The sequence below is a fragment of the Manduca sexta genome, chromosome 20 (assembly GCF_014839805.1).
Source record: "Manduca sexta isolate Smith_Timp_Sample1 chromosome 20, JHU_Msex_v1.0, whole genome shotgun sequence".
NCBI classification, from domain to species: Eukaryota; Metazoa; Arthropoda; class Insecta; order Lepidoptera; family Sphingidae; genus Manduca; species Manduca sexta.
Genome location: NC_051134.1, coordinates 13,095,527 through 13,167,615, shown reverse-complemented (window position 1 = coordinate 13,167,615; position 72,089 = coordinate 13,095,527). Strand labels below are relative to the sequence as shown.

The 72,089-nt window shown below is 33.1% G+C and overlaps 1 protein-coding gene across 1 annotated transcript; it reads right to left on the bottom strand.

Moving 5' to 3' along the window:
* Positions 1-28,712: 28,712 nt before the first annotated feature.
* LOC115449572 (RYamide receptor-like) lies at positions 28,713-70,926 on the bottom strand. Its single transcript, XM_030177428.2, has 7 exons — positions 70,761-70,926; positions 45,843-46,549; positions 41,261-41,459; positions 35,078-35,146; positions 32,899-33,057; positions 32,303-32,390; positions 28,713-29,480 (listed from the first exon to the last, which is right to left on the bottom strand). The coding sequence occupies exons 2-7, from the start codon at positions 46,493-46,495 to the stop codon at positions 29,287-29,289; spliced, it is 1,362 nt and encodes a 453-aa protein (XP_030033288.1). The 5' UTR covers positions 46,496-46,549; positions 70,761-70,926; the 3' UTR covers positions 28,713-29,286.
* Between the last annotated feature and the right edge of the window lie 1,163 nt (positions 70,927-72,089).

Genomic DNA, 72,089 nt, shown 5'->3' with positions numbered 1-72,089 from the left:
ATACTGAGATAACAATTGACATGTCTAATGTATCTAGTTATCAATAAAAAGTGGACCTATATTTAAGTATAACGTTAAAGCTACGCTTGTTTCTCAAAAATATTTACATGCGCGTGGCGTACATATAATATAATCACGAAGTAAGATATGAGAGATGTGTAACTATCTCCGAGTTGGTTCAGTACCATGAATACTAGTTAATTGCGAAGGAAAAATGTTACGAAGTCCAATTACTAGGTTACCGGGTCAGTTCAAACACAAACTTTAATGCTCAAGTGAGCTGTTTCTATTTCTAAAAATAAGTAAGCACTCCTGAACTATTTATTCTCCCCCGTAATTCTATCTTGTATGTTACATTAAAAACATCCCGTTCAAATTATAATAACCTTTCATATATTTCTAAAAAGAAAAACCGCAAAATCATCCAGAATTCATAATTTGATAAGTAGATGAATTAATCTAAGCCCTGATATCCCCGAAGACGAAGCTTCCTTACCACTTTAAAATTATCCATACCAAAATATGTCCACAAAGTGTTAGCAAGCGTACGATTTCAGCAAATTTTGATTATATTGTTCAAATTGGCCTAGTGCGGCGTATGTCACGCGATATTAGGAATATGCGCCATAAAGCCTGCATTCTGTGATGCAAACGTGAAGTTGTTGCTTCGTCGACAAAGTTAAATAGTTTTGTGACTGTACCTAGAAACCAAGCAAACAAAATGATGCACAAGCTACTCCTCCGTGGACAGCAGGCCTTATGAACCATAGAGGCTTACTCAGAAGACGCCCTTTCATTGTCATAAGTACTATTAATTATGTAGTCAATACGCGATTGTACGTACAATATTACATTGTAAACGGCGCGTCAAATTGTCGTCGACGTCGACTCGAGATAAACAGCAATTTACATGCGTATGACAATTTAGTCATTGACGGTCACAAGTTTTCACTTCATACAATTTTGATTGAGAGTTCATAGCATTCCAAAATTAATCCACATAAGTCGATTTAATTTTACCCACAAACGATTTAGTGTGTCTTTATACGATTGAGATAGGATTAAAATGGTATCTTCAATATGAGATTTTGTTAATTAATATACATCGTCGAAGTCAAAATTACATTTATTAAGAGATTCATGAACCAGGATATAATGTTAAAACTAAAATCTGAATCCAAGTTTGATTATTGAAATGGTTGATTGATTGCTCGCTTGGAATATTCCTTAGCTTCTTATGACTGATTCCTATACAGAGACTTGAGCAAAACAAAATTACAATATCGTCATAAATCAAACACCCAAGGAAAAATTTTGTGGTAGAAAAATTCTGATCGTCTATAACTTTACGGTTTTCTTTTTATAGATAAGTGGTCTTTAAGGTGGAACGTTAGCAGATTACATTTAATTATTTTCACTAAGGTTTTATTGGGTCGTTTGAAACGAACAAAGAACTTTTATAGGACAATAAACTGACTAGTGTCCGCCGTACATAATTGATATTTACGATGAAAGTGACGTGGTGTTAGTGCAGGTATTTTCCTGACCTGTGACGCCATCGGTCGAGGCTTTAAGTTCTATGGCTTCGAATGACGAGACGAGCTTACCGTTCGCCCGATGGTTAACGATACAACTGCCCATAAACAGTAGAAACACTATCGAACACCTTGAATTACAAAGTATTGTTTGGTTATCCACAGCGCTTGCCGTCCTCAGACATGAGATGTTAAGTCTTATTATGTCCAGTAGTTACACAGGCTACAGTGTCCTTCAAGCCGGATCACAAGAGTAACTACATACTGCTGCTAAGAGGCAGAAATAAACATTGCGGTGATACCTACCTAGGCGGACTCCCACATATGAAAGTCCTACCATCAGTAAGTATTGTTAGGATAGTAGTAGTAAGTATCTAAGGCATTGGCAAATCAACTGATCGTGTTCAGTCCGACCGTAATACGAAATTGAATGCAATGCTAGAGAGCTCGCCAGAAACGATCCTGAGGAGTTTGTGTACATACGTAGTAGTAAATTTATGGCGGCTATTTGTCATGAGTCGGTGCATAGCAATTTGGCCCCTGTTAACATTGAAATATTTGTATTTTGGAGATATTGTTCAAGTGTAATTGATTCAAAGGATACCTACCCCATTTAAACAGTCTTTTTTATATCTATAATAAGTTCAAAGATCTCTGTTTAACATGAATTTTCCACTTGATATATCTAAACTTAAGTGTTTTATATAATCAAATAGAGTTCAAACATTCAAACAAACTTGATAATAATTACAATATAAGGTAACTTCACGTCATCGATACTGTAATAATAACATAAAGTTTTGAACCTCTACCCAACTAATCGTATAGCAAGCATTTATCCTGTTCACAGAGGAGTGAACTTTATCGAGGTTTATACCGTCAGGATGACACCAATAGCATTACATTTTAGATCATTCATTGAGCATGACCCTTTTTCGGAGATTTATGTGTATTTTTGACTGCCTCGATGGCGAACTCGTGTTGCTTATGCATAAGAACCTACCTTTGAGGTCATAACATGACATGTAGATTGTTTGTGATTATAATTTCATATCGATATCCAAGATTTTGAAAACGAAAATGAAAGCAATCCACTAACAAACTTAAAAATCAATATTAGCTACTAAATTTTCTCGACGTAAAGTATCTGTTTAAGTTAGTGGGAAAGATACGAGATGTTTGTTACGATGTAATAAAACATAGAATATTTTTACTAGGATATTCGTTTAGATGTACTGCTTAGATCTTCCGCGGTCGTGCGGCTCAGAGCAAACGTGATGCATGCTGAGTCATTTTTATTCGCTCGTAACGTTCTAATGTTTCATAAAATTGTTTGTGTTTACGGCATGTTTGATGTGTTTACTGATCCATACGTGTTTATATGTTAACAGATTTTTAAAGCTGTGTAGTAGGAAATGGCAATGAAGTTTTCAATGATGATAAACACTGAATGTTATGTTTCAAGGTCATTTTGGATGTCAGTATTATAGGTATAAAAACATTTCACGCGGACACAATTACTTCGATTTTTTTTAAGTTAAATCAACTCTCTGCTGCTAAATAAATAGTTTGGATTCCAAAACTTAATAAAAAAACTTAATCGTTTCTTGGTTCAGTGCAATTAGTCAAACCATTTGCTAAAGCCGCATTTGACTTAAAGCTGCAACTACCACAGAAGTATAAAGCTGCTGCTTCTCGTAACAATTTAGATATTCATGGAAGAGTTTATCCTTAGCTCTGCTGATAGGTTTCATTCTAAAAGCGAAATGAAATTCATTATTGTCGTTATCATCCAGTTAAATGTTTAATTGATTTTTTGAAATACTGTTTATTAATCATTTAATATTTCAAATTTGCTGAACCAAACAGGCCGGTTATGATAATTGGATCCCGGATACTCAAAATATGACATACTTAACATACATATAATATATTTGATATCAGCTATAATATTTTGTTGACAAATTCAAACCTTAAGCCTTTCTCACGGTTAATAGGTGACAGTAAAATGGAAAGAATAAAATAAATAAAATATGAAGATGAAAATTGTTTAGCGGTTAATTTTGCTTACGGTAAAAAATTTGTAAAGCCATGATGTGGGCTTAAATTTTTAGTGAACTTGAACCACGTTTGAAGGTTTAAACCCAATGTAACATCAATTACCGAATATATGAACTTAGCAACGGTTTAGGAGCCACTCTCAAGGAAATCTACGAAAGCCTTTGTCACTCTTTAAAATTAGCCTAACTAAATTGCATAAAACTGGTAAATCTATGACCATTATCAAGCTTAACAGAAAAGCTAAACCAATGAAAATAAAATAATCACTATAAATTTGAATATTAGATTCCCAAAAAAAAAAAAACAATAATACAATAGAAGCTTCACAAGTTTCTCGTGGAGTTTAAATCATTCAGAATGTGCATGACAGTGCAATCTTAACGTGACGTTTCAGCATTACGCCTATGATTCTGGCACGGACATCATAAACAATCACACTCTAGGATAAACACCTGTCTTGAAACAAATGTTTGTGTTACCGAGAATCTAACCCGGAACGAGAAGTTTAGACTTAGTTGCTACCTATGAGCTATTTGCACCATCAAATTGAACATATTTTATTTTAACATACTTTAGAGTATGTAATGTATTTTACTTAAATTTAATTGTACCGCATCCTGCTCTAAGGTTAGGCCGGCGTAATAACTTTATCAAGGCGGGATTTTGTTTTTACGACTAGTCGCCTATCTAATGTCTAAACCTACGCTCTCAGAAATAAAGTCTCTCTCCCAGTCCCGAGTAAATGACTTGAATAAAATCACAAAGTATTGATCTGACCTCCGAAATTCACTCTGAAATTTAAAGATTCCTCTTCCAACTCAGGTCTATAGTAGAAATAGCTAATTGCACGTCATTAACGTTAGTTCATAAGCGACGATAGCCTAGTTGGGTATGGAACGGTCTGCCGAGACGAATGTCCGCAGGTTGAAATCCCAAGGGCACACACCTCTGACTTTTCTAAAAAAAAATCATGTGTGTATTCTTTGTGAATTTATCGTTCGCTTTAACGGTGAAGGAAAACATCGTGAGGAAACCTGCATATCTGAGACGTTCCTCTGTAGGAATTTCGATGGTGTGTGAAGTCTACCAATCCGCACTAGGCCAGCGTGGTGGACTAAGGCCTAATCCCTCTCAGTAGTAGAGGAGGCTCGTGCTCAGCAGTGGGCAAGTATATAATACAGGGCTGATATTATTTTTATTTTTTATTTAACGTTAGTTCGAACAGGCCAACATAATTGTGTCGACAGAAGAGATATAATAACCTCTCTTCATTGGACGCCCTATTTAGCCCGTTCACCATCAAATGCAGTGGGGTTACTTTACCGCGCCAATATAATGAATATAGATCGATTACATATTTAAATACTAAAAACATCCAACATAGCATAATTGTATAAGAAACACGTTTCCGTCACATTTTATGTGGCATTACTTTAATACCTGGCTACTTTGTCAAAAAATACTTATTCAACCTGTCAATTCCCTCGTAAAAATCAGTTTTCTCGGATGCGAGTTGCGTCCAAATTTCCAGATATAAGGAAGCTGGGCGTTCCCACGCGGCTGTCATCTCGATATTGGCAGAAAATACAAGACATAAAGGTGGAGTGGAGCTAATAAGTGCAAGTTACTAAATTTCTTACTCGTCGACTTGCAGGAGCAAATTAGTTCCATAGAAATGCGCCTTTGTTATAACTGACTTACCTATAGATAAATGACCGGGATGAGCCACACATTTCATTTGTTTCGTTCAACATGTATCTTTTTTATTTATTTGATATTCATAGGCGGCTTCGATTGTTTAGTATCAGCGTGGAGGAATTCATGCCTGTTTTGGCCGTAGGCTCGAGCCTAATTACATCATCAAAGGCGTGAGTGTGTTTGCAGTCTTAAATCTTTATATTTTTGAACAATTCATGTAGTATTGACAATGAGCCAAACGCAGCAAATATATTAAATCTTCTGTAGCTTCCGTTTATATTAGTTGATTCTGAAATAGAATTGACTGATGGCTAGCCGTAGAAATATTATTTACTAGATATTTCCACTAGCTGTCAATGTAGTACGTTTACTCATTTATCTATCTATGTATCCATAAATTAAAATAGTAGATTTATCGTGCCTGTACATTGAATAAGATTGGGAAAAAAATTACTGATTGACGCTTGAAATAAGTAACGTTAAACAACAACTTTTGATATTTTTGTGTCTGTACTAATGTACATTGGATTAATTTAATTCCCGAAAGTATGAAGCTTTTTCTGGGATACATATAGGGATAAGCCAGGACAAATAGCCGCACGGAGAAGACGTATTACGTTTTACACGTGTTCTGCGGTACGGGGCGGTGTATATAAAGGAGTTTGAGATAGCCTGAGATAGATCTAAATTCCCGCAGATATAATAAGCGCTATAGCATCAATAATGTTATAATAAATTGCTATGTCCGGACGGAGGGACAATGAAATTTGGACGGCAATATTACCAAAATAATAAACAGTTGTTATTTTACTACGTACCGAACCTTAAAAAAAGATTTTTAAAGATAAATAGAGACAACATAACTATTTTTTGTTATGCTAAAAAAATATGTCATAAATATACATATATAAAGCAAATATGCAAAAAAGCGGCGATTGCCTAGTTGGTTGTGGAACGGACTGCCGAGACGAATGTCCGCAGGTTCAAATCCCAAATACAAACTCCTCTGACTTTTCTAAAAAAAATATGTGTGTATTCTTTGTGAATTATCGCTTGCTTTAACGGTGAAGGAAAACATCGTAAGGAACCTGAGAAGTTCTCTGTAGGAATTTCGAGGGTATGTAAAGTCTACCAATCTGCACTAGGCCAGCGTGGTGGACTAAGGCCTAATCCCTCTCAATAGTAAAGGAGGACCGTGCCCAACAGTGGGGCAGTATATAATACAGGGCTGATATTGTTAAAGCAAATATGTACGGTTGTTAAAAAGTCAAATATTGTACGTACCCAATATTATTTGAAAAGAAATTTAATTGTTCGTCTAATCTACGTTTTAAGTGTAAAATCGTACTCTATTTTGCTCAATTTCTAAAGTAAATATCAAATGCTGAATAATAAGCGTGAAATGACATGAAGGAATGATTCTTGTTTTCTGGAATAGTGACCATCGGAGAGGAAGGGTCAATTTGTTAGTTAGTTGCAAATTCTGTGCCGGTTGATCCCATCGGAGTCCCAGCATCGTATTACTTATGCGCACATCATAAATGTTTAATGCGTAAAAGTTTGCTCTTCACTGAGTGCTGGTAATGAGATATTCCACATGGTACGTTGTCATTTTGTTGACACAAGTTTTGTGGTAGTTCAACGATTTACGTATTAATTTTGGTTTAAGAAGCAATACGTACACTAAATATCCATTAATATCCAGAAAAGTGATTGGGTTTTAAATAAATTACAAATACTAATACAAAATAATGTTACTGGTCTCACGTATGTGAGAGTCGGTTTGGGTAGGTTCCACCGCAATGTCTATTTCTGCCGCTAAGCAACAGTATGTAGTCACTGTTAGCTTAATTAGTCACTGTAGCCAGTGTAGCTACTGGAAATAATAATACTTAACATCTGATGTCTTAGGATAGGTAGCGAGCGGAGTGGAATACCAAACAATATTTTGTAATTCAAGTTCAATGAGACAATTTTAATGAATTATGCCTCATTTGGTTGTTGAGTTTTATAATACTTGATTAATAAAAAAAACATAATAAACTATATTAATCATCATTCGGAATGTGATCCAACATCATAGCGTCACTAATGATATTGTTTAAATTATTGCAGTTTGTAATAACTAATGAGTCCAAACCTTCCCGTTACTCTGCAATTCACATCAGTAAGATATGTGAGCTAAAGTTAGTCTTATTATTCTAAACCCTCTCTAAATTCATTAGCATGTTATGAGTATTGTTTGACGTAAACTTTCGTGGCAACAATAGCGTCATGATTTAATGTAGACACGAGCATCCCGGCTCCAACATATTGTTTCAATACGAGTGTGTCTGAACTAGTATAAAGGCAGCTTTGATATCGTATGCATTTTCATAGTTGCATATGTTGAATTGGTAATAGAAGTTTATTACATTAACAATACAGTACAAAGTTACCGTTTTAGTTTTACGCCGGACTGTTCGGCAAAACAGTGATGTTACTACGTTGTTCACATCGAATCGAGCTGAATGTATTCATTCATCGTTTCAAATGCATACCGATATAATTTCCCACAATAATAATAGAATTATTTTATATCATTTCCTATTGGAAACGGTGTTCTATAATTTTGCGAATGACTATAGCCGTCCAGGGGAGCGGGAGCCACGTAGGTACCAGTTAAACAATGTTTCCAAAATTATGAAAGATTAACAAGAGACAATAGTCATGAATTAATAATAGTAGCTCGATTTTGTTCGGAATGTGGCGCGAAATAATTTGATTTACGCAAAGGAAAGTGTGGGTAACAAGGTCGTCTGGCCTTTGAAGAGAGAAAAAATAATGCGCCAAGAAGTAGACGAACACAAATATTTATATAAATATCAGTCAAAATTCAACTCGGACATTTCCGATGTGCCATAACACTAGTTAAAAATAAATTAAAAAATGCTACACGTTTACTTCAAGAATACTTGTTGTCTTTGGTGGCATTGTACCTGACACAGTACAAACGCCTGTGCTGAAGTGAGGTGAATTATTTCTGACATCTCTAATATATCATGCTTCAGTCGGTTACACTCGACTAGCTGTGAACACAGAAGCTGTGAGGCAGTATTGATAAGAAAAAGCGAGTGGCGCCTAAAACAATTATTATAACACGGTTACTATCTAGTACTAGCACATGACTGATTGGGTTACCACGTCAACAAACAAAAAAATCTAAAACATAAAAACTCCAAGAGATTATAGTTATGAGGTAGATTGGTCGCAAATGTAACTAAATAACATTGCTTAAAACACACAGCAATATAAACCAGTTGAAACAAACAAAAATAATGGAAATGACTTCCTTGTTTGAGGCTTATTTTTTATATGTAATTTGTTTGAAAAAAACCGGCTTAACGCCGTGACAGGTGCTTAAGTCTGAATGAATGCCGAGTGAAATTACGAACTGGTTATATCGCTGTCTGATTTGCAAAATTTCAGTAAACAAAGTCGATAAACATCATTGAGTTGGGGAATTTAAACATTACTTCTCTTTGTTGTAGCGACAATGTGTGCTTTATTCAGTATATCCATTCTAAATTTAAATAAACGTGTAATTATATTGTTAAGCTTAAAATCTAACGAACATAGCACAACCACAGAGTATAATATAAAATATAAATACAGTGTAGGCATAATTATGTTCAGTTCCTGGAAATATTCAAAATGTTATAATGTGGCGCGAGAACGGTTTCAGAGTGTTTATTGATAATAAATCTCCCATGCAGACAGATATTTCTGTGAATGTTTCATAATCAAAACATGTGAGGATAATAAAACAACAAAGATTTTAATTGAGTAATGACGTTTTCATTTCAATGCTGTATTATGAATTATTACGCCGCTGTAATAACAAATGTTGTTTAAGTAAATCAATTTAATGTGGTAATGAGTTTTAAATTCAATAAATCAAGTAACAACCTTAGGTATTGCATTTTTACACTACTGAAGAAAGGTATTTTAAAAAACATATAGGAAGCATCTAGAAGACTTCTTTATAATATGGACCTATTTATAAGTACAAGTGCGATAAATAAAAAACCTGGATCTTATTTTAAAATGTTTTAAATGTGTATATAGAAATCCTAGTTATAATTTTATACTTGTAATGCGTTAATATTATAACAACTAATATAAATTCTACGTTTATAACATTGAATTTGCACTATTCCTCCTTTTCTGTTTTTGGAGCCCGCTTAGGCAGCTACTAGCGGGTACATTAATGTTTAATGATATTCTTATAAGACAGAGCGCAGCAGAGCACGAATATTGCTGTGCATTTTAATTACACTACGTTATGCAATATTGTAATAAACTATTACATAACCTGTGCACACGGTTCGCTGTTTTCTGCTATAATAATCTATTCAATGTAATACACAAATATTTTGTGCATCAAATTAATGTTTTGATTTTTAATACGTCGTAAACATTTGATTTTATTGATACGCTGCTGTGATGTGACTATGAATATTAAAAATCATATATGAATACTAAAAATAATACTTATATTGTGAATAAGGTTTTGTCTGTTGTTTCACCCACGTAGGATTCAATTATTGATAAAGTAAAAAGAGTAGCACTAAATATCATCGCAATCGCTTTAGTGCTTTAACATAACAGACAGACAGAGTTACTTTCATCTTCATAATATAAATGTTGAAGTATGGATTACGTTAGTCTTAATTATTTATATTCTAAATTAATATGAACGAAATGTTTTGTTAATTTCAAAATAAATAGTAAATCCCGTAATACTACTTTATAAATTTGTTGCGTACATAATAAACAAGCGGCAAATAAAAATAATTATGGTTTGTGATTTTTTATTTAATATCGTTACTTAAGGAACTTGATAGTAATTTCACGATCCTGTCACTCCATACGCCTTTTAAAGGTAACTCACTCACTTTTCATGATTTCAAAATATTTTTTTAATAAAACCATAGCCCCCACCAAAGCAGGACCCGATCGTGTGTGATTACTATCGAATTAATATGATATTATTTATTTTATAATCAAAATCAAGTTATTACCTTAACTGCTTTATACAGGAAAGCCTCAAGCCACACCCGACATGATCTATTAAATATTTAGCGGTAAAGTATTAGAATTAAAGTGCATAAGTGCTTCAGGGGTGCAGTATGCTCAAGATGTTTGCCGACTGAATAGCTGTATAATTACAGTGATAGTAATTTGGTACGAGCAATGAAGAGGAATCAGATGAAGCTGTCGACGAAGACGAGACGTTTCCGTTGTTAGTAACCAGAGCTACGTTGCTATATATCAACGATTACGAAGATCAGGCCGACCAACCAAGAAATGCTAATGTGAATTGACCCATTACGGCTAGGAACCACTGCGTCTTCCACGATCTGTCTCCATTCCGCCTGTACGGAATGTACGGAGTCACTGATTGGGGGTGGATTAAAACAAGTATATACTTTTATATGTTCTTATATTAATTTAATGGGATTACCAACATAATATTTCCTGAATTGAAAGTTGTGTATGCCCTTATTTGTGTAATTAGAAATTACTTTGTCGACGTAAGTAGGGGCGCTACAACTGAGGCACATAGGTTTCATCCAGCCTATTTCTGACTTAAGTGTGCTATGGGACCACTCTATCTCACACCCAGCATAAAACACAACACTTACTCGCAAAACCTTGCAAAAATAAACAGAGCGTTCGTATAATGCATGTAGAACATTCTGTGCATTGAAAAGATAGGAGACATTTCAAGCATCTTGTTACTGCATGGAATAGTAGATTTTGAAGTATCCACCTCGTATATCATTACTATTGCAGCTGGTGGACAAATAACTTTCATAGCTATATCTAAGTGCCTGTCTTCTGCTGTTTAGTCAGCGTACGAAGCATATTAAACTCAATTTGTATGGATTATAATTATTTGTCCAGGAATAAATCCCTCGAAAACAAAAAGTACGTAAGGTAAACAGCCAGTCATAAAACTAAGCCAATTCGTTTCCGCATCGTATTTCAAAATATCTATCAATTCTACATCTTTGCTAATTGGAATTATATTTAATGCTTAATCTTGGATTAATGGCATTGGAATAATGAAAAAAAAATCGTTTTATTAATAAATATTTGATGATCTTGCTGATGATAAACTGAACGAGTCTCTCAATCATAAAAAAGACATAAGCGAGATCCAAATTGCCAAACAATAAACACGACAAATTGTTTTTGCTTCCATTTCTTTGATGTCACCCAAAATCATTACCTACATGCAACGGTGTTTAAATGGGCAAACAATGAGAATTCAGAATATAATTTAGAGGAAATCACGCCTCGCTTAGCCTCAAATGAGGACGTTATTAAGAACATCATAGTAAAATGTGGAGCCAACGAAGTGGGAGATAAAAATTGGTGCCGCTTTCAATTATCATGCTCGTCAAACTTTTTTCAAACTCCTTGAACGACCTGTTAACAGTAATGCGATTTAATATTTTATAAATATTTCTTAATTATATTAGGTACCAAAACTTTATATAATTTTATGTTTATAATTCTAGGGCCACCTTATATAGCTATAAGAAGGGCTATAAGTAGGTATCTATTTGCCTCCGAAAAAGTGCGGCTCGATGAGAACTAATGTCATATACAATAGAAGGAAAATGACATTACTTTGTTACGTTTCGTTTATTTCTGGAGACCTACCACTGAAACCAGGACCGAATACACGATTCCTTAAAATTGTGAAGGTTGGTGACAAAAATAGTTTTTGGTTGGTGAGTAACGTTAAGTGACCCGCTTGCAAGTCCAGGGTTATGCTTTAAAACAAACTAAAAAATCACTAAGCCTATAAAACAGTTGTGGTATTATAAGGAACAACTTAAAAAGCTTATATTGCTTAAAAAGGTAACATAGGATATTTGTACTCGCCCGAATCGCTACCAGAGTACACAAAATTTAGTAATAGGTCACGTAAAGATGAAATCTCAGATTTGTTTGTGTATCTGGTTTTATTATAACTCGTTGCATTTATGATCAAATATCAATGTTTTTGTTACGCCGCATTTTTGTCTTGTTATGCAAAAAAGAAAATAAATTATACTTAATCCGAATTTAATACGGACTAATTTACAGAATGTACCATATTGAACAAATCGTCAGGTCATACATTAATATTCCTTAGAGCAGTTCCTTCCGCCGCGTCGGGCCGCCGAAATAGTCGGAAATGTCAGTGGGCGTATCATTTATATGAATCTGCTCATATTTGGACAGTCGCGGAAAATCGACGCCTCGAGATAGCACTTTGGTGAAGTAATCGTAAAAATGGATTAACTACTCAGCTACATTTAAACACGGAAAAGTACACCTACAGACCGTCTATCACATTGGCCGCGACGAGTGCAAAACCTTCTATTAAGGATAGACTCTAGTTCTCGTCAGGTGCAGTTACTTTATCTTGAACACGAATGTTAAGGCAATGCATTCACATTGCCGCCCTTACACCCGTCTCTGGAACTCTTTCTAAATCAGAACCGGCTGTGGCACGTATTTAATGACACCAAGCGGTAAAATTCGGCGCGTCTTAGGGAAATTTAATCTGTCTTTAGGTAACAATGAAATTGATCAAACAGGTATGGCGGTTAGGAAATATTTTTAAGTGTCCACTTCCCTCCACACTGTCGCATTTCCAATCAACAGCGGGTACACGTACATATTGCAATTTGCGAGAGATCATTTGTCGCGCGCAGAGGGCGATGACTATTGCAATCAGACATATCCGCACTTATCAAACTAGAAAATTACTCCACTGACCTTTGTTGCCAGAACAGAAAAGGTTACATTTATATTATGTGCTTCTTCGCTGATGTATGACTACTTACTTCCTTTGCTCGACTTCGATTCGTACTGCACACGCAATACACTTACGTCATGGAAACAGTATAGGAGAAACTATGCTCTAAAGTTCATAGAATTGTTGTATAATATATAATTGTTAAATCATCTGTACAATAATAACTGCATTGTCTTCTATCATCTATAAAATACTGAATGACATACGTTTTGCCTTACGTTGCGGGTATATAATATTTTGTTACTGTAATGTTGTTACTTCTACCCTCTTTATTGCCTAATTTTGAAGTAGATGGAAATAGCGTGTCAAAGTTCTAAAGTCAGTAAATATTATACAAAATTGAGAAAGTTAAAAAAACATCAGCTTCCTCATCTAACTTTGAAATTTTAATAAGCGGATTCGAGATAATGATCCCAAAGTTATATATTTGACATGCATAAAGCATGTTTGTATCTCGCGGTAAATATCTATTAAACTATGCCAGCAAACTTAATGAATTTTTCGTTATACATATTTGAAATCTTTATTAACAAACATTATACATTGATTGCGCTATTTAGTTCTTAATCCCTTTGATACTCAAATTGCCATTACATTTTTCACATAAAAAGAGTGATTAATACTTTGATTTTTTAAATATAATTAGTAACTATAAAGCATTTTTCTTTTAGTACTTACCAACTGCATTTGTAAATTCCATCAAACAGTAGAAATTATTGCTGAAGCAATAGGGTAATAACTCTTTTTTATAATTTCTATAAAATATGTAGGTCGTATAAACTCTAAAACTGAAGAGATATGATGAAAAATCCACAAGTTACAAGTGTCAAAAAACAGAAAAGAGACGAAATACTTGCATGTGACGTCAGTGGGCATTACGATGTGTGCGAAAGAAAGAGATCGAGCGATATCCCCACTCCACGCCCAGTCCTGCACGTAGAAATATTTGAAACAGCATTAAAGTTCGATAAGAAATGATTCTTTTTACAGAAAGATTTCTTTTTTGTACTAATCGCTGTTACATATTAAAGAATGCATAAAATTAAATATTTTCAAATACCCTATTAGTATAAGAATGTAGTTAAAATATTATATGTTATAATACTTAATCATTGTAGAACAGTCTTTAGTTACTTCATTTACGTAAAGCCAACACATTTATTGTAATATGTTAATTTATATATCTTTTTTATTTTTTGAAATATAATATCCAATACGAATGTGCAATAAAGAATACTTGGCAGGAATCTGGATGTAATTTCGTGTTTGCAATTTCCACCCCTAGAAACAGTTGTAAGCTATTTGCAAACCCCTTTTGTTTCATCTCGTTGGCAAACTGGAACGCCAGTTACACAAAAAGCTCCCCAGGGTTTCCTCGGGATAAGAGACCCGTGATCCCAGCATTCCCATTTGTTAACACCCGGAGCGAAAAATATTGAAAATAATTCTCTTGCGGGTCTTAACTACCTTGTATTCTACTGTGTTAGGTATATAATATTTTATCAAGCAAAATGGACAGTATTAGTATTTGGTTCTATCATAGGATGTTTTAGATTAAAAGAAAGTAGAGAAAGTTCGAAAAATGCTATCAGAAATATTACCGTGATTGTTTTTAAAACATATAGTATAATATTTAAATATTGTAGTTTACCACTAGATCCTAATAATATTTGTTTATAATGTATTGATATCCATTATCTATTTTATATTTTTTCTCTTTTCTTTTTTTATAGAACTTAGGTATGTTCTCATGTATATAAATAAAAAATTGCATCCGGTGAACATATTATATTTAATCCAAAATAGCTACTAGAGCGAATATTAAAATTAGAGGAATATTATGCAGAGTTGCAGATATTTGATTAAATTAATATACATTACTAATGAAGTATTGATACCCTAACGTATGATCCTAGCTTGTTACTAGTTTGTAGTATTAACTAACACGGTATCTAATGTGTAGGAATATCGTGATAATCATTGATAGTTGTTACAGAAATACAGCTGCAATTTCTCTCTGTTTGGAGTTTCGTGTTAAGATATTTTTCGGCAATAAATTGACTGTGACCTGAATTCAATATAAATAAGTTCTAGATTTTTCTCGTCCGCTTGAAAAAAAAATTGTGGCCTAAAAGCCTCACTGAATACTTTTCCGAAATAAAAGTTGCCTAAATGTACGTAATCCAAGAACATTAAGAGTACGCATTTCAATTCCATTTAGCTCTTTTTACATTCATATACTTTTAATAAACATTTAAAAAAGATTCACAAACTTTTTCTTTTACAATATAACTAAGACTTATTAAACATGTAGTGAAGTTCTTTCTGATCGTGAACGAACGAACACTTTATCACACTTCATTGTGTTCTTCTTATACCCTACTCCGGAAATATTAAGCCAGCGGCAGCTGCCACCTGAGCCCAACTATTTCCATTTGCGTTGAAACTAAGGCAGAATTCACTGTTAAAATACAAAGTTTCCAATGGGGAGTGTCTCGCAAACTATCTTCAATTTATAAAAGCTTATAATAATTAAACATTGTAAGCATAAACCTCGTTTGTTGATCTATCTCGTAGTGTGGTTTTTGATAAATATAGTTAGGAGGAAATTTATGTATCTAAAGGTATATATGATTAATGTAAAGCCCAAATCTGCTCACTCTTCAAATAAAAAATTCTGTTTCAGCGTTTATTTTTAAATTAAATAAGCCTATTTTGTTATTCTATTTCGGTCATTTTGAATACTTATTTATAGAAAAGGCTATTTTCTTGAAATGTATTATAATAATTCCAGAAATATGATTAGAAATTATTTTTGTTTGTTATAAAGAATTTCCTTTCGGGGTTTATATTTTTCAGTATGAGTTGTTAAACAATTGAATATATTTTTGCTTTTTTGGATGCTGTTATTGACAACGAAGTTTCTGCCAAAATCTAAAATAGGTCTTAGGGGATGTGGTCGGTACTGTTAAAACATAAATACTCAATTATTATCACAAAATATTAATTAAGTATCTTGAAACTTTTCCTTTATTTGCATTCCTCACTAATAATAATAGAATTTGGCAATATTATATTTTGAAGAAATATATTTTGCTACTATCATAATATCTTATTCAAGTTCCGATATTTCACATAATATTAATATATATCGCTATTAAATAAGTTATAAAACTTATTTAATAGCGATATATTAAAGTAGCGATGTTCTGTTTTTAATTCTGAGACTTTTGATCATCCATATATCTAATCATTTTGCCACTAATTTCTTGGGATAAATTTTATTTTTTCAAAACTAACCTCACAATAGACATGAAAATATGTAACAGTACCACACCCCACAATAAAAAATAATTACATTAATTAAAAGTACGTTAATTTGTTACGTCATTACAAGATTAAATTAACCGGGACGAACCAGATAGGAATTCGCTTTTACATAAATAGAATTTTAGTTGATTTACGTAGTAGAAGTGAAGTTAGTATCACGTATAGGTTAAATATATACCGGCGACCATACATAATAACCGCATTTATTCCCTCATAGGTATGTAAATCTTAGAATTTTTGGATGGCTGAGCAATGGAAGTAAGTAACCCGTGTAGAACGGCAATTTTGAGACCTCAAAGGTTTTGTGTGGATTTTATGTTCGTTTTGTTTATAAATGCTTTTCATTTTCAAAACGGTGTTTGTTCTGGTATCCCGCTATTGTATTGCAAAGTTCCTTAATTGAATATTTACGCTATTTACAATCAAATAAAAATAAAATAATTTTAGATTTATCCAGTCAGGTAAGGATCCCACCCAATGCAAATTAACTGCAGTGATACGTTTATATTTAGTAAATTTTTTGTATGTACATAGTAGTTCCGAGAACAGATATTGGATATCGCACCTATAGGTATCGGAAGTCTGCCGAGGTAAATCCGCCCTAGACCATCTTAAGACCTTAACATTCTTAGTTGTAATGGAGCCCCGTCCTTAGCCGCGGGACTATTTATTATTAATACTCAATACAGAGCTGCTGTATAACACTATAGCTTCAAATTTCTTTAATATTTTATACATGCTAACATAATATCTCCAACCTATATAGCAGATTTATATGCTTTATTCAAAATTGTTTTTCTTATTCTATTACTCCTCTTAATTCAGATGGATTAAGAGGAGTAAAACACTTAATTATTAAAATCTAGGGACAAAACACAACCCCATCCGTAACAATGCCATTAAGACCTACTCCCGAAGAAACGGCCGTGAGCATTTGCTCCATACATTTGTTGGCGCATGAGTTCTGGCGGATTATACAAAGAATTACGAATAATTTCTTAAGAAAATAAATTGTAAGTTTCTTTGAAAATTTAAACTACCAAAATATTCCTTATTACGTCGTCTATTTGATGTTGGTATTAAACTAAAATGCTATCTCTGTATTTTCAGAAGAGTTGCACGAAATCAGCAATTAGAGTGACTTTTTTTAACTTGAAATTAATAACACGCACAATACAATAATAAGCACATTATAAAAAAATAAACTACTAAAGATAACATAATTTAAAAATAATATGATGTCTTATTTTTGTCGAAATACAAAAATGTGTCAAATATTTGTGTTTTAATAATTATAATCAGTCCTCTGAAACGAATAGTACTATTAAAATATATTTTTTTAATCGTAGGACATCAATGCGTCCGCATACTATAGTTTGAACACAAATAAAACTAAACACATTAATTAAATTAAACACAGAAATTAAACATGTTTCAGTATTATAGTTAATACTGAACTATGTGTAATAATGGTTCAACGCAATCCATACTGTATAAATTTATCTTTCATGAACTATCCATATATTAAGCATTTAAGCTTCTCTCAACCAAGTTTCAAACCCATTGTCGTGTGATACCCGCATAATCTGGCATTATAGTGTAAGACTTGCAATGTAAAACATTGTTAAAAACTTCTCCTATTAATATCTGGTACGAAAATGCAGCCTTTGATGAAGGGCTTAAGCAACCCTTAAATATTTAAAAAAGCAAAATATGTTTTAAAAAAATATTCATGAGGTATTTTGAAATTTTAATACTTATTTTAGAATGTAGTATTTAAGGAGTTAAAAATGAAACTGTGGGATCATTTAATTGAGACGCAATATTGATCAGGTTTTTGTAACATAATATAAAAAAATCATTGGATAAAAAAAAACAATATTTTTATATAGGACTTGAACAGTATTTCTTTTATTAAAAATTTAAGATGCCTTTAAGAACCTTTAGCTAACACTGCATATTCCATATTCTTATTCAAGTATCACTAGAAGTTGTTAACATTGTTTTGCCCTGACACCTTCCCAAAAATATCTATCTCTCCAATCTCCATCTACTAGTCGAGCTAAAAGCATCTAAATCTCAAATTCTATATCACATGACATACACCGTACTAATGTATTCGAATTACTCATTGTCAAGTACCCTTTACTACCTACCTATTCCAATTTACAATATAATGTGGCTCAAACTCAGCTTTGACCCATTATGACGTAATTGAACTCTTTAGAACTTTGTGAAGCAACCAACGCTTCCTACTAACGTTACACATAATAGGAAAGCGTGCGTATTTGTATTTTATTTAATTACAGCCTTTACCGTTGACTATTACCAAAAATCAATCAGGAATCTATGAATTTCATTTAAGATACCTACATACATAGTACCACACCTCTCTATCTCATAGGGGTAAGCAGACTATGGATTGCCACTTTGCTCGATTCTGGATTACTTTGCTCGCTTCCTTCACCTTCATCAAGTCTTTCATGCACTCACTCCGGTTCAGAATACTCTTGACCTGGCCTTTACTAAGAACATCAGATATCTGACATTCAAAGGTTCGGTGCGGTCGACCTCTGCCGGCGCTTCCTTCTACATTCGCCTTACATATCCTCTTTGTCAGTCTCCTTTAATCCAATCTCCTATCATTCATCCTTTATTTAAGATCAAATATATTATTCATTAACTTGTTCATTGTATCTATATATACTTACATATAATAAATTGTAGATTTCCTGTGTCTGTACCCTGAATAGTAAAGATATAAATACGTGGAAGATGTAGGGATATGGGGCGGGCATATCCATGCTGAATAAAAACACCGAAATAAATACAAAAAAAGATGTGAGGAATAGGTACCTACTTAACCAATCACAAATAAGCAATGATTAATGTAATAAGTAATTATATAGTGCTCGCGGCGTCGTTAACGACCTTTCCTGGTATAAACGATCCAATGTGTTTATAAAATATTTCGGAATAAAAACCAGCCTTATGTCTATTATGTTTATCCATAATATTGTTGTTAAAATTTTCCATAAAGAAACCCGACCCAGCATACATATATGTGATAATACACATGAATACGGTCTGCGAATCGTTCCAATGATATAGATTTTACATAAATTACAAAAGGGCCGGCAGGAATCGGATTTTATGGACCTTGCGCCACTGGTAGGCTGTATTACATTCAAATCTTTTGAACAGATTCCATTTACTTTCGATAAACAATTTTTGATTTTTGAAAACATCTTATACTTACTTATAATGTTTTTACACATTTTTTTAAAAGGGTAACTCCGAGTAAAGTTTCATTCAAACAGACTTCCGTGGTCTTCGTGAGTAAAAATCCAAAAGTATATTTATAAAGTTCACATTAATTATACTCTCAGAAAATAATGGCAGGTTATTCTGAGAATCAGTAATAAGGTCCCCTATTGTTCTGACGGTTTAAACGTTAAGCATTCTGATACCCTTTTGAGCAAACGGACCCTTGGAAACAGATTATTAACATACCTTTAATGGGTTTATTAAATCTCTCAGCTTTACTTATTTTTAATTTAAAACAATTATTGGTATCGTAATTAACATTTCTCTGGCATTGATGACAATAAATTGAACTAGGAGCGATGTTTCATACGAATGAAACTCGAATTTAATTTCTAACAAGTTTTGAATTGAATTTATTGGTTTGTACGGTAACTTGAGTTAAAACTTATGAAAGTAATACTCTAAGGGCGTAAACGATGAATAAGTAGATTGTGACTTGCGATTTCAATTCAATTCTTTTTACATTTTAATAGAATAATCACTTGATCATGATAAAGTAAATCTCACGACAAGCTTTTATTTTTACTTAGTATAAAACAAAGATTAATTTAAAGTTTGTTTTGTCGTCTAAAGCTTTTAAATAAAGTTTGTCTTTAAATATTTTTTTTTTTATTATATATTGTAATTAGAATAACATCAAGGCCAATCATGCATTTCCATCCTTGTGAGTGTAAAATTTCATCATAATCGGTTAAGGATAAGTGCTTTAAAATTCATTTCCAAGATTTGAAAGTTTGTAAAAAATCAAGTAAATTTAAGTGAATTTTACGCTTATATATTTTTTCCTGCAATAGAGTATTCAAAAAAGAGAATATAATAAAACGTGTTTTAAAGTTTTTCTAAATTTTTGTAAATCCTAATATTTAAATAAATATATTAATTATATACATAACGTTCATACATCGGTGTCTAGAGTTTCCTGAAACGTTGCTACTCTTCCTTCTTTCTCCTTCTCCTCCATCCCAATAGAGGAGGCAGGAACGCCAAAGAAGAAATCTTCAACATGCTAACAGCGAAACTCTAATGTTACTGTATCAAAAACTTACTGAAGATCTCATCTTGAATACACAATCTTAATAATTTGAATTTCAAATTATATTTTTATATTCATATCTAATTTATTTTCTCAATTCCATCGTGTTACAAATCCCAACCCGTGCTCTCAGTCTCGGACCATATTTTAAACTTCATTACTGTTTATTTGATTCACTCCGAGGGATAAAACTAAGTAGTAAAATCAAAACTGCTACATCATCGTATACTTAAACAATGATATGACGTCAGTATTTAATACATTTTTTTTTTATGGCCAATGTCGATGACCGGATGTTAAATGCTCCATTAAATCTAAGTATACACATTATTCTTCATTAAAGTTTAAATAATTACGAATGTATTGAAGATGATTTACTTGAAGACAACATACTTAGTACAAAAAATTAACTACTTACATAATACCTACAATTCCTTAATATATAGAAGTATCCAAACTCTTCTTTTTATTCTACTTATCTATGATTTTTGTATCTAAAAGGTCTTCGCCTTACTTTCTTGCTCAAACCCCTCTAGAAACAGTGACAGTATTAAAATTATATCTGAACAACACAACACAAGCTCATGCTCTTACTTCCTGAAAGCATGATGCAATAGTGCGTCTACATTTCTCCAAGCCTTCATTCGTCACAAGACGTGATAGGAGCGAATCATGAAACAACTTTTTAAATTGACGCACTTACTAGTTGCTTGTAATTTTTGAGGGAATTACATTACAAATTTGCGACATTTGTTTCTCCGACATTTCCAAATATAAGAAACTTTTATATATTCAGAGTTCGGACAAAATTTTCCAAAATAAAATACGACCGCAAATGACTAATTGACGCCGATGGAAAAAAAATAATCTGATTTCACTGTCGGAGATCAAAGACCTTGCGCCAACGAAAAAAATACTTTTCATCTGACAGGCTTTCAGGGAAAAAATAAATTAAAGAAATAAGATTATAGTTTTTGACACAAACAAATATTCATTTACATATTTTTGTGATTTCAATTATAGCTTCTTCAGATTGTTTATTGTGATCGATTTGAATCATTTTAAAAAGTATAAAAATTACATCAGTATTTGCTTTTCTTTTGATTTATATTATAGCCATCCATTTAAAAAAAAGCCATATTAACATTGGCATATTGAAAGCCACAGACACACTTGTTATAGATCCCTCTATAACAAGTGTGTCTGTGGCGAGAAGGTGCTTTGCTCTTGATTTCTTTCATTAAATGTATTTGTTTCTTTTTTTATTTTTTTTGTATCTGTTTTTTGTCCTAAGAGTTTTGCTCACACTCAAGCTTCTTAATTCAACTCTATAAGTGAGAACGTGTTATTGGCTTTTTGACACCTAAATAGTTGCTATTTCTTCTGAGCTATTTCTAATATAATTATATAGCTGTATGTTTTCCATGCTGTAAATAAATAAATAAATAAATATTCATTGTGATAGGTTTGATTTATCTTAAAGAGTATATAGATTATATTTTACGCTTTATTCATTCATTTATTTACATTCAACTTTGTAATAAATCATTGTTACTCATCTTTCTTTTAGGTTATACTAAAATCATCCTAAACCAGTACTTGACAGGTAAAATATTTTGAAAAGCGTACCGTATGGCAGCTTGTCTTTTTTTATTTGCCAATGTTATTAAAGTTACTTTATCATACAACTTTGTCGTTAATTAGATAATTAATGTAACTCTGCAACGTAGATGCGTCCAGGGAACTTCGTACGGTGTGTCAGTGCTAAACACGTAGAAAAAGGAATACTCAGACAAACTTCCCAATACTTAAGTACTCTATAATAAAATATTTGGAACTCAGGACTTTAACGTGGGTTGAGCTAACACGATATGAATTTTTATTAGAAAGGCGACGAGAAGTAAAAACTATATTTAGAAACCCCCCCTGCCTTTTTATATTAATTTTCTGACATCTAATTTCTTGTTAATTGAAAAAGATTGATTGATATTATATCCGTACTAAAACAAAATGAAATATTTTGTCCCAGAGTAACGGGCGGAAGCAATAAAATATGAAATTTTATTTCATTTCTGATCTCAACTTTGCCCATAATACTGTAATTACTGCTAATTTTGGCAGCTTACGGACTAAACATGGCCCAGCATCAAGCATTAAATTAGGCAATTAAAAACATTAAGCTATTTTCTTTTCATAAATGGTATATGGACTATACATTGTGTAGTCCTGAATTAAATTCGCGGTCGAGTTTAATTTTTCGGTTTATTAATAATCCCCTCAACTGAGTTCATTGCCACCGATTGAGACTTTCCCCCATTACGCCTACCACTGCATCTCCAGGTTAACTCAAAATTAATTAAATAGGAAGATAGGGAGGAGTTGGACATAATAGCAGTCCTCAATAGCAAACAAAAAGCGAACCTTTTCTACGAAATATGTGAAGTAACGTATATAGTGTCGACCCCAGATTGGAATAAAATAATAGTGCAACGGATCGGATGTCCACTGCTAAACATGGGCCTCCCCCAAAAATTTCCAGATCGACTTATTGAAAGCGATTCTCAAAGGTGAATATAGCTATTTATAACCTGAAACTTCATATTAGGCATTTGGCTTTGTAATTGATATTGTCTCTGCCACGTATTCTGTATTTCGTATATAATATCATAATCAATAATTATTCAATCTGTAACCTCAATTAGTAAAGCAAAACCACAGCGTCCTCGTTTCCGGAAGACGTTTAATTAAGTAATGATACTGAACTATTGAAGTTGGCGGTTAATACATATATATCAGTTCCATTTCTATCATCGATACCAATAATTTCTATACAGCTAGTATATTTTCGTTCTTTGATATCTATCTGTCCATAATCCTTACAATAAAACATATATTGGATAATATATAGGTATTGGATATTTACATATGTCTGTACTCTAAGAGTAGCTTATCCACTTATGAGTTTAAATAATTTGTTTTATCATACATAGAGAAAAAAACAATTAACTTAAGGCGGCGTTACCAGCAAAACGGCGTGCAAATTATATTTTTATAAGCAATTATTCGAAATTTATATTTCAACAATACATTGTCTTGACTTTGGTTGTTCCAATTTATTTATAATATGAATATTGCTTCATTAACTTCATTAGAAAATAGCACTAAAGTTGTCGATTCCGTACATCTCCTAATTTAGTACATATTATTTTAATTTTAATAATGCAACCAACAAGATTAAAATATCGCAATTTCATAAGGAACATTGAGGCAGTTTAAGAGTTTCGAAGAAGACGAAACATTGTATTTTGTAGAAATTGTTTATAAATCTTTTCAATTTCCCCACGCGCCCATATCACGCACGCCATAAATGTATATAATGAAAGCTGAAGGCCGTTTGCTTGGGGGAGGGCTTTAGTATGTGTAGTTGCTTTGGAGTTTTGAATTTGTTCAGATCTATACTATTGTATCTATACCAATATATTCTAATATGTAAAGCTTAAGAGTTAATTTGTTTGAACGCGGTAATCTCAGGAACTACTAAATTGATTTCGATTGTTTGTCACTAAGAGGAAGCTACTTTACTCTTGAGTTGCTATACTTCAATGGCTACTTTTTATCCTGGGACAAATTTATTTCGATAAAACATTTTCACACGGGCGGGTCCGCAGGCCAAGGTTGTGTAAGATAAATTAACAGGTAATAAATAATTGCTATAAAGAGAAAAATAAAACCACAGTATGCTTTAAAATATTGTATTATTATATCCCTTCAGCCTTACGTTTCCATCGCAATATTCGATGCAATTATTATAAAGAGCGCCTTTTTCGTCAGATGAAAAAATTAATTAAGATTCTTAATTGCAAAATCCTAAATGAAATCATATCACAATTTCTACTTTTTTTACCATACATTTTATTTATTTTATAAATTCATATAACTGTTACTTATTTATTGTTGAAAGCTTTATATTTTTACATGTAAGTAGTACATTTATAGAAGTTATCCAACATAAACTGTGGTAAAATAAACAAAGAAATTATGGCCATTGTGCTTTTTATGTGTATAACAGAAGTCATATTAGCTGTATATTCTAACAAGTATTTAAAATAAAAGAAAAAGCATGTTATTGTAAGGCAATGAACCTTGGAAGGAATTTTGAACTCTTCATAAAATCGTGTCATGAAAAATATAAAACAAAACCTTTGATACAATTGCACCATATAATAAAATGTTCTAATTAAAGAACTAACAAGAGTCTATCTTTAAATTGTTTAAATGCATAAATTTTAGGTAGCACTTTCAATTATTGGCAACAATAATATATATTTTCAGTTTACAGTAACTTTATATAATTGGAATAATTTGGAGTCTCTGAACTGGTTACTGAACTTTAAATATTTATACCAAATACGCTTTTAATACGTCCAGAGAAATATTTAATACTTATAAATACAATTACGTCAGTAATATTTATCCGTTCAAGTAATTTGCATATCATAAGAACACGTTTTAAAATATTATTACATTATTTAAGTAAACTTCCTCTGCCTCGGTGGCGTAGTTGCACTGCATGCGCGGTACGGCAGCGCTCTGAGGTCCTGGGTTCGAATCCCGGGTCCGGTAAAGTGATATTTGGGTTTTTCTGCTCAGTATCAGCCCGGAGTCTGGAATTTGTGCCCGATATGGCGATAGGCTCGCCCCCTATCACATCATGGGACGGAACACACTTGGCGAAAAGTGGGTGCCATGGTTGCGCCTCTGCATACCCCTCCGGGGATAAAATGCGTGATGTTGTGTGTGTGATTTAAGTAAACTTATAAATAAACTGTTTAGTATTCAAATAGTCTAATGTCAGCTGTAACAAATTACATAAACGAGAGAAGTTTTAAACACGTGTTAACAATAAAATTTCAGCTTCAATCAATTATTACAAAATGTTGATGGAAGTATTTCTATTAGAATAACGATATCAATAGATATTTGTTTCCAATGGTTTTCGGTCCAAATTATAAGTACAAATTAAGATTCAGCGGAGCATAACATCAAAAGTGTTATGTCGAGTTTAGTCTATACTCTATATACTATTATATAAAGCTAGAGTTTATTTGCTAGAGTCTACTGGTTAAATTGAAAAAAATTTTTTGTGTTAGGTAGCTCATTTATTGAAAAAGGCTATAGGCTATATAATATCACGCTTTAACCAATAGGAACGGAGCACCAAGGAAAAATATTGCAAAAACGGGGAAAATTTATTCCTTTTGAGAGCCTCCATTGCGTACGCTGCGTAAACGGTTTAAGTTACGCAACATACATGAATGACGGAATTGTACTTCTTTAAAAAAACATATACCTACTATAAAATAAATGCCATAGCTGTATCTGTACTCAAAAACTACCCAACAGAATTCGATAAGATTTGGTATCAAGATGGTATGAAACTCTGGGATGGAAATAGGCAAATTTTTTTCTCCGAAAAATATATGGCCAGACGTTTATCCCGGAAAACATTTTCCTCCGGACAAAGCTGCGAGCAAAAGGTAGTCACGAATAAGCATCTTATGCCGAGGTGAAATTAAATTTACTGCTAAGAAGACTGAAATAGGAACGTGAACTATAAACATTTCTCACTGAAACTGCCTTTTTAACGATCGGGTACGTAAGTCGATATTCTGGTTCTCCTTTCCACCCTATTTAGTATTAAGATTACTAACTGCTGCCCGCGAATTCGCCTGCGTGATAAGCCTCTTTCGCTACAAAAGTCGCTAAAACTAGCGATCTATAATGTAATTTACACGACGTACGGGCCTTATATAAAAAAAATCTGATTAAAATTTCCCATTATTTCCCATGGAAGCAGATTACCGGGATAAAAACTTTAAGCTGTTTCTGCGTTTACTTGAAGGTAATAAACATCCAAATAAGTTAACAAACTTTTGCTTTAATAATATTACTTACATACAATTTGAACACTTCTAAACGTACCCACAACAAAATGAATCATGCTATGACACACAAATAAATATAACGAGCAAATTAAATATAGCTAACGAAATTCTAGAGCATCAATAGCATACGACCAGTAAATTGTCAGAGGCTTTAAATAAAAACAGTTTTCTGCTGCTGAACCTATTTTCCATTCGTTACCTCAAAGGTCAGTGACTAATGTTTTTTGGCTGAACATTTTTCAGATGAGATCACTTATGCGTCTGTGTTTAAGTACAAGAAGGGACCTTACCATCAGACGTTATAACTAGGTTTATAAGGACCCTTATAGAGACCTGATTAGATTATCTGAGCCTTCGAGGGCTTTGATATTTTTACCGATGAATACACAATTCTATTGAAGCAGCTATTCGTAAAGACCTAAACGTAAGGGCATTAAATCTCAAACGGTTCAAGTGAGTGAATTTGATGCATGTTCATTAAGTATTTATACGCTAGAGTTACTTTTAGCGATTTACGAAAATATTAACATCTAAAGGATTACAAATTCGTAATATCATACATTATATACTTAAATTCATGTTTAAGTAGATACTAATTTTATTATCATTTGTTGATTTGCGAAGATATAATTAAAATATTTTAAAACAAAAATATAATTTAAAAACATAAATTAAAGCGTAAATTCATCGACTAGAAAAACAGTAGTAGTAGGAATTAGATGTGATTAACACATTTCTCTATATTTGGTTTTTATTTGGTAATAGATTATATTTACAGAAGCATTAAATAGCTGTATATGCATTACAGCTTTTTAGACTAGAATTATCAAGTTGCAAGATAACGTCGCATAAACTTATGTACACTACCGTACCGTCGCTAAGAATTGTGCTAATTACCCAAGTTGGTAATTGGCGTAAAAACAATTAATTAATAACTCGATTAGTTAGTTTCCTGTGTAAAAAAGGCAAAGACATCTTACTTTGGACAGCCATAAGTCTAATCAGAATAGGTCGACAATTTTTATTTTTTTAATTTTGAAGCGTATGAACCTATGATTTTTTGTGGTAAGTACGGCAATACAAGACCTGTAGACAGATATTTATATAAATGGACATAATGAGGTATTTTAAGATATATCTAAAAAAACGAAATATAGATAAATAAGGTATAGATAAAACATAATATTTTTATTTTTTATCTATGCAACAAAAGCACGAAACGGTAGCCACCAATATCATCACCGTATAGTTAACATGTTATTTATAATAAGTACATTATTTTGGTCTGATTAGCTATTTTTAAATAGTTGTTTAATAATGGACTTGTAAATTGTTTTAATTATGAATATCGTAAGAAGGAAGACGGCTGTGCGAAAGAGGAAAGTACAAATGAATATTACAAATATTGTTGATATTTCACAAAATATATCGATAACTGTAGTGAAATATCGAATGATGTCACGAATCAAGGCAGCATGGCAGCTGGCGATCGCGCGCGTAATTTCAAAATATAAAATATAAATGCATTTTTATGGCACTTAAAGATTTCATAAAATTGAATTTCTTCTTTCTAGTAACTTATCTAATAACTTATATCTGAAGTTCAAAATAAGACACATTACAAAATAACCTATTCTAGTCAGTTGAGAAATTGCACACTGAATTCTATTTATTATGTATCTCAAAATGTCTTTCGCAGTCCATCGTAGTCCCCGACTCCCCACAGCAATACTCTGAACTGCTCCGCATTGACAACTATTTGACAGTGTTGAGATGAAGCGTGGTGGAGCCAATTAGCTTTAGGGGTGATAATTCCGTGGCTACATCAAATCTGGGTTAGACATTCTGTTATTTACTAATTACTGTATAATTTTATTACATCAAGTACCACAATCTGGGTTGTTTTTGAACTTCTTCACAACGTATTTAATTTCTGCTTAAATTACAAATACCTATTCGTTGAGATTTGCTTATGCTAATTGCAAGTAAATTTAGAAGACAAACAATACAATATGTATTTATTTTCATGTTTAAGGATTTTTCAATTCTTGAAACTATTATATCAGCATTTGACAACAACGCAAGTCTGAAGGATTTCTATACATTTTCATAATCTTTAATCACATTTATATAAACTTATTATTATTATAACATTATTTTGGTCTAAGATTTATTATTTTACAATAACATTTGAACTGAAATGTGTCTCTAATATAACAATTATACCATTATCATTATAAGATGTACCGTAGATATGCCTGTTTTAAATGTATTTGCTAATAAAGGTGTTAGATCATATCTCTAAAGTAGTTTTAACTGATAATATTCATAGTTTTTAACAACCATCGTAAATCCATACTTTAGTGCAGATAATGAGTTAATCTAGAACATTAAACAAATTTTCAAAGCTCTATCAGCCTGATTAACCAATCAGTTCCGGATGAGATTTATTTGTAAATTGTTCGAATACACATTCACGTATGGTAAACTTCATGTTTAGTTGAAGTGTGTGCGCACTGACAAAGCCCGCACTGGCGGCACTGGCGTGCAGGAGCGGGAGGCAGTGAACGTTCCTGTCTGTGGACCGCGTCGTACAGAAGTGCACGATGAACAGGTAGGTGCGCGATTCAACCGGCTCACGCAGCTGCTGGACGTGCCACGTCGCATGATGCCATTCACACCCACCATCTCTGTGCAACAAGAAAATTAATTATACAAAATGGCTGGCAATTGTTCAAAGACAGTCGAAGGTCGGGCTTGGCGTCGTGCATCTAAAGAGTTCATGATGAGTTAGAAATGGTATATATTATTCTATACGTGAATTAAAGTATATGGCACCAGAGACACCATTGTCTGGTATTAGATGCTCTAAGACGGGTTTTAAAGATCCACGACCAATCATTATTCAAGCATTAAAACCAATCGATTCTGGAATCTGTTTTATTTGGAACTATTATCAACATTACAAGTCTTTAGCATCGGGAATATACTTTTAAAATAAACCTCTGTTCAAACGAAATGTTTTATTGATTTATTTTAACTAGACAGTGAGGCATCGCTGATTTATATTGTGCAATTCCCGCCACGGATTCCTACTGTCGTAAACATTCCTACGTTTTCGATACACAGAAAGACTCCCTAATGGAATTTTTAGAAGCGGTCGGATTACCTAGCGCCTATAAAAATGGTGTTAATGATGACGATGTTAATCATTTTGCGTTTTTAACAAGAGAGAGAAAAAAAACTACGCAAAATGATTAACATCATTCATTGAATAATATTATTACACCCCAAATTAAGGAAAGTCAAAAAATCACAAACACCTTTACAGATCTTCGTTCTGTAAAGGTATTTGTGATTTTTCTTCCTCTCCTTGTAGGTAAGTGACGCCAAACTCACTCGAGATTCTGAGCTGTGATTGACATCCGCATGACCTCTAGTTTAAATATTTAGCAATTCTTCATTTATACATAGATATACCGAATTATATAATATAAACGATGGCGAACTAGCGAATGTGGGACAATTCCAGGAGATCGGTAGTATATCCTAATTCACCAACCCACTGCTCCCTAAAGTCGATTTGCAACTCAGATGCTCCCCCTTCTGTCTCGACGGCACAATAATATCATGATAACGTCCATTTTGGCCTCGCACAATTATATATAGGTATTTTTATTCGTACTAAGCTTTTAAGACTGCCTCTTACTTCGCGGCCGTCGTTTCCAGTTGCATAACACTCCCTTTGGATTTTGGTTTTTAAAATTCATAAAGGTCCATAATTATACTGGCTTAAATGTCATTCAAACTGAAGTACCATAGTGATTTGCATTGCTATGTAATGCCAGAAATAAATAATATGGTAGTGAGTACACGCGTTTATAAAAATAGAACCGCTCATTCGCAGACGCCTCAGTCGCAGCTGATTGAAGAATGTAGTCCAACTTCGTTCTAGATATTAGATGATTGATATACAATATTTTACCAATGTATGTGGAAAACTAGAAACACTCTAACAGATAGTGCAATGAACTATCAAAACGGAGATCATAGATTCAACCCTGCGGTCAGTCACCTTTGACTTTTCAAAGTTATGTAATAATTCATAATAAATCAATTTCCCGATCTCGTTGAACTGTGCTAGAAAACGTCATAAGCAAACTTAGAGAATCAAACTAAATTTATTGGCTGAGGATTCTTCGAAAGATTATAATTGATATAATACATCAGTATTTGACAAGCACATTGAAATGAAGAAAGTATTGAAACTCAGCAGTGTAAGTACGTCAGTATGTTAAACAAAGTCTTTTATGCAAGCTATAGAAACTTTTCCAAAAATATATACTTAATTAACGAAAACCTCATCAAAATCGGATCAGTCGTTTTTGGAAAAATTACGAACATACAAACATTTATACATACGAGTAGAATACACACGCTCCTCTTGCGAAGTCGATTAAAAGAAGAAGTTTTCCTATAAAAAATCCATTTCCTAAAATAGAACATTTACTCTAACAACCCCATATCATTGCCTTTTTTCATCAATTAAAATGATTTTTCATTGAACCAATTTATTACGCGAGCAGGGCCGCGTGCAAAAACTAGTAGAAAGCTACTTATAAATTATATGTATGTACATAATATAATACATTATTACTGCATTCTTTGGCTTATATTTAGGAAACGTACTCTTATAAATAAAATGCTCTATCATTTTATTGCGATGTTGCATTGTTGGTAATAAACTATATGATATTTTATTACTTCTGGTGAAACATTACATGAAATATATCGAACTATGTCTGATTGATATCTATATTTGAACCAGAAATATTACATTCTGTATTTAAAAATACTATATTCAAATAAATTATTTTATGTCGTGATATAGATAATGTAGGTACGCTGTACCCTAATACGCCGTTTGTCACCAATATAACAATAGTTCCTCACAATTCTTCGTCTCAACGAAGTTTCTTTTCATATCCTAAGTGTGGCATAATTAATCCCATGAGAGTAGAGTGATTTTCTTTTTCTATGGAAACATTTTTAACGTAACTTGCCATCATTATTGCTATTCAGTTAGTGTGAAGTTAGAAGTTGTATACAATTTTCTATATTAAAAAGAAACTACACTGTACGCTTACTGGTTAGTTAACTTAATATAGTTGTCCCCCCAAACAATTGTTGTGCGCTCGGTCTATACACCAAATGCACACCCATGCACGGGGGGATATTAGTCGTCGCCCTCGGCACACAGTCAAGCGTGTATACCTCATGGTTGCCAAATTCAGATTGAGACCTATGAGGGCTCGCGAACATTTCTTGGCCTTTCTCCCCTCCACCTACACCAAGAGAGTCCTTTTCCTTCCCCTACACCTCCTCCAGGTCCCCGCAGTCGTCGAGCCTGGGGATTCCAGTATCCCATTCGCAGATTTCCCCCGGTGTTTACTGTGGGGTCCGAAACTCAAGTAAAATGAATAAACATAACATAGCTTGAGTAAAACCTTACCAGACATTTGCACTCCTTCACACATACTTGACCGGGGACACGAACGAGATGGCGTGTCAAGACGAATGCGCAGGAAACAACCTAGTGCCTGCAAAGAAAATAACGTTATACTATTCTCGTATAAAGCTGAAGTTTTATTTGAGCAGCATTTTTTACAACTACTGCTCCGGTATGAAACATTCTTGAGCAGATAAGAAGCAACATTATACGTGAAAGGTCATTTTGCACCAAACTCGGAATTTTATGAGTTGAGCTCTATATAAACTTAATTGATTTATAGAGGCACCAAATCTTTTTATAAATATCGTAGATCTATTACATGCTTGCTTTAGTCTCATAAAATTAACTCCATAATAAAATGATATTAGCAATGTATACTTATGAGGATCGATAATGATTTCTACAACACGTTACACACAGTCACGTCAATTACAAACGACTTAATTAATCTTAAGATAAATGCAAAAAAATTAAGATGTTTGGATGACGCTTACAACTGGGAATCAGCTGGAAAAATTAACATCCAGATATAATATATCATATCGTTATAGTACTTAGTTACGAATATTCAAACAATGTATTTGGGTTTACTATACCTGTTTGAAGCCGCGTCGGTAGCGTGCATTCATGTAGCAATATATAATAGGGTTGTAACAGGAATGAGACATTGCCAACCAGTGACTCCCGAACCAAACGAATGGCATGCCGGGCCACATCGCCCACGCCTCGTCCTCCGCGTGTATCGTCCATAAAACCTGGTGCGATATAATAATATCAGCCCCATATAGGTATATAATACTACTATATATATAATACTGTCACACTGTTGGCACGGGCCTCCTCTACTACTAAGAGGGAATAGGCCTTAGTGCACCACGCTGGCCTAGTGCGGGTTGGTACACGTCACACACCCTCGAAAATTCCTAATAGAGAATTTCTCAGGTATGCAGGTTTCCTCACGATGTTTTCCTTCACTGTGAAAGCATGCGATAATTCACAAAGAATACACACATATTTTTTTAGAAAAGTCAGAGGTGTGTGCCCTTGGGATTTGAACCTGTGGACATTCGTCTCGGCAGTCTGTTCTACAACCAACTAGGCTTTCGCCGCTTTTTTGGTGTGATATATTTATATTAATACTATTGGCGGAGTGACAGGTTCTATGAAGCACGGAAATTAAAATTCTTTATTTAGTTCCATATTCGTCAAAAGTTCATCAAACCACGGCAGGTATTTTTTACAGCTAAACCCGAAAATAAGTATGTGCAATGAACTTTACAAAGCGAAATTATATGGTGTTCTAGCCAATATTCATTGCTATAAGACCTACGATGCAATAATAAGAAAAATATATAGCCCCGAATACTGCAAAAGATTTATTTCGTTCTTTTGAATGAAATTGGAACGTGAATACTCGTGAAGTGTAGCCCAAACAATACACAATTATACGCGTCATTTCTCCACTTCAATAATAGCTATGAATTTTCTGTTTAAATGTTAGTAGGAAAACATTTAAGAGGATTTCAAAATAAATTATTATGCTTATTTTTGTTACAAGGACTTACCTAATCTAAGATCGGATAAAACAGAACGTTTTTTTTTTGTTAAGAAAGAAGCAAGTGGTTTAACTGATACAGGGTTGATATTATTTAGATTATAAATAAAAATCAGTGGCCAAAAACTATGAGAACATTGAATTAAAGTTTATCTAAATTGTCCAATTTATAATAAACGTTATGAACGGACTAATAAGTAGAGCTCTTAAATATCCGAATGTGTTCATCATTATTTAAAGTACAATATTTCATTAACATTAATAGGCCAATCATCAATATTTAAACTTATAATTATTTAAATATTTATAGTGATAGTTACTCTAATTAGCACAAAAAGGTCTAGCCATCTCATACCACAATTAATAAATATACAACAATACCACTCAAATAACATTATATTTGCAATGACATTGTTGTTTTTGTATGTTTCTGTTTGTGATGAATTTGATAATTAATAATATAAGGTATATTCTTTTATCTGTGCTAAAAATACATCATTTCAGCTAGATAATGATCCAAATTTCTTTTGTTATAGGATAACAGTGACTAGTGACGTCACGTGTTCCGTTAATATCTACGATTTTGGTTCGGTAATGAAAAAAACTAGTGCCTGATGATCTTACAGCGCTAATTAGGTAAGGTTAAATCAGATTTATTCTGTTAGAAAGTTATCTAGGCCGCCCTCATTCCTAACCACTTGATACGATCTGGCCTTTGATGAAAGAATTAGGGACTTGATTAATGACAATTTTAATGAGAACGCAGGTAGAATTTAATATTACCAAACTCGCTAATAACTCAAGAACAACAACAATAAAACTAATTTCACATTATTTGCCTGAGATAATGACACCACTGCTGGTGATAGGATATATTTTATATCCACCCCACTTTGCAGCATTCTTGGTCAAGGTGCCGACTGAGGTGTTCATCTTCCGAAATTCGAAAGAAACAATATCTACGTATGTTTTATATTTATAATTTTTTTTCAAAACACTTTGAGCTCATTCTGCGTAGATTGGACTGTAAATGTACATTTTACAATTATACTACATATTATAAGTTTTTGTGAACATGAAAGCTACAAAGTATCCAAAACGTCGGGAAAAAAATTAAATATAAAAAACCGCGACAAAATTCGAAAGTAGTTTTATTTACCTTTACTTATGCTAGACTTATTAGTAAGCGATTTAGTGATATGAATTCTGGTCAAACTCACAAGGAACACGTTGAGTGGCAGCCAACAGATTGTGAACACAGCCACTACCATCACCATCATTTTGATCATCTGCAAATAAAATACACTTGATATTTCCGAATTCTTCTGAAGACTTCTTTGTATTTAATTTACAAAATATTCTAATTCCAAATGTGCAGAAAAAATATGGGACTGCAATGTGGATGTGATGGATAGTGTTTACCTTGAATTATATACTTATTGAATTATATACTTGAATTATAGTGTTTACCTTGTGTGATGGATAGTGTTTAGACTTTGCGGTATAACATTTTTTTTTATTGCCTAAGTAGGCAAACGAGCGAGTGGTCCGCCTGGTAAGTAGCATCTGTCGCCCATGGACTAAAGCAATGGCAGAGGCACATCTAAGATGTTGCCTATCGGAAATTTATTTAAGAGACTAAGTAATCTTTCGACTATGTTAGTCTCATAGTTGATAAAGCTGCTAAAAAGTTTATGTGCATGTACAATTTAGCTGCTTCCGACGTTAGTGAAGATAAAATTATCTGAAAAACACCCACATCGAAATAGTTTACATTGAAATATGGAACGTATACTTCTTGCCTCATGGGTGCACTCTATCAAAAATTTTGAACACCTCTGTAGTAATATGATTGCAAAATTGTTATAGCTAAATCCCAGGGTTTAGCTAGAACAGGGAGTCTTTAATATTGATTTATTCATTTAAGATCAGTAGAAAATATCATATTATTCATGTGATAGGAAATCTTATATGTATACATTAATCCCATCGTTTTATATGAAGTCAGTATAAAACTATTTTGCGGGTAACTCTGAATGGAACCATCGAGGCGGGTCACGGTTCAATAATTTAAAATAAACAATGGAAATACAAACTGGAAATTGTATGGATAAACTAAACTAAATTATAACTCCAGTTTCGCAAAAAACAAATCGTTATCGGGAACTATTGTTTAAAATTCAAAACGTTAGATTACAAACACGTACAGACATTTTAAACAAGTGATTATTTATTACCTTGTGTATAATAAATATATGAAACAGTGTATTCCGAGGCATGTGGAATTTAACAGGAACGCGCATATAAATTAACAGCTCATTAGTTTCGTGGCACACTGTATGTTGTTAATAAGGAATTTTACTCATTTTTGTTATTCTTGACCTTTTTCAAATATTTCAAGCTATCAAAGAGCCTGTTGCCGTTCATTTTTGAACGTACGCCTATCCAAGTGAGCGGCAACTTTACCGATCTTGAGAAAATATTTCCTTACTTCATATAAGTCCTAACAGAGTAAGAATATTAAAAATCCGGTTAAAATTCAGCAAATTATAAGTAGAATTTCAGAACGGCCAATTGTCGAGAAACGAGAAAAGAGGCGCAATACACGCACGTGACGTCATCGGGAATTACGAAGGCTGAGGAAGAATGAGATGGAGCGATATCCCATACCCGATACGCCCATAGCTGTGTATTTAATTATTTAAAATATAAACTAGAACTACTACCTCATTTCTTGACCAATTTTAATGCAGTTTTTACAGAAAGGCATATTTTTGTACTACTTGTTATTATATATTATGGAATAAATTACGGAATCAAACATCTAACAATAACGTATTGTCAGATCCAGTTAATTAGCAGATTAACTCGATCCTATATATTATTATGATTAAATATTAAATTGGATTTTTTGTGTATTTGAAGGCACCAATCTCACAATAGTTATATTATTCATAAGTAAATTAGGTAATAAATGTTATCCCGGATACAGACTTTTACGGAAACTGAGTAAAACTATTTACATAATGTATATTTTGTTGAATACGGTAATTCTCTGTTTCATGGGATAAAAATGTTGGCGCACATAACAAGTCCTAGATAGATAAGGAAACAGACGAGCAACTGGGTTGCCTGATGGTAAGTGATATGGTACCGACGCACATATCCATAATGAGAAATCAATACGTTGCAAGTCTTACGGGATTTACGACTGAATATTTAGTGTTGAAATTTATTTAACGTGAAATTATTTTCTCGAATTTAAATTAAATTAATAGACATAGTTTTGAGAGACTTAACAAAATTTTAACTAGGTAAAAACAGAACCAAGCTAAAAATGCGATCAAAATAATATTAAGAATAACAATAATAATTATAACTTCGGATAAGGGCAGGTTTTAGTGTCAAACAATCCGCAATCATCTTTTAACTATCTACCTACGTTATTCAGAGTAGATTATAAGTCTAAACAAAAAGGTTATACAAAGAAGCGTTTCATTTGTTAATATTTTTCTATTTTTCGCTAAATAGCGAATAGAAACGATCATGCACGTCTGCATTCAGTGAATAATGTTTTCGTTTTAGCGAAGTTCAAACATGTCACTTCATCGTGAGAATTTTGCCATTTGAAAATCTATCCTTCAATATATTCCAGACACTACGAAAAATAACTATGATAACTTTATTCATTTTATAAATTCCTTTATTATTTGTATTTTTTTTTTAAATTATTGTTACTTATATGTTGTTGCTTCACTTTTTGTTATGTATGTACTATGTTCCTTTGATATTTTTCATAATTGAAGTTTTCCGTTGCAATTACGCCATTAATTACCCTAACTCCCGCACAAGACCATAGGGAGAAAGGAGTGACTGAAAACTAGCGCTGATCTTAACTCTGGTTTCGGTCAGCACATGCTCAGTCATTTCTTTTTGTCTTTCACTAATATTATGTTTGCTTAATTTGTTGTATTATTTGTTAATTGAAAGGGAATAAATTACTTTATTATTATTATTGTTATTATAACAAATATGATTTGAGTAAGATGTCTGAGGTTGACTGGTAGACATTACCCCTGGTATTTATGAAGTCTGTATGAAGAATATAAAATTTTGCCGAAAATGAAGCAAATATTACGATTAGTTTTATCCTAACCGAAACCTCTGTTTATTATAACACTATACATTACGCACAGAGTTTATAAACTGGGTATACATGCATTAAAGAAGTAAGTTAGCTAACTGTTTGAATGAATAGCATCATACATCGTTAAGCTAAGCTACAGAAGCTCAATTGTTCAGATGAGTTTCCAATTTTACGAGGTCTTTATAAGTTGTATAATCAATGGTATTCGCAAAAGTATTTATTTATTAAATAACAATTCCTGCTTATTAATTCTCCAGATACTGACAAGGTTTGTTACAGTTTTACTGAGAACTACACTCAGGAGTAATGTAGCTCTCTATTAGTAAAAAATCAAAATAAATATAATAGTTACTGAGATAAGCGCCCTTTAAATACCCTAACAAACTCTTTAGATTTATATTACTACAGAATACCGCCTCGGATTCCTCGCGATCTTGGATAATTAGACAATGACTTGCTTGGCAATATTTCAGGCGTACTTGACCTCGTGAAAGCACCGAACGATCAATCTATATCATCATAACAAAAAATCTTGTTTCCATAATAATAAAAACAAAATTTACAGTCATCCTTCCAAAGAATAAAAGCATTAATCACTTTTAATAACTTAACAAATAATGCATTGAATTAAATATTTTATAAAGTATGTTTTATTACATGAAAACCGTTTTTTAATGATAGTATAATGAAAGTTTCTAATGTTTGGACAGTTGGATGGTTTTTAGAAGTCCTTAAACACAGAAATTGTTGGACGCATTTTAATGGAATTTAGTACTCAGATATTCTACACTCAGGACGCAACGTTACAAGCCACATTTTCACCGACCTCACGATAGGTTTTATACTAAGTAACTTATATAAACACATATTTTGACCTCTGGCCTTCGTTCATCCTAACTGAACTTTCAGCTACTTATCTTCTACGACCCAAATGTGTTAAAGGTTTTGAGGCTGATTTCTACCCGCATTACTAATACGATATTTGTAGTCAGTCTAGACTGTCGAGTGTTAGTTTCTCACCCCAAATATTTCCAATTAGGCTTAACGTTTACCCTTAGCAAATGCGCGTACTAAGGGCGTTATTTGATTTACGTGATAAGTTTTTTAACCACATCGGTAATTTGTTTCACATTGTAAAAACTCAGAAACATTTCAAAACTCATGCGAATATCCATAAAAAAGATATGCGATGACATTCAATTTAAAAAAGCCCATTAAATCAATTTTTCTCACATTAAACTAATAATTATATACCTATACTTTTCTTTGCTAATAAAGCGTATACCCGATTACTATCAAGCGATCCTTCGCGCAATAAACAGAGATTAATGTACAGATTTATTATCTGCACGCACTTATTTGTTATCAAATAACGGACATAACAAAACGATTCGAGTTTCGTCTTCACAATATAAAAATAGGCAAAATAACACAATATCGAGCTTCGGTAACATTGACCTATATAGAATTGATACTCGCAACGTAATATTTTGTCATGATCCGAGTGTGGGACGGAGCTGAAATATGCGTTAAGTAACAATATAATGAGGTAAATTTAATATAATCCTTACATACAACTATCGCCTTTAATCAAACTTTAAATCGAAAAAGTCCCTGATTTCTCCATCCTTGTAACAATTTCACAATAGAAGAGGCAAATAATGTGTGCACTACAGGCGTCTCTGCCTGCCCCTTCGAAAGTAAAAGCTGTGAGTATTATTTCATAAGAATTGCTTGCCTAGATCAAACCACAAATAGACTGAAAACGGCAAAAATATTTGCTGATAGCGCGACAAACTTAAATATCGAATCCAATCCTCTGCTGGTCGGATTTAACGCTTCATGCGTCGACATCACTTTCTCGAGTTTATTGGACCGTGCTACTACATATTGTAATATAGTTTGGTATGTAGAACTTTGTTAAGGCATCCTACGTCCCTCGCCCTTCACATGACTGATAGAATTTACGCTATTAGAATTATCACGATTTAAATGCTATCGATCGTTGAGTTTGGGAGGTTTAATATTCTGTTGTAGTAGAGAGTAAAAGTAGCTTGTGCGTGCGGCTCCGTCTGGGTAAATGTCCTTTCTTGAATGAAAGTTTTATTTTGTTATTAATCCATTATCTATAAGCAGGCAAAAATCCATTTTATTTTTTATTGCTTTGAACGACGAAACTAGCTTGCCGGTGGCCTGATGGTAAGCGATACGACCGCCCATAAACAGTAGAAATACCATCCAACAAATTGAATTATAAAGTATTGTTTGATATTACACTGCGCTCTCCATCCTGAGACATGAGATGTTAAGTCTAATAGTGTTCAGTAGTTACACTGGCTACAATATATGTAATTCAAACCGGAACACAACAGTGACTACACACTATTGCTTGGCGGCAGAAATAAACATTACGGTGGTACCTACCCAGGCATACTCTCACATATGAGAGACCTACCATTTACAACTATTCCGGTAACTATGACCAGTATCCGGTCATCTTAAGCTACGAAAAGCAGCAGACTGTCTTATAATATATTTTTGTAGAACTTTTTAAGAAGAATAATCCCGTCATACATCATTGTTACATAACTTTAACCGTTTACGCAGTGCACGCAACAGAAGCTCTCAAAACTAATAAATTTTCCCCGTTTTTGCAACATGTTTCATTACTGCTCCGCTCCTATTGGTCATAGCGTGATGATATATAGCATATAGCACTCCACAAACAAAGGACTATTCAACACAAAAAAAAAATCAGTTCGAACCGGTAGTTCCTGAGATTAGCCTTTACTGCTCCGCTTCTATTGGGTATAGCGTGATGATATATGGCCTATAGCACTCCACGAACAAAGGGCTATCCAACACAAAAAGATTTTTTTAGTTTGAAACGGTAGTTCCGGAGATAAGCGCGCACAAACAAACAAACTCTTCAGCTATATATAATAATAAAAAGTATCCCATATCCGTATCCCGGTTCTAAGCTACCTCCCCACCAATTTTCAGCTAAATCAGTTTAGCCGTTCTTGAGTTATAAATAGTGAAACTAACACGACTTTCTTTTATTTATATAGATAATGTACTGCCAGTGCTGCGAAATGAATATCAGCAAACATCATAGTCGATTATAATATATACTTAGTAAATTTAAAAAAACTTTTAAAAAAAATATTTTTTTCAAAAAACGTTCACCAAAACTTTGATAACAGCAGCCCGGAAGGGCCTACAAAGTTAGCCGATGCCTAATTTGTCATATTACCTTTCTTTTTGACCGCTGCATCCTGGAATCCCTGGCAGTCTGCGCCTCGCCAGGGGGTCGACCCCCCCACACCACATGCGCGATCCTCGCGTACGTGCAGACCAGAGCGCTCAGCGGCAGCGCGAACTGCAGCACCAGCAACGCACACGTGTACCGCTCGCTCTGACCTTCCCGCTCCCACTCCTCGAGGCATACATCTCTGCAAATGTTCAAGTCCTGGAGAATATTTCTTTTGTTGAAGCGTAAATATAGCTAAATATCGTGCTAATTTCAATGTAGTCCTAAGCTTCTATGGGGTATTGTCAATACCTGTTTCAAAATACCTGTATTAACTTATTTTAATTAAGTAATTTAAATAAGGTACCGACTCCAAAAGAATATTTGGTGTTCATATAAACATAAACACTAATTGGAAATAAGATTTCATTGCTTCGTTTTAATAAGTTCTTATTAAACCGTATATCAAAATCAATTATTTTTTAGATTCTAGTGGTTTTTGTGGGTCTTTTATTTATTGGTTATTTTTTTTTTTATTTTCTACCATGTTAGGAGATAGTTATAAAACGCACCTAATTGAACACTATACAAAAATAATCACTATCATGCTATGTTATTTAAGGAGTTCCCTGCTGTATCTACGAAGTTCAAGAATAAACAATATTTTCATGTAACATGATGAAACTATATTAAATCCAACAGAAAAAGAATCATCAAAATCCTATTTGATTGAATGGAGTTCCCCTCTGCATCTGCGAAGTCGAAGTTCTTATACCAATGAAATTAAAGTGGAAGCATTCCGAAATTACACCAAATTGAACACAAAAAGAAACATTTTAATCTAACCATGGGATAAAGCATTATACTTGAACAAACATAAAAATAATTACACCCGACAGATAACCACCTTTGGAGTCGGTAAAAAATATGATGTAATTTAAACAAAAAATGCTACAGACAACAAGCGAGTGATTTAGTACTGAACTTTAGATATAAATTAATAATCTACAAATTTATTTTATGATCATACGTAGTCCTTTACTTAACCGATTAAATGTCGTATCGAACAATTTATTAGCAAAAAAGTTGGGTCAGAATCTACATACCCGTCCCAAAATATATTAAACTAGGTGTTGCTCGCGTATCCGCCTGACAGTATACCATTCCCATATAAAAATATTCTGTATGCCAAATTTCGTTGGAACCTATTCAGCAGTTTCTTCGTTTACTTCTAACAAACATTGTACCTTATAAAAATTTACGTTTCACGATATAATATTAAGATGTCGGGTTACACGTGTAGACACTTTATCAGAAACTCGTTGCATATCGCATAATCGCGATAAATCACGCATAGTTACCGACATGGATATGATTCCATTTTCCAACACTGCTATCCAAGACGCAAGGACTTTTAGCAAAAATACTAAATCCAACAACAATTAAAGTGTGTGAAAATATTCCTGTGTTAAATGTTTGTTAGAAGTTATGGTATACTATAACAGCTAGGTCCTTATTCTCTGTACCACACTTTATTTTGACAGTGCGTGACAAGCACGTAACGCACCGCGACACGGTAAGGACAATACAAATGGGGATAGAGAATTCCAATCCACGTTAATTTCATTCAATTTAATCAGAAGAGATTAGGATACAATTTTCCATGCAGGTGAAGCAACTTGTACATTGCTTTTAAGTATATAAAGTGTATAATAATAAGAATTATATTCTAGGAAAGAGTTACATGCGAACAGAGTCGCGAGCGAAAGCCAGTATTAAATAATCAACTTGCATTCCGTGAACGATTTAGTTCGATGTTCTGTTTTGACTTCTTATTTTAATTCAGGACTATTCATGTTAATCTACAAAAAAAAAATAGAATTTTTCCCTGATTTTTTTTTAAATTCCTTGCGTTCTAAACACTAAAGGAAGACCAACACAAATATTTATAGTACGACACTTTAACAAGGAAAGAGTAAATTAATATCTCTCATGAAATAAATTCTATGCAAGGCCACGTTTGATATTATTTTCGTGTTATCTTTTAATATTCAATAAGCCGTCACCATTTATTACGATAACAACTCCGTAGCATAAGTAGCAACTGCCAACCAGCAATTGTTCTAACTCGAACAATATAAGGATCTGGTTGAAAACTTTGAACAGCGAGCTATTTATTATCATATTATAAAGAATAAAATTTATTTGTAAGTAATGAACAGAAAAAACATTAATATAATTGTCTTATCTAAAATCTGTAGCTATCTATTAATGTTATTAATTCGAAAGTAACTACGCCTCTTTGTTGCGCTTTCAGGCCTAAACCACTTACCCAACATTATTAAAATTTGATATGGAGTAAGCTCTTAACCCAAGAAAGGACATTTTATTGATTCCTGAGAGGGTTGTGCACTCATATGGATATTTAAAACTATTTTATTACTTATTTCGCGAGCATATAAATAAACTGGTCAAAACAACAATAAAAAAAAAACAATTGTATTTTTTTTCTTCTCTATATATACTGTAGTTTATACCTTAAACCATCTTAGCCTTAAACTGATTTTGAAAAGAGTAACACTAGAGTTTCTTGCTCGCTCTTCTCTTGTGAGAACTGCTTTCCGAACTAATCGTAGGGTTAATATTGACGGAATCTAAATAATGTATAACATTTTACGAGTTCAAAATAATTTCATTTTATTTTTGTCACAAACACGCGCGGTCGATGCCGCTACAAGTCGAATTAGGTTCTATATTTATTAACAAATAATAAGTTGGGTAAATACCTCCAAGCGAAATCTATCAAAAACAAATACCTCCTTTTAACGGAGATAGAACATAATCATTGAACTGAATACAATGCTATGTAATTGGTTGAATTATAATTGTAATTTAGTCCGTTTCAACCCACATTTGGAGCGAGTAATCTCGTTATCAGACGGTCTGCATGAATGATGGCTACACGATCAATTGCGTCGTGATATGAACTTCATGCAGTCGGGTGAAGTGGGACCATAAGTGTCATATTCACGCAGTAAAATCATTACTGCAAATAACATGCTATTGAGTATACTATTGACATGGCTCTTATAGCACCCTTGTTCAATCATCGAAATAAAACTATTTATCGGATTTTATAGCGGTTTATATATTATGATTTTCTTCCGACATTTCATAGACTTTGAAGGCTTCATATTCACAGGGCGGACTGTGGTGTAGGTCATCAAAAAAGTCAACGCTACAATATCTACCTACATTTTATAATTATACAAAAATTATTTTTTAATGTCATTATTTTTTTGTTATTGCGTAAAAAACAGCAATTAAATCTGAAAAATACTTGTTTTTCTAAGTCTAATATTTACGAAAACGTAAGAAATCATTACCTTTGTTTAGTTCTAGCATTAATTGGTTAGCTCAAAGGCTGAAGTCAACATTGCAGCAAAGACATATTATGTGTTCCAAGACCCAACATTACTGCAAATACTTAGCTCCACACTGTTCGCTGTAGCAATTCAAATGCGTATAATATATAAGCTGCCTTGAAGCTTAGTTTTAGAATGTATGGTTCAGCAGTTGCTACCGCAATATATTTCACTTGTATTGCCAGAATACGACACTGAGTAATTTAATTAAATTTAAAATCAAAGACGAGTTGGTGGTACTTATTGATATAAATGAGGGCTTTAGCTCTTGTTTCACTTATTATATTTTAACTCTGATCTTTCTAAGGAAATATGTTTATACTAGTTTATTCTAAAAGGGCATTGAATAAACTACAACAGATGATGATGATATTTGTATAATAACACCTCCACCGAAAACACTGGAAATATCTAAAGGGCCCTGATTGATCGTTTATCAAATAAGTTTGACAAATTTGTTTGACAAATTTCCCGTTTTCATCAAACAATAGCTTCACCATCAAGCCTTACATGAAACATATTTATTCAACTTGCTCGTAGTTGTAGTTTTTTGCTTCTCGTGACGCGAAGTTTTCGGAACTAGAGCTTACAATTAGTTAAAATACAGACAAAGCACATTTGGCTATAATTCTAGCATAGTGTATTAAGACGACGACTGAGATATTGATTGACAAACACCGGCAAACACTTTCAAATTTGTTTGTTAAACACGTCGTCAATCAAAATTCTCATGAAACGTGTCAAACACGTAGACTGCTTAACAAACGTTTCAAAACAAGTAAAATACTATCGAATAATTTGATAAACAATATGATCGTTTACAGGGTACTTAAGTCTCTTGGGAACGTTATAAAAGGATTTGCGTGTATTTGACGTAAATTAGCATGAAATTCAAATTAAATGTACCCTCTGAAATTTTTGCAACCACGCATAAGTATTATATTTAAAGCAATGCCTCAGATATCCACTAAAATCATAGCACATAACTAAACCAAACCAAACTAAATAAATAAATCTAAAAATAAATTTAATCAGAGAAGGGGTTTCTAAATGCGTCAATAAAGATTTTAAATTTCAATGTTTAATTATTAAATTTTTAACATGTCTAGAATATAAAATAATAAAGCTAAGCACTTTAAAAAAAAATAATTAAAACTTACGCATTACATACACGATGCCACTCGGAAGGTCTCTGTAGTTTTGATACCACATATATCGGCGCAGCAGTAGCGACCGCGCCTCCCCATACTCCAGCCACCACAATTTTAGCCGCAGTCTTCCCCAGTCGAGGCTTTAGGGGTCTCATAATCGCCATATACCTATCAATAGATATAGCGAGCAGCGTGTATGCGCTGACGAGAACCGAGACCGCTTGCGAGAAGTTCACCACCTTGCACATGACTGCGCCAAAGGGCCAGTAGCGTAGGATCAGCATCGATACGAACGAGAACGGCACGCAGAACATCGTCATCAGGATGTCACCGACCGCCAGGTTCACTATGAAGTAGTTCGTCACTGTCTTCATGCGTGGAGAAGTTTGCACTACAAAACACACGAGACCGTTGCCAAGAAGTGCCACCACAAAGACCACGCAGTACATGAAGTAAACACACGTATGGAATAATGTTGACGTGAGGAAACTGTCCGAAGTGTTGGGATCGCACACTAGAGAGTCTTCTGACCATGTTGAGTTTGGAGAGAAGGTGGAGTTGACATATTCGTCGTCGGTGATGCTGCCGTTGGTGGCTAGAGTGGAGTATAGCGTGCTGGTCTCATAATATGTCAGTTCTTCGTCATTGATGTCTAACATCATGCAACAGGGTCTAGGTTTACATCCTCAAATGCTCGTCGTACTTGGGTGTAAAGTCTGAAACAAGTAGAAAATATATTTTTGTATTAACTATATAATTAAATTTAACAGCTTACCATTCTACATTAATGGTAACCGAAGAGTGGTTGGCAAACCGACCAATTGGTTTAACTGATGGTCGTCATGCGCTACATTAGTATCTGTTTGTTATTAACATGAATGGGTATGCAAGGTTTGCTTATGTTTGGTACGATAAGTACAAGTTGCACGGATTTGAACCCCTTTAAATAATACAGTAGAAACGTTATAAAAATATTAAACGATTTTACAATAAGATCAATATACGTCTACCGACCTAAAGTTGGTAACGTACCGGTATATTTACAAAAATAATGTTTGTTTGGCCTACAAGAATTTGACGAAAGTGTGAGTTAAATGTGTACTTTCGCGGAAGTAATGTATGCTTGGGTAGTCGTAACTCAGTGTAGTTTACGAGTAAATGAGGTACCTATATGTTTACGAATGCTTTTATGCATAGCGTATACAATGATGAACTCAAAATATAAGGGGTAAGATATGAAATTGAAGACCAGCTATCTACAAGTGGTTGTGTATTTTCAGATACCATAATAACCAATCTTAAATACCGATTTGCTATAATATTTATTCTGAAATATTTTTGGAAAATGATGCATTTCGTAGGTTATGTTTTAGATACGACAGAATGGGTTCTGCAAGAAACTTTATTATTCAATTAATGTAAGTTCTTATTGCTAGCCTCCAATCCCTGTTTTATTGGAATTTTCGATTACTAAAAACTATTTTATAATAGAAATGATCTAAAACCATTCAATTTCCAATAACGTGCAGATATCGTTGCTGATATATAGCCTTGTACCTACGTGGTTCGGTTGGAATCTAATAATATCTATAGAGTTGCGCAACACATGATATTACGATAAATAGCAATCTAAAACTTTCACGCCCTATCCGTTAAACAAGAAAAAAAATTGAATAACGAATCTCGATCGAGGTGCATAACACCACTATCCAGTCTAAACGTCTACCTATTAGGAAATTGATCCTAACAACAATGCAACAAATTATTTCCGTTTTTCGATGAGAAATAGCGAGGTTTACACTTTTTACAAGGTATTTTTTATCCTAACAGCTAAACCCACGAAACACTAAACGCAATGTTAGATATAAACTAAAATAAACTATCTAAATGAAAATTACATAAACATACATCTTTACAACTTCAATGTTATAAGAAGCCATATTCATAATGATATTGTAATGCTCTGACGTAAAAGCTATATAATTTAATAAAAACTTTACTGCAAGTGACGCTCGTGCAAAAACACGAGTTATTTTTAAAATAAGCAGGTAGTATTTTGATACAGTACGCCACAAACAAAGCCAGCCATGTGTTAAGCCAAGTCAACGCCATGCCACGAAAATTAAATGTCGCAACTTTCAACCGAGCCTGCCAGAAGTGTCAAGATTGTCTATGGTCCGCTCACTACCAAATATTAAATTGACGAATATAAATACCCGAAGCATTCCTTTTAGGAGACATTCAGTTGTGTGCACTCATGCAAGACGTAAGGCAACACATAATTCTAAAATTAATGAATAAATAAGTCACTTGCATTTATACACTATTTTGTTTTAATTAATTAATTTTCTATCTAAAAGATATCCTATGTGCAGTCCGGTAATATGTTTTATATAGGAAATATTTTAATGTGAATATAAAAGTGTCAAGATGTCTGTCAGTTACTACAATACTATAAAACCGTAAATTGCTTCTATAACTCCAACTGTCATGATAGTGTAGTGTTTCTAGGCTACAAATTTAGTGTCTCAGCGACGGTTAAATGATTTATATAACTGACGTTCATTTCCCTTAGTACGATTTTATCGGAGAGTGCAAATTTATAACGTGAAGTTGAATTTCACACCGATGCGCGACGCCAGTGGGCGGATTAGCTTCGCATGTGTCTGGGAAAGTAAATCGGCATCTGCCAGACATTCCCAAGTAAAATATCGCTGCAAATCTACTAGCACATCAGCTTATGTAAAGCAGGAATGTGTGACTTTACGATAGAAACTCTTTTAATAAAATAATCTCAGGTTTTCTCACTGTCCTATAAGAGCAATGTTTTTACGACAATGCGTTTCTGAAAAAGTCTTTAATTCTTTTCTATAATTTATTCCTTAACTAAACAACCTGTATTCATATGATTTGGCTGCCTACTTGTTAATCTTTCGAAGTGCTATAATATAATGATCTCCGCATATTATTTTAGTGTACTTTTTACTTGATTTTGGGACGTGCATTAACGTATTAAGATTGATTAATATGCGACAGTACTCAGAGCTGACCGAACCCTTTTCAAGTTAAGTAACATACAATGACAAATCACTCCAACCTTTCAATACAATGACCTGAGCAGTGAAAATGAAAATTAATACTAACTATATAGACATGTTATTATTTTATAATACTTCGATGGACCACAAATAATTCCCTGACTCACAATATGACAAAGAGTAACGTGTGGTTGATTGCGGTCTTTGTATAATATGTATAGCTAAAATTCTAAATGTATGTATTGAAGTCGTCAAGGCATTTAGACTTGTGCGCATCGACTTAGAAGTTCCTCATAACACCGAAAGGATTCGCCGCTTTAAGGACCAATCTACAATGATGAATCTATACTTAGAACAGTTACATACATAAAACTTAAGTACATAGTTACACGTTTTTTAATTTACTTGTGACATAATATTTCGTGTTTTTTTTTATTTGATTGACAAAAAAGCTAAAACTGTTTTGCAAAACGCTGGTTAAAATGTTTTAAATATGTAAAATTGTTACGTCCCTAAGATGAATACAATTTTTAATATCCCCGTGGTTTCTGTCTAGAAAATTTACTTCAATCAAGTATCACTTTCCGAAATACAATCACTTTGTAAACCTAAACACCTCCTGGTCAATAAACCATTTCCGCGAAATGTTTTCCGAAAATACATACGAAACATTTCCTCCGTTCATTACCGACGAGTAACGATGTAAAATCACAAATCATCCGTTTCAATTTCTGTACTTTTACAGCCATCATTAATCAGCGAATCAATGTAACCGGAAATTCATCATCAATCATCTGAAAATAAAATTAAATATATACATAGATCAATGCTCAAACCTATACCGGCAGCAGCGTAATCTTAATATAGATACGCCTTGTCGACACAACGCGAATATTCGACAGAGAAACATCCCGAAATATATTAGTACTAAACTGATGTGTGTTGGTTGTAAAAACATTTAAAAAAAAACTTTGATGTCGCATTGGCGTTAAATAAATGGAACATAAAACAATTTAACTAACGTCGAAAACTGCTTTTGTGCGAAAAAAATGTGTTTTTCTTGTCTTGACGTAACACCTTGATTGTTGTTATGCACATCTATAATCTATTGTTGCTATGCCGGGCTGTAATGTTACAATCATTATGCAGTAATTTACCTTATATCTGTTTTAATACTGGCCTATTCACTATTAAAACAGATATAAGGTAAATTACGTAAGATTAAATTATAAATTCTTTGCGTATCTAGCAAAGTTTACTGGTGAATATGATGGAATTCGACTTAATGCACCAGTTACTATTATAATTTTATTGTAATAGCTTCTAATCCCGAAATACGAATCGCATTTAAAGGGTTGCTGGGCCTTCACTCTTTATGTTTATCGTAATTCAAGGATATAAATTGCCGTCGGAGCGTGTCGCTAGAACTCTTGAGTGTCTTCTGACCGCTTCGTAAAATATGAAACGAATTATTCTAAATCCCACAAAATATTTTCTGTCTACTGATGCGTCAACAATCCAAGTAAACATTGAAGAAAGTTAGAATAGTCAGAATATTTTCTTTTTGTTTATCCTTTTATTCTGTCAATAACATCTCGAATACATTGAACATTACAAATAGTTATTATTAGCTCAGTTTTTATAAGCCATGAGTAAAATAAAGATTCGTTGAGACGTTTCATGTTTGATATTTACTGTTTATATTAATCTATTTTGAGCACTCGCCCATTCAGAGTGATGGTTGACATGAATAATGACGTCAGTATTGAATTTGTAATGGGGAGTAAAGCATGAATGAACGAAATGAACGATCAAAATAACCGAATTATACACTCGCCATCGAATTGGAAATGTGAATGATGAAAATTTCGTAAATGATATATTGCAAATACATACGATACTACACGTGGCGTTTGTGCTAAGGTATTTATTGACGGGATTTGTATAACACAAACCACAGAATTGATTTTAGGGTGGCCTCCCCCAATAGCTTTCGATACGGTCGGAATTAATCTTAAACATCAAATACTCATCCTTTGTAATAGTGAAGCACTTCGAAGGTAGGCTTGCTGGAGGCAAGATATATTTATCCACACTATCCGCCCGAATAGATATCACCGTATACAAGAAGTAATTCCAGCCACAATACCCACGTAATTGTGTCGCGTTCCAGGATTACAATGTGTATACCCGGTTTCCAACAGGCCTGCATAATTGTGGCGACTGGCGAGGGATAATCATCTCTAGTTAATCGACATTCTATCTTTATGTATAGGTATATAATACTCCTAGCATTATTTTCATGTCTACCTTTATAGTATATTTTGAATTTTCTACTAAAATACCGTTGTGATAAAAGAAAAAATATCTAACTACGGTGAGGAGAATTGATGCCACGTTGTCCATTTCGGATTAAGCACTCACAGCGAGAGGTTAATGGCTCTGATGAACTCTTGTTAGATGTTGCTGCTTTATTCTCTTATGTCAAGCAAGGGATATCATACTGCAAAGGAGTATTATAATGTTCCTTCAGGTACTTGACTAGTTCTTCGCATAAATGCCATTTTCTATGTATATATTTTACAACTAAAGATTTTTTTTAATATCTAGTACTAACAACTAACTGACAGATCGCCTCGGTGTCGTAGTTATATTACAATGAGGGGGGTCTCGGGTTCAATTCCCGAATCGGGAAAAGTGATATTTCATATTAGGTTTTTCTATTTAGTATCGACCTCTGGAATTTGCGCCCGATATGGCGATAGCGCCTCTATCACTATCTATCATGTGATGGAATGTACACGGTGGCAAATAGCTACACTAGCTGTACCTCTGTCTACCCCATTGGGTTAAAAAGGCGTGAATTTACGTGTATATGTGTGAAAATTAACATCTAATGGCCCAGATTGTTGTTCATGAACGTTTACTTACTCGAGCGACCTAGTGGCCTCATGCTTTGTTACATTATGTATACTTGTAGCTGTCATTATAAATTTTACGTTGTGTTGTAGAAGGAAAGCACACCGCCCAGCTTTTTCTAAAATATATTACGCAGCTAATTTAAAAGGTTTCATAACATTAATGAAGAAAACAGATTGCCTGCCGACCTGTTAACATGTACTAATACGTGGTAATTTGCTTGAAGATTATCCCGTAAAAGCCTTCACACATCAGGTATCAAAGAAAATTAGAGCGCTCTAAAAACTTGAGAGTCTTTAAATATATCATACTCGTAATGTGGTCATTAAAAGGAAAACGGTGTGGCGTTCTCTAATTACGTTAAGTAGTTTTACTAAAAGATTTCTAAATTATAACGCGGTGGCATCATGACAGTTCTACGCTAATTAACCTCAGTAATTAGATGATCTTATATAATATTCTAACTAAGTACAAAATATGTCACTTAATTATACGTTTTGCATAATGATTTCTAATATTGAAATAAAACTATTCAACAGATTTTATCACGGGCTTTTATATTAAAATTTTCTTCCGACCTTTTGAACAGTTTAGAGCCCATATACATACATTTAATTTACAATATATACTTTTTATTAATTATCATAAAGGTAATTCTAAACTGTATACATACTAATTTGAATGAAAAGCTAAAATCACAACACCATGCAACGACCAACGAAAAACCCACATTTTTATGGAGTTCACACGTTTTAACATTCACTTAAGATCAGATGACACCAACTCGTTTATCCTCCTTCTGTTACACGAAATATTATTAGCAAAATCCTAGCTTAGCCTTCAATTTGCAATCGATACAGACATGACACGAAAATAAAGACAACGTTGTAAAAAAATCCAATTTCGTGTTCGCAAATACCAAACTCACTCAAACAACTATGTGCTTTGTGTGCTGGCAAATACTTTCACTAAGAGTTTTTTCCTACATTGGATTTCCAGTACCTAGGTATATTGTATTTCTTCACTGTCTGTGATATTAAATACAATAGGTTAAAAGTATGTCAAGTTATTACTAAAGCCCGAAATCAAATATAAAAGCTGTGGTTTTTAGTCGACTGTAACTTATGAATTAACTAATTAAACAACTATAATTATTAATTATTTTACCCTCGTAAGTGCGTTATAAAAGGTTTACATTAATACTTTAGATGTTCTTGAAACAAAGATATCATTTGCAATATTTATCATTTTAATTTTTATCTCTTAAAATTAAATTAGGAATCTAATTAAGTAATCCCCCTGCCCCTCCCACCTGAGCAAATATAAATAAATATTTAACATAAATTTCGAATAAATAGCTTCTAAAAATATGGTTACCACGCTGTTTTGCCGCCTTGACATTGATTTAAAAAAAAAACATTTCCCGCCCACGGCCGTCAGGTATACATCGCATACATATACGAACGCTTTCATAAAGGGCCACGAATGAGACTATTGATGACTAATGTAGCGCGAAGTAGAGGTTCATTGAAAAGACTTTACTTCACTGGGCCTATATAGGATTAGACTAGAGATGGTAGAGCAACTTTCAACCCATTTCGTGCGCTAACTTATCTATGTTACACGATAGAAGCTACATAACATTATTTCCCTGTTCCTCAAGACAAATACTAAAGACCACCTAGAGTTACTGAGTCCAAAAAGAATTGGGGAAATTATTCATAAGTTTACGGATACAAAACGGAACAAGGTTCGCGCACAACATCATATTTTTAGATATTTTTTTTATTTCATTGAATGAAGAAACGAGCTTGCCGTTCGCCTAATGCTAGGTACGCGATACGACCGCCCATAAACAGTAGAAACACAATCCAACACCTTGAATTACAAACTATTGTTTGGTATTCCACTGCGTTCGCCATCCTGAGACATAAGGCTTTAAGTCTTATTATGCCCAGTAGTTACACTGGCTACAATGTCCTTCAAACAGGAACACAACAGTGACTACATACTGCTGCTTGGCGGCAGAACTAGACTTTGCGGTGGGACTTACCCAAGCGGACTCTCACATATTAGAGACATAACACTAGTACAATGTTTGATAACTCCCTCAGTAAGTGTGTTTACATTAATTGTTATATTAGATATTCTGAACCGGTAACCGTACCATAAATTATTTTTTATTTACACAATAACTTTCCAACTGCTCCTATATTTACCCATTTTCCGTTGGCTGTTGTTGAAAAAGTGTGTAATTTTACGTTAATGGTTATTTTTACACAAAAAATAATTTTGGCTGAGATATTTTCCGGTTCTTAAAACATTAATGTGCCGACACGAGTATAGTTTAGTTAGTGAAGCTATCCTAAAATTATTGGAGTAAAATATAACGTAGAACCACAATGATAACCCCCTTTAGTAAAATCTCCGTACTAAATGAAATACAAGAATTTATTTCATGTCCGTATTTAAATAACTGTATATACTAATTAAATCCAATTAGGATCATTTAAATACATGACTAACTGAGATAATAAGTCCAGTTCTAGGTAAATATAATAATGTACTTTGTATAATAATAATAACGCTACTACTGAGAGGGATTAGGCCTTAGGCCACCACGCTGGCCTAGTGTGGATGGGTAGACTTCACACACCTTCGAAAATTCCTATAGAGAATTTCTCAGGTATGCAGGTTTACTCACGATGTTTTACTTCACCGTTAAAGAATGCGATAACTCACAAAGAATACACAGATATTCTTTTTTAGAAAAGTCAGAGGTGTGTGCCCTTGGGATTTGAACCTGAGAACATTCGGCAGTCCGTTCCACAACCAACTAGGCTATCGCCGCTTTTTAAATACTATGTAATGATGTCATATTAATTAATTTTTAGTTACCCATCATTAAATATGGAAGTATCGGCATGATATTAAAAAAAAATGTGGTGCAATGATGAAGTAAACTGCTACGTGCCAGTACCGCTTCATTGAAATATAAAATATCGCTGAATTATAATATTTAATGCATAAATTAAACATCATCATAAAAGCAAAGGTTAATGAATTGTAGCAAACTTCATTATTTATGATACAAAGATTAAAAAAGTTAATTCGAGATAGATGCCATACATTTGTGAAATATAAAAGATTTGTATCAAGTTACTCATTATCTTCAAGGCAGCGAATAATTATACTCATAGCCAGTGGCGAAGGGTGAAATTTTCCAAAAGGAAACTTATACATTGGTTTTATTATGCATGAATCCAGTCTGCAAATCGTGCTAATAATAATTAAATTTTTATATAAGTACAAAAGGGAAACCGGCAGGAATCAGATTATGTGGACACTTCGCCGTTGTTTACAGCATTCATACTATATAGGCAGACGATTGGTATTTTTAATACACTCTATGTTTCACATGTTTATCCTTTATTATTATACGGAATGACGAATAAAAACATCTAATACCTAGTTAATTGAACGACGAAACGCAAAAACATCTCGTTGAGTTTTAACTCTTAGCGTTTCGCGAATGTTAGACATCGAAATAAAAGTAGATTATTAATTTTATCTCGGCTTTTATTTTCTTCTGATATTATGGAAAATTTGCAACATTAATGGAAACGAGCGGACTGAAGCGTAGGTTGTCCGAAAAGTAGACGTTACAGCATCTACCTACTTTTTACAATTAAGTATATATATTCTTTCTTAACTGATGATGGTTCTATCTACGCAATGAGCTCACAGTGTCTTGTCTTATTATTTTTTATCAAAATTCTCACTAATACACCCATTTTATAAATCGGTCTATAGTATTTTTTTTACTTATAATCAAATTTAATATAATATTTTTGTGACTATAAACTGAACGCTAAGATAAAAGCCCGCAGAGATTTTCCATTAAGAATATTATTATTTGTATTTCTGTTGAAAACGTTAACAATTTTATGTGACATATTAAAATTATTATTTTATATTTTGATTCGAGTTTTCTTTCCACAATACACACATTTAAACAATATACCTTTATTTATTATTATTTTGTTTTGTTAATCTGTGGACAAAGGTGTGGGTTGTATGTTTATATACTTTAATTTATGTTCTAAACTCCAATGTAACTGTAACATACAACTGTTTTTGTCCCAATAAATAAAAAAAATAAAAAAAAACCTAGTCTTTTTGAACACGAACATAAAGAGAATCTACATACAATTTTTTTTGCCTGCCTTTACTATACTTTTAATATAACATCTATTAGACAATTATTTAGGTAATTCTATAAATACGTTTATACAAAATACTTAACTTTTTACTTTCATATAATTCTTTACGCTGGGGCATTACTGTGACAGCTTGGAAAATTCTATACCCATTATAATATAGGTTAGTATTTGGAAAATGAGGTCAGTCTTATCATTGACAGCGTTATCAAATTGCATGATTTATATGAAAAAAGTCCTTAATATACATTTACCATGGACATCATATCACTTGCATAAATTGACTGTATGTTACGAAATAATAAATCACAACCAAAGACATTAAACAGTATAATTAATCACAACTGAGATTTTACTTGATATTGAAAATTTTAAAATGAATACAATAATCATTATCACCATGTTTAAAACAATAATAATACGATTTAGAGAGGAGTTTTTAATATATTTATTTTAATTAGGTAGCCAACAATACAGAATTGTAAGTGTTAACAGCAAATATACCTAGTCTTGCCATAAATATTGTAATAAAGAAAAAAGAAAATTGTTAACTGCAAATAACATTTATTACTTTTACAGTGTGTCAGTTTAATACATAAATATAAAACAATTAAAAATATAAAAAGCTTATTCGAAGTGGTCTCCATTGGCTGCAATACAGTCCTTTAAACGATGAGGCCAGTTATCAATAGAAGCACGCACTCTTTCCATGGGAAAATTCTTCACTGCCAATCGTATAGATTGTTTTAGGGACTCAAATTATCATGGCGTTTAGAGCAAGCTGTACTCTCTAAAACTGACCACAAATCATAATCCAGCGGATTAAGATCGGGACTAGACGACGGCCAGTCTTCAGCTCTGATGAAGTCCGAAACGTTCGATTCCAACCAAGACTGCGTGGACCGAGCTTTATGACCCGGCGCCGAGTCTTGCTGGAAGGACCATACTTGGTTATTGAACATGGTGATGTTAAGGGGCTTAACTACCTTCTCAAGAATGGTATCTTGATACACTTGTGCCGATGTTTTGATACCTTTTTCACAAAAATATGGCTCAGTCACTCCTTCATAGCTAACACCCCACCAAACCATCACTGAAGTCGGATAATGTCCACGTTGCACTCTGTCGACTAATTGGGAAGCTTCCTTAGAGCTTTGAGCATAAATACGGTCATTTTGTTTGTTAAAATGTTGCTCAATTGTAAAAATTTTTCTCATCCGTAAACAAAATTTTTCTGTGACCTCCCTTTGCGTACCGCTTCAGTAGTTGTTTCGATTTTACCACCCTATTCTTCTTTAAATTATCAGTTAAGAAATGGCCAGTGCGTCTCTTATAGGCTGCAAGTCCTAAGTCATCTTTTAAAATACGCGACATGGTTCTAGGTGCTATCTTCATTTCCCGAGATAAAATCTTTTGCTTTCGGACAGGATTTCTTCGAATTCTTTCCCTTACTGCTTTGACCACCTTTTTCGTACGAACACTACGTGGACGGCCAGATCTTTTCTGTCACAAACAGAGGAGGTCTCATTGTACCTATTAATAGCCCGGTACACAAACATTTTACTAATACCAAGTGTATGGAGAGTTTTAAAAATTGCATTTGGCTCCATACCTACTTTGTGTAATGCTATCACAGCGATTCGGTTCTCTTTATCACCCCACACCATTTTAATATCGCAAAATATTTTACAATGTATTGGCGCCAAAATGAGAAAACACAATGAACAATCGTATAAAAATGACAGATTCGAAATTCAAATGTAATATTTTTTTATAATTAAGTGTAACAGTATTTATGGCCAGACTAAGTATATTATTACTTCTGATTACATGGTCAACGTTACTAAAAGTAAAAGTGTGTAAGCTTTTAGGGCAAATAGTACTTACGGTGGCTCCTATAACAGCAATAAAGGGCGATGAGGCTCTTCCCTAAATAGACTTTAATTTAAATCATAAAGAAAGGTCCAGCTAGAGTGATAATTGTCTGATGAAATTCAAGGCTAACATAAAACATGATATCTGATGTATGAATTACGAATAAAATTATCCTAATTATTAAAACTACAATTACTAAGTTTAATAAGCACGGAAAACACATTTTGTTTTGAATGTTTAGACATTTCTCATAAAAAACTTAACTTAAGCAGCATTTTTTTTTTTGTATTACTTAAATATTCATTAAGTTTAATATAGCCTAACCTAAATAAAAATATGATCAGGCTGACGATAGTAGCAAATATGAATTAATTTTAAATACGTTCACATGCAGGCTGGGAAGTTTTATTAACTTTGAACTATGAAAATAAATGAGTCAAGCGAGCGAAACGAACAAGTTGCGAAATGTCCGTTGGAGATAAACTCATATTGGTTTTGCTAAATATAGAAATCTAGATCAAAACTTATTGTCTAATAAGATTCGGCTAGCAGTCGGTAAACTTGCTTAATTAAGGAAATATGGCCTTATTCAGGTGTCATTGGTTTAGTTGTAACAATATGTTCTATCTTCTAAGTGTTAACTGTCAAAAGTCTGCGTTTATTCCTAACAAACAAATCAATATCTTCGGGAACGTTTCTTAATATAATAAATATTAGTAAGATAATATTAGAAGTAATAATATAAGTAAACACAAAACTTCAAGGTTAGTAAGATGGTCTGGCAAATTTAATTCTGTCATCTACAATAAAGAATCCTACTTTCTATAAGATCGCATTTTCGTTTAATTTCACGTTCCAATACACATAAAACGAGAGTTATTTAAAACAATCGGATCGGATTCTTCATTAGTACTCATTCAATCAAATCGAAATCCTTTATTATTAATAAGCACAACTTAAATTATATTAGCATTATTTCTTAAACTCAATACTATTAAATACGATCGTTTTCTAAATTTCGTCAGTTCAGTTGTAAAATACTTAGTATTTTATAATTACTGTGACGATGAAGAAATTCTTATACAATTTGAATAGAAATGAGAAATAGGAATGGGAGGTTTTGGGGCTGGGAAACGGTTAGAACAGTTAATTATAAATTGTGCTCTAAAAAAGATTTCTGAAGCATTAAAGATTTAGCAAGGACAGGAGCAACTGCAGTCTGAATAATAAGATGATTGTGGTGGACTGTTCAAGACTTTAGTCAATAATTTTAAATTAAAAATAGTTTCTGGAACTGGTGATGATTATAACTATTCTGAGTATAACAGACTTGAAATTGGTCCTGGAAATTCTCCAAACTGACGTTTTCGTTATGTCCACGTTTTGAAATAGGGCATTTTAAAATCCTATTATGTTTAGGAAATTAATTTTCATGACGGAATAAATTCGGACTCAACTATTAACTTCTTGATCTATGATTTTTAATATTGTATATTTATTTTCTGTAGAAAGAGTTAATCTATTGAATTTCTCAGCACCAAATTAATTTCAAGTTTATAAATAGTTGCACTTACGGGGACTGAATATTATATTATTATTCAAATTAATACTTCGACATTTATTTTCTGTTCGTTTCTTGTTTTTTAAATTATTTTCTGTTCGTTTCTTATTTTTTATATATATATGCTCTTTTACATTAACTTTTGAATCCGAACTTTTATAGCAACAAATTTGTATTCTTTTTATAGATTACTAAGGTATGTTCAACTAATTTTGGACGGTTTTTCGATGTATTGCAAGGAGACTCAAAAATATTTTTTTTCTCGTAAAATATTTAAGCGGTACCGGCAAGTTATATATGGAACTGGTTATTATTAATGCTACTTTATATGATAATTTGATCATCTTCCAATTCTCCCCGTGTAAACTTAAAGATAATATCTGTAGGTACAGACATTTAAAAGCCTTAAAAATATCGGACGTTCGCGGCGTAAGATCAGACTTCGTTCTAATAACGCTTCTTAAACTACTATGAGAAGGCCTACAAAATGAAATAGATGTCCCGATCAGTTTTAAAGAAGCGTTAAATGCCCCATTATTGTTTGACTGCGCACAGCACACCTGTTTTGGTCGTAGCATCAACTGTGGTTTAAGTATAGGGCAAGGTAGAAAGAAACAGCGTCGCCAGCTATGTACCTTAAATTAAAAAATAACTATAGTTTCGTGCTATTTTTTCGTTATACAAATCGCAAAACACCAAAATCTAGGTAAGTAATAAAATCGTGAAAACAGAGCACAAACTTACAAAAGATAATTAAAAATAAATGATTACGACAAATCGCACCAATTACATGCAATACAAAGCGATACCGCGAACAGCATATGTCACAAAATATCGCTGCTATTTTTATAACGATTAAAAGTAATTTTATACGCGTGATATCAAATGTGGTATGGAAATAATTGGATAGGGAACATTGTTGTCAACATTTTTATGAATAATATAACCTTGATATATATAAATAAAAATGAGATGTTTGACAGATTCCTATTTTGTAAGTGCATTCGGGTAAGCTTGAATACGGGGTAAGAATTAAGATCATATTATAACAAAAAAATACCACGAAATTATGGTTATTTTTTAGTTTAAGCTACATAAGCGGCGACGCTGTTTTGCCCCCACCCTGTATACCGCAGTTGATATTATGATCAAGAACAGGTGTGCTGTGTGCAGTTACACAAAAACGGTAGATCTCACTCTTCTTAACACCGATCGGGACTTACTTATTTATTTATTTCTGTGGACCTTATCACACTAGCTTTAGAAGCGTTTTAGAGCTAAATTCGAACTTACCCAGCGAACGTCCAATCTTTATAGAGTGTTTTAAATTTCTATTAAATTATTATGATATATTTTTAAGCTTACACGTAGAGAATTGGAAGATGATTAAATTATCACATAAAATAGCATTAAGAATAACCACTTTCACGTATAAAATGCTGGTACCGCTTAAATATAAATAAAAATATATATATTTTCGAGACTTCTCGCAACACATCGAAAAACCGTCCGAAGTTAGTCAAACGCACCGCATACTATTGCAGTGCTCCCGGCTTTATTCTCCAGGAATGTGTCAATATTTTAATCCTGAAACAAGTCACAAAGTCATGATTTTGCGAAACCCTTTTTATTTTTTTATAAATGCGTTAACATTCCATGAAAATGTGTAAAACTATATATTATATCCATATGTAAAACATTGTGTTTAACAAACTTGTCAAATTTTACAGTAAATTTTTTTGTTGCTCAAATTTGAAGTCACTAAATTCGTTCAGTTTTGCCGGATTAATTAATTAATTTCACATCCTTCGAAAACCTTAGACCCTCGGTTTCGCTCTATCGCTTCTTCAATGAGGCATGTATTGGACCTCCGGAGGTCCTGGCATATCATTTTCGCTGTGGACTTCTTTAGGTCTGGCCTTTCTGATAAAATAATTTAACTGCTTTCCCGTCTATTAGCCATAAACCGGAGAGTCTCATCCGAGAGATTAGAGTTTTTGTCTCTTCGCTGCGTTTTACAGAATTTGATGCCACGAATAAATTCATCAAAAAGAGTCCCTCTTTGTCAAGAAAGTTTAGGAGCATTGACCCTTGTGATTTCGACATCTATAACCATGTCGTCCCGGATTCGCCGTGTCTCTGGGTTCCCACTTTAACATTGAAGTCCCCCATAACAACGTTGAAATAGTCTTTATGGTATTGTGCAAGGCTTGGTATGTCGTTGTATATATCGTCCTCGTCGTCGACCGAGTGTGCCGAAGTCGATGCGTGGACCTGAATGATCTTCATGTCATATCGTTTAGATAACCGAAGAACCATAAAGCTACCTTAGTTAGACACACCAGAAATTTCTTCAACACTGTTAGTGAGGAATCTATTGACGAGAAAGCCTACATCACCGTGGGATATACTATCTCCTTAGCGGTAGTATATAAGGTAGCCCGAGTTATAGACGGTTGATAGAGTTTTCCATGAATGTTGTTAATAAATATATCATTCGGTATCGAGGTAAGGACACTTCGGAATTATAGAATGAACAAATTCACAATTAACAGTTTTTTAAAAGGCAAAATATTACCACTATGTCGATATAAAAATACACTGAAACTTCTGTTAAATTTCTGAATAAAACCAAGACAATATTGACGAGATTAATTTTATTATTAATTAGAAAGTTACGCAAATTCATAAAGTTCTTGCAAATTTATTTGCTATTAGTATAGATCTCATCCCCCGACCCATGATGAGTGAAGATAAAGGCGTATGTAGTATAAATGTGTGTGTGGATTGTGGACAAACACCTAGCACAGACACGTTATGTATAAATTTAATGTGTGCCAAATTACTTGTTATTATGCAGTGTAGGTCAGAAGCATAACCCATCATGAGAACTTTAACTACAGTTAGAGATAACGAACCAGTGTGCATAGAATATTGCAAAAAACACGACACGACGCCGTATCGATTTATTGGAACTGGTTGGGATACTAATACGTTACTGAATCATTGATCTCTCCATCAATCAGAAACATCAAATTTAACCGACATAAACTTTGGAGTTTTTTTTAAGACATTCTAGAAGAGCTGAGTTCAATACTGCTTCGACTTACTCACGTCACCTTTTTACCAATCTAAAACTGAGCACGTAACTATAAATTATGTTTCAATCTTATCCCACAAACTACCAATGCTTTAATCAAGTAGATTTGCGCTCACATGTCTAGCAGATGCAATTTGCTAACAAATAAATTAACTCTCTAACTAGCGCCGCTAGATTCAAGTTCTTTTGTCGCCCAAGCAATTTGTTACGTAATATTTCCCGGTACGGTAATCTTTGATTTAGAAGAGTTCTTACAAATTTGAATTAATACCTTTTTTCATCACTTAAAGGACTATTTTTATTTTCAAACCATATCCTACTTCCTACTAATATTATAAATGCGAAAGTTTTTGTTATTGAGGATGGATGTGCCTCTTTCACGAAAAAACTGCTCAACAGACTTGAATGAAACTTTACAATCATATCGTTTATATATCAGAATAACACATAGGCTACAATTTATAATGATTTTGTGTAATTTGACAATAATATAAACACATCAATTAAGTCGGAAAAATTGCTATCTTGGTGTACGCTGACTAAACTGTTGCTAACTAACTAACTGTACGCCAAGATAGCTTTTTGAGACAAAGATGATGTACCGTAGTATGAACTACCGTATCATATACCTATGCCTGTGAATACGTGCCCATGAAAGGCAATGTTCAAGCGCTTCACGCATTGTTTACCGCGTTATAAAAGCTACTTATTTGAAAAAAAAGGAAATGTTCAAAAGATGAGCGTACATTATACACGTGTAACACTTATTAAACAGCAACCAAATATTTTCAATTGTTAACCATGAGTGCTGTTGTTTTGTATTTAATTACCATTTTCCTAAAATCTCATTATCCTATTCCAAAAAAATATTATGACCAAAATTAGTTACAATAATCTTATGTAATATGTAGTGTATACAAAGAACCTATAAAAAGCAAATTTGACAACCTTCACTCTAATTTTTTATGATACTCGAATATACACGTTCATAAATATTACACCATAAACTAAACTTAATTCACTATAATCATGATTAAGTCCAGGTAAGGGAGGATTCTAGACCTCTTTTATACTGTAAACTGTCTGTAATTTAATGTGCAAACTGTAATCGCATTAGTTGTTGAACATAGAAATGCAGGCGAAGTAACCAACATAAATGAGGTCAGCTAAACTGCGATAAACAGTGATCTATCACAATGATCCGGAGAGTTCACATGACATTGCGCACTAAAACATTGGTAAATAGTATTTAAATATAAATTATAACGTACCATTACATACGTAATTGGATGTTGCCAAAATGATGGTTTATAAATCAAAGAAGTATTAAATATCAGATGAGTGATTTAAAAAAAAAATATTAGACTACTCCCCTCCCACGTAAAGGGCCTTTGAGGAAATATAAGTCTCGCTGTGATTTTCTAACGACAAATTTACCCCGTTTGTTATTTTAGAATTTTGGCTATCTATGAGCAAAATTTCAATTCAATCAACTGTTAGTTTATGCGTTTACGTCAAATAGACATTTATGCATACTAAAAATTAGCACAAACTTTCCTCTTTACCATATTAGTTAATGGCAATATAATTAGTTATATTGCAAATTTTGCTAACGATAAACCAAAGGCGTCATACCTCGGTTCGATTTCTTAGCTCACGCGATTAATTGTAATTTTGTGGGTGCACTCAACCATAAATTTTAAGAAACTCCCTGGAATTTAAAGTATTTCATGACACTTTAAAACGTTCGGGACAGAAATGGCAGATGCTAAATACAAAATTGTTTGTAGATAGCCACCGATCTGCTTCATCTCATGCCTGCCGCAGAGTTTAGATATAGTACCCGAAGAAACAGAAAGCATATCTTGGAAGAAGACATTTATTAATTCAATACAATCTGTTAGTTATATCGTATTTAAATTAAATTTCCAACTAACTATTTTGAAATGTTGTCATCAATGTACCGTCAGCTGCAAAAATAGTTAAAAAAATACAATATTTCAAATAGCCTTTAAACTTTTGTCGCCTTCCATCAATAGTTTTTTGTTTATTAAAATAAACTTCAAATTGTTAACTTCATTTTAGATAAAAAAAAAAACAATATTTAAACAGAAGTAAATATTTAGAAGCGTTTTAATTTTATGAATTTGTTCAGCTATATTTGCTATTGTCTGTAGGTACATACATAGTATAAAAATTCATAAATTATTCTTTACTGTTGTTTTAAAGTTGATGTAAATATAATATTTCTGTCTAACGAGAATAGCGGGCGACATTGTTGGACTGCGATAAACTTCGGAATTAAATTAATTAACCTTCAAATTGTGGCTGATTTTCAATCGTCAAATAAAAAGTTATTCTTAGTTCAAACTTATATTATACATAAATTAAAATTCGGGGTTAAAAAGACGACTAATATTTTAACATCTTTATATTGTATTTTATGCTATAATTATTTAATAATTCATGATCTAAAAGTTAGACCTTACCAAATGTCGCTCGCAGCTTCGCTCGCGTGAAAATATTTTCTGCTGCAAAGATCTCTAACACTGTAGCAATTCATAGTAACACATGTACGAAGCCGAAATTATCTATTTAAAAAACAAATTTTATAAATCCATTATTGCTTATGGTAAAAGATTACCGACAAAAGTAGCCAACGTGTTTAGCCAAGATATAGTCAACCCGTGTCAAAATTCATTCAAATCCGTTCAGCTGTTTATGCGTTTACTTCTAACAAACAATAAAAGGTTTTTAAACTGTCGCAAAACATTAGTAAGATGAAATAAAAATTAAGGTAAAAAACGTCTTTAATTGAAGGCATCAATCTTTTTATATTAAATTCCATAACACATCTCCCAATAATTATTATCCTATTATGTTGAAGATTTCCAAATAAAAACGCAGTTAGTATTGAGATCAGGTGTATATACATTTGCAGCGTTTTGACATATTAAAATAGCCAGATGTATATTATAAGATATGTACCAGTACCTCCGGCCGAAACTGTCAATAAACACGACTCCCCGATACACTTTATGATCAATATAATTTTACGATCAGCGTAATTTTTGATAGTATTTGAAATGGGTTCTATTATTGGCAATATCGGCTAGGTTTTTTACCGGGTGTTCAATGTCTAATTAATGTTTAACTGTTTTTGAAGCGTAACTCGTGTTAACCATGGATTTATTTCCGTTGGACTAGTGTAGTTTGTATTCGTAATTCTGCGAATAATTCCTATAGTGTTAAATATTTATGTGATAAATATTCTGCAAATAACGCTTCATTTATTGGCATTTTTTTAATGAGTTAGAATATATTTTAATCTGTTATTACTAGATCTAGGTAAAGATTAAATTTTAGCCTATGACAATATTAATTAAATGAAAATTACTGATTAAATACTTAATGTATGGATGTTACATTAAATTAATTACTATTAAATTGACATTTAATTTAAAGTCATATTTTCTAATGTAATGAATTTCCAAACTGCATCTTTATTAATTTGCCCCAAAACAGAACTTTTACAATTTGTAACTACTCATTGTTTTTTTCTTTTTTCATACAATAGCATCACACTCGAGCAAGCTACTCACTTGATTTCAGTTTTCTATTCGAATAGATACGCCACGATAATTTTGCCAGCGTCCTAAATCATACAAACTATGGCAGCGCCGCAGGTCTTCTAGAAAAATAAAGTTCACGAGGCATTTGAGGTGATTGAGTCGCGGAAAAGGCCTTTTTCCTTGCAAATGTTCAAAGAGTTCCACCTTTTTAAACAATAATTGCATATGATTATTGATAACTATAACTGAACCATCTAAACAAACGCCAAGATGTAATTTAACAAATGTTTTCGCTGGTATTTTTACCTTAAGTACCTAACGTCTTGTATTTTACAGCGATTATTCAAATCTGTAATTTGAAAAACTATAACATAATTATTTTTATTGTAAATGCGGTAAATATAAAGAAAATCCATCTCAAACAGGCAAACGCGTAAATAAGACTTTATTTTATTCGGCCTAGTGTTGAACACGATGTCGTTTGAATACATACGCTTATTTTTCTGTGTAAAACGAGGTGGCACGACACCACATTCTCTGTTTACATCTTTCATTATAGAAAAACTCGTAAAGTGTAAGATTAATGGTGTTAAACCTGCATAGCATTACATAAAACTGTCTGCCAGCATATGTTTCATCTCCCTAATTTAAAATCTCCCGCTTCATAAGTGTGCGAGGAATCACTACTGTATTCACGCTGAAGTGTAAACTATTTTTTTTTGTAGATACTAAAAGAAGTTTTTAGAATTACCAGGTCAAAATAATTTTCGAAAATCGTCTACAAATTTAAAGGTAAAAAAAATAAATGAGAACTCAGAGTTTTTTATTTTTCTAAGTATTTATTTTTATTTTTTTCGAGATAATTAAAGTGCAAAGTCCAATTCCAGAATAGTGAATTTTATCTTTTTTTGTTCCTACGGAGCAGAATTCTTCGTCCATGTTTCGGCTTCGGGAATCCTGTTATTGATGTAATTATGCATTTTGAGCTTTATTTTAAAGGTTATTAAGTACTTAGCTTCTAATGACTCATGTCTCGGAATAACTACGAATGATTATAATACGTCGATTTTGGAGTAGCAGGTATTTATTACATAAAATTTGTACAATTCTCTGTCAACATAAGGCTAAAATCAAATACCAATAAATATTTAATTAAATAACGATATTATACACACTTACAACCCTTACAGAAAATCAGAAAGTAGTAGGAGTGTGAATACGGCATTTTTTTATAGAACCCCACATAGCTCACAGGATGGTAAATCGTCATTCCTTAACTTGTATTCAGACAAGTATCAAATCTTTAGCTAAGCTTGATGCCGCAAAGAGGTCTTAGAAACAGTAATTTTTACCAAACATAACCGAAACCGTTTTTTTAGAATAATAATAATATCAGCCCTGTATTATATACTTGCCCACTGCTGAGCACGGGCCTCCTCTACTACTGAGAGGAATTAGGCCTTAGTCCACCACGCTGGCCTAGTGCGGATTGGTAGAGTTCACACACCTTCGAAATTCCTATAGAGAACTTCTCAAATGTGCAGGTTTCCTCACGATGTTTTCCTTCACCGTTAAAACGAACGATAAATTCACAAAGAATACACACATGATTTTTTAGAAAAGTCAGAGGTGTGTGCCCTTGGGATTTGAACCTGCGGACATTCGTCTTGGCAGTCCGTTCCACACCCAACTAGGCTATCGCCGCTTTTTTTACCGAATTTATAATGGCGGATGTCGTGTATAATAATTTTTCCTTTTTCTTATTCCATCGCACGACACATTTGTCTGTTTCCACTGTACGCCGACGTCAATCGCGTTGTTTACTCGCAAGCAAGACATTTTGTGACCTGCTGAGATAATCTCGTGAGTCCAAATCCAACCCCTGAAACTTACATTGCAAAGTTAGGTATCTATTAGTTATTTCGCTAGCCATAACGTTGAAAAAGTCAACATACGTGAGAATTTTCTGTTAGAATTTTCGGACTATGTGCCATCTGCCAACCCGCATTAGGTTCGTGACACTCTCAGTAATAAAAGCCGTATTCAGTAGTGGGTCAGTGTAAATATAGGGCTGATGTATTTTTATTATTTTGACTTGCTCTCCAAATTTGTATAAGATGGCTTTGAATAACAATACAATGTCCACCCCTCGCGATGATGTGGGGATGGCATGCTGCGGTGAATAAGAGTTGGATTAGCTCCCAGTTTCAAATTTAACTTACTACAAAACTATGTTTGAAACAAATTATTTATTTTCTCCTCTCTGCAAAAAACGTATTAAGCGATCATTGTAGCCAGGTGTCTGTTAGAAATTTCGGAAAATTGTATATATATAATATTTCAACTGCAATGGTCACGACTGTGCAAGTACGAGCTAAACAATTAGCATCTAGACTAACTTATTTATGTTTTTAATCAAACCACCGCTCCGCAGATGGCTTTTACACCAAATGAACAACTAAACTCATCGCGCAACAAATTATGAGAGTAATTTAAAACTAAACGAACATTTTATTGACATTTTCTCATTGGACTAGTAATATTTTTTTTACGCCTTTATATGTTATTATAGTATGGCATGCACAAACCAAATTAAAAGTAGCGACAATATTCTACACAATTGTAGACTCACTTGTTGCTATTCTATTTCTTTGTTAATGTGAATGTGACTATCATATATGTTTATTGAATACTGACCTAAAATCCAGGAGTGTCATATTGTGATGTTTTCGGAGGTAAAATTGCGGCGTGTTTGTCTTCGTAATAATTTCCTAATGTATCAGTGAAAGCCCCACCTTGCCTGTCTGGCTTACTTAACAAACTATGTGCTTATTACCATACCGTATGTACATTAGCCTGCGATTTATTACGCACCACGGCATATTTAGACATACATACATATATATATACGTACATAACCTTTCCTCAACACATTTCGCCAGCTATGTCAGCTCACCAGTAATTGTCTACTGGCATTTGCCGGTCACAACTTCAGACTCCAGGGTGATATTGAGTTAAAAAGACCAGCAATTCCAGACCTCAGCACGTGAATCGTTACGTAATCAAATTACGCAGACGGCGCATTTATAATCGGGTTACATTTTTTTCTCTATAGCCCTCATCTCTATTAATCTCATTGTGTTTTGCAGAAGTAGAACAAGAGAACATTATAATATTTGCTGTCTCATTTCTGTCTGAGACAGTGTGTTTGTATTGTTGCATGCAGCGACCTTTTTGTGAGATAAGTAATAAGCCCACTATTTCCCGTGCTATTTTCTTAGTTGGTCTGACATCAGCGGGGATTTATAAAGAATATTCGTTTCAGTTATTAAGTATTTAAACCCTGTCTCCTAATTTAACCTTAATGACTAACACAAGAGGTAGAATTTGAATTAACAAATTTTGAAAGAGTTATTTAGTTAGAAATAGCACACATACACTTCGTCTTTTATCCATTGTGCCATTACGCAATGGGATTCGAACCCAACACTTTAAAGCGGTAGTCGTACCGCGTACGCAATACAACTGTGTCACCGAGGCAGTCATTTAAATAGATTTTGTATTATTTATATTTTGTACCAAAAGGCTTGAATGTATTGCGGAAAAATTGCAGTTAGTTCTACCGTTAGGGGCGGACCCGACCGCTATAGAAAAATAACGTGCAATAGAAGTTTTCCTTTCACGATCCGTAATCGGTAAAATAACCGGAGAATACGAACTGTTTAAGCGTGCAGTAACATATACTTGTGAGCCAACATAACAAATTACGATGAATGATATTCTCACGAAGAGGTTTTTGTAAACGAGTAAGTGGGACTACTGATGGTGAATGGTGACCACCACCAATAACCGTGCATAATACCAAGATATTAATCGAAGTTATTTTAGATTAGTAGATATATATATATATCACATTAATGTTAGTACTACTACTAGTTTTGAAACCATTAAACAAGGATTTTATTTTATTAAATTGACACTACTGAATACCTTTCGTAATTAACGTTTTTCGTAAATGAATTCTTCAAGCATTCTTGATTGTATCACATTTTACGTAAAGATTTTGTTGGATCTTTCAATACAGTAATTAATTTAAAAGATTTATTTTATTAGGTTGATAAATGCCTCGTGAATTTTACCTACGTACAAATTAAATACACGAGTGTCAATTGCTTAATATGCTTATTGTATTTCTTTAAAATAAAATATAAATACACAATATTTAATTTTTAATGCATTATAATATTATCAATTGTTTTATAATATTTTTAAAAGGCTTCATGTTGATTCTATAGGTATTAAATTCTAGAATTAAAATTGTCAAAGGAATTATGTATGTTTCATGTAGGTACTTACTTATAAAACAGTACGTTACTTAATTTCATTTATTTTTACAATTATACACTTGAATCCTTTGGTATCTCAATTAATATAAACGATAGACTTGTGTGTAAAATTAAGAAATCAAATTGTAGACAATTAGACGCATTATTAAAATTCTTTAAGTTCACTTGAAATTTCTACAAAGCCTGTTTACGCATCCTAAATGTCAATAATAAATATATCTTCTTATTTCAACTAATATTTAAAATATTTCGATATTTTATAAAACAGATTTCCAAAATTAACAATAAAAACTTACCAAAATTAAAAAACATAACAAAACAACACACCTATAAAAACACACGCCAACTATGATTTAGAAATCGCTCAAACTTTTTAAACATTCCATAGTCACAATAAACAAAGTTCGCAAAATGTTAAACACTTTTACAGGAGCGCGCGGCCGAGGCGACCAACCCACACGATCGGAGATTTCGTCTGTACTCTACTATAGCTTTGTAGTTGAGAATAAGTTCCCCACAGCCCAGACCACGGGCTAACTATCCCACAGGGCGAACGCCATTCTTACCCCCCTGCTTCTTTATGTTTCATGCATGTCCTTTGATATGATAATTCTTTATTAAAATTAAACTATTTTTCAGATTTTATCGCGGTTTTGGTATTTTAGTTTTCTCCCGACGTTTCGAAGACTTTACAGCCTTTTTCGTCAGGGGCGGGACAGAGTTGTTGGTCATCCGAAAAGTCAAAATTACAATATCTACCTACATTTTTCAATTATAAAACTTTTTAAATTTTAGCTGGTGGTGGTTTAATTTTAATGTCTAACATTTCGCGTAAACATAATCATAATTATTTATTTTTAGCACTAAGGTGAATAAACATTAAAAATAAAATGTAATATATATAACAATATAGAACCAAGGTGTTTATGAATTATAATCTATATCTGTACTATTACATAAAGCTGAAGAGTTTGTTTGTTTGTTTAAACGCGCTAATCTCAGGAACTGCCGGTTCAAACTGAAAAACTCTTTTTGGGTTGGATAGCCATTCGTTTGTGGAGGGCTATAGGCTATACATCATCACGCTACACTCAATAGGAGCGGAACAGTAATGGCTAATCTCAGGAACTATTGGTTCGAACTGAAAAAATCTTTTTGTGTTGGATAGCCCTTTGTTCGTGGAGTGCAATAGGCTATATATCATCACGCTGAGACCAATAGGAGCGGAGCAGTAATGAAACATGTTGCAAAAACGGGGAAAATTTATTAGTTTTGAGAGCTTCGGTTGCGTGCGCTGCGTAAACAGTTAAAGTTATGCATCAATGATGTATGACGGGATTTTTCCTCTTAAAAAGTTCTACAAAAATATATTATAAAACAAAGTCCCCCGCTGCATCTGTCTGCCAGAACGTGTTTAATTCAAAAACTACCAAACGTATTAAGATGAAATTTGGTATGGAGACAGTTTGAGACTCTGGGAATAACATAGGCTCCCGGGAAAATATATAACGTGACTTTTATAACGGAAAACTTTAGCCCGAAAAACTTTATAACGCGGGCGGAGCCGCGGGCAAAAGCTAGTGTTCAAATAAAGATTTAACTTCTGTTGAATACCTTTGCTCTAT

What these genes read in the sequence shown, in the direction of transcription:
- LOC115449572 (XM_030177428.2), bottom strand. Translation starts at nt 46,495, where the DNA reads ATGATGTTAGACATCAATGACGAAGAACTGACATATTATGAGACCAGC. An exon ending in TGGCATCGTGTATGTAATGC is followed by an intron (nt 41,460 to 45,842) that starts GTAAGTTTTAAT and finishes GAACATTTGCAG; the next exon opens with AGATGTATGCCTCGAGGAGT. An exon ending in ACCGACGCGGCTTCAAACAG is followed by an intron (nt 32,391 to 32,898) that starts GTATAGTAAACC and finishes TTTTCTTTGCAG; the next exon opens with GCACTAGGTTGTTTCCTGCG.